At 30.4% G+C, this 72,089-nt stretch overlaps 5 protein-coding genes across 15 annotated transcripts; all 5 read left to right on the top strand.

Annotated features, from left to right (window-relative positions):
• The first annotated feature begins 11,146 nt into the window (after positions 1-11,146).
• On the top strand, positions 11,147-12,392 carry LOC110651283 (WUSCHEL-related homeobox 4). The gene is made up of 3 exons (XM_021806565.2): positions 11,147-11,386; positions 11,688-11,969; positions 12,081-12,392. The coding sequence occupies exons 1-3, from the start codon at positions 11,189-11,191 to the stop codon at positions 12,228-12,230; spliced, it is 630 nt and encodes a 209-aa protein (XP_021662257.1). The 5' UTR covers positions 11,147-11,188; the 3' UTR covers positions 12,231-12,392.
• A 9,367-nt stretch (positions 12,393-21,759) lies between these two features.
• LOC110669931 (polyadenylate-binding protein 2) lies at positions 21,760-29,297 on the top strand. Its single transcript, XM_021831788.2, has 9 exons — positions 21,760-22,255; positions 22,749-22,867; positions 23,111-23,767; positions 23,871-23,948; positions 24,021-24,110; positions 27,517-27,654; positions 28,196-28,372; positions 28,453-28,656; positions 28,778-29,297. The coding sequence occupies exons 1-9, from the start codon at positions 22,003-22,005 to the stop codon at positions 29,021-29,023; spliced, it is 1,962 nt and encodes a 653-aa protein (XP_021687480.2). The 5' UTR covers positions 21,760-22,002; the 3' UTR covers positions 29,024-29,297.
• A 16,991-nt stretch (positions 29,298-46,288) lies between these two features.
• Positions 46,289-52,871, top strand: LOC110669938 (NAC domain-containing protein JA2L). Its single transcript, XM_021831795.2, has 4 exons — positions 46,289-46,861; positions 51,000-51,317; positions 51,833-52,301; positions 52,413-52,871. The coding sequence occupies exons 1-3, from the start codon at positions 46,403-46,405 to the stop codon at positions 51,944-51,946; spliced, it is 891 nt and encodes a 296-aa protein (XP_021687487.1). The 5' UTR covers positions 46,289-46,402; the 3' UTR covers positions 51,947-52,301; positions 52,413-52,871.
• A 2,832-nt stretch (positions 52,872-55,703) lies between these two features.
• Positions 55,704-62,665, top strand: LOC110669929 (probable E3 ubiquitin-protein ligase RHG1A). 4 transcript variants are annotated; one of them, XR_009143080.1, is made up of 8 exons: positions 55,704-56,189; positions 56,290-56,329; positions 57,572-59,352; positions 59,988-60,041; positions 60,780-60,878; positions 60,971-61,111; positions 61,190-61,379; positions 61,854-62,665. XR_009143080.1 is itself a non-coding variant. In XM_021831786.2 (7 exons), the coding sequence occupies exons 3-7, from the start codon at positions 57,658-57,660 to the stop codon at positions 61,319-61,321; spliced, it is 2,118 nt and encodes a 705-aa protein (XP_021687478.2). In that variant the 5' UTR covers positions 55,704-56,189; positions 56,290-56,329; positions 57,572-57,657; the 3' UTR covers positions 61,322-61,810. The 4 variants fall into 4 exon arrangements, 2 of the variants coding, with proteins under 2 accessions (XP_021687478.2, XP_021687476.2); XR_002497793.2 differs by lacking the exon at positions 61,854-62,665 and adding an exon at positions 61,639-61,810; XM_021831786.2 differs by lacking the exon at positions 61,854-62,665 and having other exon boundaries at positions 59,991-60,041; positions 61,190-61,810.
• Positions 62,666-62,797: 132 nt separating this feature from the next.
• Positions 62,798-66,618, top strand: LOC110669942 (transcription factor SPATULA). 8 transcript variants are annotated; one of them, XM_021831805.2, is made up of 7 exons: positions 62,798-64,106; positions 64,205-64,303; positions 64,395-64,460; positions 64,552-64,617; positions 65,639-65,771; positions 65,889-65,959; positions 66,048-66,618. In XM_021831805.2, exons 1-7 carry the CDS (start codon positions 63,747-63,749, stop codon positions 66,261-66,263), a joined length of 1,011 nt encoding a protein of 336 aa, XP_021687497.2. In that variant the 5' UTR covers positions 62,798-63,746; the 3' UTR covers positions 66,264-66,618. The 8 variants fall into 8 exon arrangements, with proteins under 8 accessions (XP_021687497.2, XP_021687502.2, XP_021687496.2 ...); XM_021831810.2 differs by having other exon boundaries at positions 65,889-65,920; positions 66,037-66,334; XM_021831808.2 differs by having other exon boundaries at positions 62,846-64,106; positions 66,037-66,618.
• The last annotated feature ends 5,471 nt before the right edge of the window (positions 66,619-72,089 follow it).

Below are 72,089 nucleotides of genomic sequence, written 5' to 3'. Positions count from 1 at the left end.
TTTCATCGGTAATTACCAACGAAACGCTTTTCGTAAGTAATATTAAGGAGAAAATAGAAAATAAATTTTTTTTAAAAAATACCTATGAATTTTTTTGTCCATAATTACCAACGAAAAACTTTTCGTAGGTAATATTAAGAATAAAATAGAGAAAAAAATTTAAAAAGCATAAAAAATTTTACCTACGAAAATTTTTTTATCGGTAATTACCAACGAAAAGCTTTTCGTAGGTAATATTAAGAAGAAAATAGAGAAGAAAAATTCTAAAAAGCTTAAAAAATTTTACCTACGAAAATTTTTTCGTCGGTAATTATCAATGAAAAACTTTTCGTAGGTAATATTAAGAAAAAAATAGAGAAAAAAAATTTTAAAAAGTTTAAAAAATTTTACATGCGAAAATTTTTTTATCGGTAATTACTAACGAAAAGCTTTTCGCAGGTAATATTAAGAAGAAAATAGAGAAGAAAATTCTAAAAAGTTTAAAAAATTTTATCTACGAAATTTTTTTCGTTGGTAATTACCAACGAAAAGCTTTTCGTAGATAATATTAAGAAAAAAATAGAAAAGAAAAATTTTAAAAAACGTAAAAAATTTTACATTCGAAAATTTTTTTCATCGGTAATTACCAATAAAGCACTTTTTATCGGTAATATTAAGCAAAAAATAGAGAAGAAATATTCTAAAAAACTTAAAAAATTTTATCTACAAAAACTTTTTCGTTGGTAAATTACTAATGGAATGCTTTTCGTAGGTAATATTAAGAAGAAAATAAAGAAGAAAAATTTTAAAAAGCTCAAAAAATTTTACCTATGAAAAGTTTTCATTAGTAATTACTAACAAAATGCTTTTCGTAGGTAATATTAAGGAGAAAATAGAAAAAAAAAATATTTTAAAAAATATCTACGAATTTTTTCCATCGGTAATCATTAACAAAACGCTTTTCGTAGGTAATATTAAGGAAAAAATAGAAAATAAAATTTTAAAAAAATACCTACGAAAATTTTTTCATCGGTAATTACGAAGGAAAAATATTTAGTTGATAATTCGTTGGTAAATCACAAAAAATGTGATATTCTTACATCGTTTATGAATAGATTGAAAGAGAATGGATTTGTTTATAAAAAAAAAAAAATTACTCTCCAATATAGGGCAATTGTGGCATAACCACTATGTGGAGCCTATTTTGAGCCCCACTAGTATTTTTTTTTTGAAGTCAATTAAATCTTAAAAAATTATAAATTAATTTTGCATTTAAATTAAAAATAATTAATATTTAATATTTAATTTAAAAATTAAAAAATTAATTTGAAAATTTAAAATTAAATTAAATTTTAAATTAAATTAAATTTTAAATTAAATTAAATTTAAAATTTAAATTAAATTAAAAAATTAAATTAAATTAAAAAATAAAAGACTAAATTAAAAAATATTAAATAAAAATTAGTTACGAAAATTTGTTTTCGGTGGTAATTACCAATAAAAAATTTTGTCAGTAAATAGTCGACAATTTATAAGAGTAAAATCTCTTACGAAATTACCTACAAAAAAATTTAAATTTACCAATGAAATAATTTATCTGTAAATTTAGCAACAATATTTTTTTCATCGGTAAAAATTACCTACGCTAGTATTTATGGACAAAAAAATTTCATCAGTAATTAATCGGTAATCACTTATTACTAATGAAATTTAAGTATATTTGGTCGATAATTTTCATAACTATTTTTTTAATTTCTTGTAGTGGTATATATTTATAATCAATGAATATAATTTTACTTATAAATAAATTATAATTATTAGAAGTAATATTTATATTATTTTAATAATTATTTTGATATTTTTATTCAATTTATATTGTAATATTTTAATTTTAAATACAATAATTTCTTAAGTATATTTATTAAAATAATTTAAGCTTGTTTATTTAATCATTTATTAAGTAACTTAAGTTATTGATTAGATTAACTTAACATAGCTAATATACTAGGATTATATATATAATGTTGAATTCAATCATCAAAGAAAAATTATTTGAATTAGGAGATAAAATTATCGGGCTATTATATCATGGAGGGAATAAGTCAATAGAAAATATTTGTTGCATATTAGAGATATAAAACCAAATCTACAAGTTTAAAATTTTATGTGGAATTGTTTCTTAACATAATATTATAGTCTCTTAAATTAAAAAGTTTAGAATTCAAATCCTAATCACTCTCATTTATTAATTAAACATTTTAGCATGGGTAAAGCAAGCATCTACTTGTTCATGCTTTAAAACTAGTGAGCATTCACGTACAAGGTATATCGAAAGTTTTTAGGTTAAATAGTTTCTTGAAAATGTATTGATTTATACATTTTGTCTATTGGGATTTAGATCTCCTTAAAAAAAAAAAAAAAAAAAAAAAAGAAGCAAAATATCTTTACCTCAACTTGATTAATTTCACTAATTTTTTTTCTTATATTTTAATTATTATTTTATTTATTATAATTTTAGCAACAAATTATAAATAATTAATTACGTAAAAATTTAAGATAAGAATAATTTTGTTAGTGTAATTTAATTGAAATAAAAATTATTAATTAATTAAATAAAAAACTTTAAAATAGTAATTTGCATACCAATAATTATTTAACATAAAAAATTTACTAGTTAATTTTCAATAGTTAAATCGAACATTTCATAACACAGAAAAGGCAATTACATCCAGTTAATTTGGAAGCAATTGTTAAGTGTAGTTGAATGTTGGTGTATATATAAATCGAAATTTAAAAAGAAAGAGAGGTACTTTTGTGAGGAAAAAGCTTGATCATTCCCTCAAACTTGATTGGGAATTTATACTATTTCTAGAAAGAAAAAAAATTACACATTCTAGCCTTCATTCTAGCCTAAATTTCAATAATATGTGATCATAACAAAATCTACTGCATAATTACAGAAACTAAATATGGTAATATCTCAACACTCCCCCTCAAGTTGGAGCGTACAAGTCATATGCTCTAAACTTATTACAAGTGAATTCAACTCATGAACCTATAAGGGATTTAATAAAGACATCTGTTAACTGATCATTTGAGTTGACAAAACTGGCAGCAATACACCTTGATTCAAACTTTTATCTAATGAAATGACAATCCACCTTTATGTGTTTTGTTCGTTCATGAAAAACTAGATTTGAGGCGATATGAAGGATGGCTTGATTATCAAATATTAGCTTCATTTGTTTAACTTCTCCACACTTCAACACTTGAAGAAGTTGCTTTAACCAAATAAGTTCACAAGTTGCTAGAGCCATAGCTCTATATTCTGCTTCTATACTAGATTTAGCGACTACATCTTGTTTCTTACTCTTCCAGGATATTAGATTCCCTTCAATCATAACACAGTATCTTGAAGTAAATTGCCTGTCTAATGGAAAGCCTACCAAATTCGCGTTAGAATACCCAACAATTTCGAAATTACCTTTGTCTTCATATAATAGACTTTGTCCTAGAGATCTTTTGACATACCTGATGATGCATGTTACTATATCTCAATGATTACTACATGGGCCTGAAGGAATTGACTAACCACACTTGTAGCAAATGAAATATCTGGTCGTGTGATTGTGAGGTAATTTAACTTTCCAACCATTTTTCAATATCTACCGGGGTCTTCCACTAGCTCCCCCAGTCCAAGAATAAGTTTTACATTCGGATCCATGGAAGTGTCCATAGGTTTACAATCTAACATACCTGATTCCTTAAGTATATCTAAGCGTACTTTCTTTGAGAGATAGTAATGCCTTCTTTAGATTGTGCTACCTCAATCCCTAGAAAGTATTTCAAGTTGCCCAAATCTTTGGTCTAAAAGTGACTAAACAAATGCTATTTGAGCCGAGAAATTCCATCAAGGTCATTGCCTGGTATGACGATGTCATCAACATAAACCATCAGATAAATACATTTACCATGACCATTATGATGGAAGAATACTGAATGAGCTGCCTCACTTTTAGACATTCCAAATTGTTGAACTATAGCACTAAATCGTCCAAACCTTGCTCTCAGAGACTACTTTAAACTATATAGTGACCGTTGTAAATGGCATACCAAACTAGACTTTCCTTGAGCAACAAACCCTGGTAGTTGCTCAATATACATCTCTTCAGCGAGCTCCCCACGTAAAAATGCATTTTTAATATCCAGTTAATAAAGTATCCAGTGGTGCATTGCAGCCAAAGAGATAAAAAGATGAACAGAGGCTATTTTGGCAACTGGAGCAAATGTATCACCATAATCAAGCTTGTAAATCTGTGTGTATCATTCGTTAATAAGATAAGTTTTAAGTCAATCAACTTTGCCATCTAGGCTTACTTTTATAGTGTAAACCCAATGACAGCCAATAACAGATTTTCCTTGTGGTAATGGAACCAATTCCCATATATCATTAGTGTGGAGAGCAGTCATCTCCTCAATCATAGAATCACGCCACCCTGGATGAGACGATGCTTCACGGACAAACTTTGGTATAGGAATATTAGATAGAGTGGAGACAAAAGAATAATATGAAGAAGATAAGCGATGATAACTTAGGAAATTATAAATAAGATGAGGATTTTAAGAGGAATGAATACCGTTTTGAACAGCAATAGGCGGAGTAGCTACTTTTGCAGGAAGCATTACTGGTGTAGGAGACGATGGTGATACAAGAGATGAGTCACTTAAAAGTATACCTATATCATCAGAAGAAACATTATTTAAGTTAATAGAAGACTGAGGACGACGCGAGTAAACCTGAAAAGATGGTAAGGTGGTTTGTGGAGAAGGAAGGAAATAAATAAATAAAATTCTTGCTTAAACTTGATTAATTATAAATTTAATATATAAACATATAAAATTTATATATTTGATAGAAAATTTTCATTATATATTTTATATATCAAATCATAATAAATAAAGTTTAAATTAAAAATTTTCATAAAAAAAAAAAATAAGTATTTACGATGATTAATCGGAGGATGTGGCCCATAAACACGTGCAAATGATGGCATTGTCTTCCCTAATGATGGATTCCCACCGTTTCTTCCACTGTGTGGGATCCACTCCTATCATGCAACCCTACTTCTCATTGTCCTTTTTATCTTTGACCATCGCCAATCTATATCATATTACCAAACAAAATCATTTCTCGTTTGTATACACCCACTTGTATCATATCTCATCTCTATTTCTTTTGTCTTGTCTCTTTTCAACACATCTCAGTATCCCATTTTGCAACATCTGTCTTTCTATTGTCATCCTACACTTCCTTCCCCTTCTCCACAATTTTATCTACTAATTACTCCCTCATCTACTTACTTTTTGTCCTTTTCTAAAATTTATTTTATCTCCATAATTTGGAAAAAAAAATAAGAAATATTAATTAATTTTTTTAAAATTTTAGCTTTATTTTTATTAAATATAGTAATTATTTTTATTTTTTAAAAAATTCATTTTATCACATTTCCTTCTCTATCTCTCTTAATTATACTAATTATATCATAATAACTATTTCTACCATTTAGTGGCAGTTTAATAAAAGATAATTATTGAGATTGAAGTAATTAAGTAAGATAAAAAATAATTTAATTAAATTAATAAATATTTTAATATTCTCTTTGTCCACTTTTACCATATTTTTTGGAAGTTCTTTTGTTAATAATTATTTATTATTTTGATAATATTAATGAGTATTAATTACTTTTTTTTAATTGCATCCTTATTTATTACTAAATATAATAATTATTTCTATAATTTTCTAAAGCACATCTTATCATCTCTTTCCTCTCTCTTAATTTAGAAAGATAAAATATAATTTAGTGCAATTAAAAAATATTTTATTATGATTTAAATTATTCAATTACTTCTTTAATTATGATTTAAAGACCTTAAATAACATATAAAAATAAATGAAAGGTAGCATTAATTATCCAACAAATTAATTCAATCCATTTTTATGGAAGTTTTCATTTTCCTGTTAACTAGAATCAAGTAACAAGTCTCAACTCTTGCATAATGAATACATATTCCAATATTTGATTAATGTCGAGCATATCATAATGTGTATTAATAATTCTAATAATGAGGTTAATTGCCCATCTAATCATTTTTAATGACCTCACTTTCTCAAGAACTTTATTATTAATTAGGCATAGTCTGACACAATGAATTAATGATAACTTGTGGATCTATGCATATCAATTGCACAATTTGTTCTTTAATTTTTTAACTTCTGATCATTACTTTTGAGGAAGCTTTGTGGTTTCAAAATTCCTTGCTTTCTAGAAAGCTATTATATTTTGATTTTTTTAAAAAAGGAAGAGCAATTATTATGTGAACAATAGTGAATGGCTGTGGAATAACTAGCCAAAATGAAACAATTCCAGCTAGCTATAGTAAGAGTTGATTAATTAGACATGTAAATTAAGGTTAGGTACAGAATGATCATATCTAAGTTGGTAGGCAGAAATTTGAGAGAAATTAAAAAATTTTCTTTAGGTGGATGTCGTGATTGAAGGGGGTGGATTGTGGGTAATCAGCCATGGGATCTGCCTTACGTGAGGCCAAAAAACATGGACTTAACCTCATATATAATGTAGTTATATGTCAACATTTGATATTATTAACCTAAGCATTGTAGTCAAGCTGGAATGACACCTGGCCAATAGAATTTAGCCTCAATCAAATCTCTTTTCGAAGTAAGATCTTCCTATTTTGGACCCCATTATAATAACCAGGATTAGGGTTCTAGCTATTCAACTTTTTCGCTTTACAATCAATCTTATATTCTGCAATATAACTACTCTACTCTAGGGGTAATTCCTAAAAAAATTTGCCCCCTAGCAGTTGTGTGATCACAGCGATATACAACATTTATGGTAAAATTCACGTGTAAATAAATGGGATTTAGATCGTGTTTGGCAATATTAATTGTTTTAATAGTTGTTAATTATTTTAATATTTATTTTATTAATTGTTAATGGTTAGATATTAACTATTAATTATTAACTATTTATACAATAATTTAAAACATAAATGTTCGATAAAAATAACTGTTGGATATTAAAATAGTGGTATCATTTTATTAACTATAGTCAAAATATTCATTCAATTTCTAAAAATTAGAGGGGATAACTTTTCGTGAACCACTCTTTCAATCTCTAAATACTAATATAAATACAATGTCACTTAACAGTATTAATATAAAAAAGAGAGGTAGTGTTTTGATTAGAGAGGTAGTATTTTAATTACGATTAAAATAGTAAATGCTATCTTAATTAAAAACTGTTGTCAAACAAGACTTTGAACTTAGTATTGGTCTAGTGGTTAAAGACATATCATTCAACTAATAGAATCAAGTTGAAGACCCACACTTCCAATTTCTTATTAGAAAAAAATTTGAGATTTAGTCTCTATTTATTTCACAGAAAATAATTTATATGTGAAAAATATTTTCAATGAAAGTTATTTTTCAAGAAAATATTTTCCATAAAAATATTTTCTGTTGTTTGACATATGCCTAGTCTTTTATGTCATCATGTACAAAATCTATTAAACCAAGTATTGTGAAAGTTGGGAGAGTGAGATTAGGAAAACAATTTTCGGTTTTAAAAATGGGAAGTCATTTTCTCTTATTTTGAGGTTATTTTTCTTTGACTAACAACTTATTGTCCTTTGACCAAATTTTTTAAACACCCCCAACATTGAAAAATAAGAAAAATAAGAAAAATATTTTCGAGGACAACATTTTCCTTTAGACAAATGGAGCCTTACATATTATGTTTTAAATTTATAATAAATCAAGTTTAAACTGTGTGGTAAAGAATTATTCTTAAATACTATAAAAATTAATTAACTCTTTAATTGGACATCAACATGCTAAGTTTTTTCTGGTTTTTTTTCAATAATATAAATTTAATTGATTATAAAAAGAATTAATTAACTCATAAATAGAGAAGTAAAAGAAAAAGAAAATTAGTGTGCTAAGATCCAAGCTGTTGGACGATAGCAAGACAATTAACTCTGGTAGATACAGGAAGAGGAAAATTGAAGGTAGAAATGCATAATGAGCTGTTAAGCAAGTCTCAGATTAACCCTAATATCACGCAAATTTAATTTGTCAAATATATACGGATTCTCCAGTACTGCCTATGCATTCGCAAATCAGAGGTCGGGGGAGACAAAGAGAAAGGGTCACATCAACCCGGCAACCAAATCTTTATATTTGAAAATCCTTGTTAAATTTGCAGGAAACTATGAAGACATATAAATATATTTCTTTTACCATGTTTAATGGAAAGACTTGTAGGAACAATAATTGGAGAGTAAGATGCCTTGAAGTTACGCTAGATCTTCATGCCATGAAGAATTTTTGTTGCTTTCACATTGGGATCAGAATGTTTTTCATGGTTGCTGCAATCAGAGGAAAATGGCGACTTTCATTAGTCTATGGGAAGATGGTCTTTCTAGGCTCTACCTACTTCAAGAAAACAGGTGTTTTTGCGAGGAAAAAACACAACCCTTTGGGCTGAATTCCACATTCATCCCCACAAAATCAGTGCAGACAGACACAGATGGATAAACCCACCGCAAAAACAAGTAAAAAATTGCCAATTGTTGCTGTTAAAATTTAATTCAAGAATGTACGTAACATAATTGAAGTTAGTCAAGATTCTTGCAACTGCTTCCAGACATGAATTCCAGCCATTATCCATTACCAGGAAAATACAATTGCAATTCCAATTTTCCTATACGTATACTCAAAATTACAAGGGAGGATTATAATTTTCCGCGTTGGCCTCCCATGCATGAGATTATGAGAGATCGATATCATGCAAATTTAAAATGAATAATTAATTGAAATTTTGTCATAAACTAATTAAGGAGTGGATGGTATGCGGCCACATCTATGTATAGTGAAATATTAATGTTATTTTTTTAATATATTGAACAATTTTGCATGTCCAAAAGAAATAAAGAAAAAATTAGTAATGTTTACATGGAAAATTCTCCATCCAACAATACAGAGTTAATGAAAGTGATAGTTGGGCTCGTTTCTTGATCTATGAATATTGTGAATTCAATTTTATGATCCCTTTTAAAAATTTACACAAACATATTAATTAATTGAAATAATCCCAATTGACATCTTAATCATATTTAACTCAAATCATTAAAAAAAATTGAATTTTATTTCTTTCAAAATAGTTAAAATGAGTTAGATATGCACTAAAAATGCAAACGTTAATGTCAAATCAAAAGGATAAGATAAATTATAAAATCAAAAGGATAAGATAAATTACAAAATACATCCAATGTACTAAAATAATATTTGATACTACTCGCCCAAATTTCAAATCAAATAATCAAATTATCACGTGAATGTTTAGCATGGCAGTTAAAAAGTCAAACACTATTTTAGAAGGTTAATAGTTGAAACGAGCCGAAAAAAAAAAAACCGAACAAAAGAGACACCAAATAATAATCATGCCAATAATTAAACAGAGTCTAGATCTCACGTATCGAGCAATAATCACACCAACAATCAAGTAAAGAGCAGATTTCATAGAGACAATCTCGAAGATTCAGCCAAGATCACCTCCATAAATAAAACAAGGTTATTTTCCTAAAAAACCTATAAATACCAATTAAATAACCAAAAACAGGTACGCATATTATCATTATCAGAAATCTCACTAGAGTTCTCTCATTATTCACACATCAAGTTCTCTGACTTAAGCGTCATAGTGATTTGCTAGAAGGCTATCTACTTTATCCTATTTTATCTTGCAAGTTTACGTGGCATTAGGACTAGGCTACTGAAACTCCCAGTAGTATCAATATTACATTGAGTACTAATAAAAATAATTAATCCTTAAATTTCAGAATATGAAATTCATACTAATGTAAATAATATAAGGGTGTATATAAACAGTGTGTACTCCGACACACTTAATAATTTCCAACGGACAAAACCGTACTGGTCGTTCACCAACTCAATAAGTAACCTGTGAAAAAGCAGACATTCCTTTCTAAAAAATGAAAAAAAAAGAACTGTTCGTTTTGGTTCAGTTTCAGAAGCGAAATAGGCGGAGTTAGAACAGAACCATGATGAAAGATTTAGCCATGAAACAAGAGTATTGATGACAAAGAATTCGTGGCAATGATTTTGAATCGAACACTATGTTTCACTTGTCACTTGATGATATGCCCTGTCACACGTGCATCAGAAGAATCACTTGACAGTCTTCATAAATTGTCCGTGATTGAAGTCATCAAAGGCCAGGAAGTCCAGATGCTTCTGCAATGCTGGTTTCACGCATAACTCATCATATTTATAAGAAAGGAGAATTATTATTCACCCCTTTGTTATAATACGTACTTATTATCAGATAATCAGTGGCTATGGAATACTCAAATTAATATGGAGTTGCCAGACCCAAGAGGCCAAGACCAAGATATACATGCAGGCATTAAAAAACAAACAAGGTGGGGTTTGGGTTTTAATTAGTTTTATACTATTTGGGAAATTGGAGCTACAGTTCCCAAAGAAGAGGGATTGGATATGGCAAGCACTAAGAAAAGATTTGGTTTTTATTGTTACGTTTTTTCAACATTCTCTACCACATTGAAAAGACGATGGCATTCATTGATCACTTGTTTCTTTCACTCACCACCAATATCCGTATCTTGAAAAGCAAAACAAAGTTCCATTTTCAAGTTTTGGGATTGGAGGAATCTTTTTCCATTCCTCACTCTTCTTCTCCCTCTTCACTCTAGCTCTGCTTTTTTTTTTTTTTTTTTGGAGAGAAAGCTTGAGAGAGGCCACCGAAAAGCATACTCACCTTATCATGAAAGCAAGAAAGAAAAGGGACCCGACTAGACTGGCCAACCCACACACATATACACACTCAATCACACACCCACACGCTCGCACAATTATCCTCCTTAATTCCCCTCTCTTTTTTTTGCCATCTCTCGTTCTCTCTCTGTGTCACTGTATCTAGCGTGTCTTTTTTCTTTGCCTTTTTTAAAATGGAAATCCCAAGTCAACCTCCCCTCATGATTTGGTCTTGGGTTCTTGTAAGCACCACCTCATATCCCACTTTCTTTAGCATCCTCTATATAATTACAGCTCTCTGTCTTTCACTCCTCCACCATGTGAAGCATGAAGGTGCATCAGTTGGCACGTGGATTCTGGGAGCACGAACCCTCTCTCACGCTTGGTTGCAAGCGTCTTCGCCCTCTTGCTCCTAAGCTGGCCAACACAGATAGTGTCGCCTCGTTCGATCTCAAGAGCTTCATTAGACCTGAAAGTGGTTCTAGAAAGCTTGGATCCTCTGACGAGAAGAAAGATTCACCTCAGGTGATGATCATTCTTAACTAAATATATCTGCGTACTTCCATACTTCTTTGTCTCTATATTATTAATTTCAAGTGTCCTTTACTCCATACGCCCACCCATTTCAAGATGCCAAATGGATAACAAGTTATAACACTAGTTTAGAAAGAAACTTCTAAAATTTGAGTGACGGTGAATTTCTAGCAAGCTCTAGTTCTATTGGCGAAATGGGACTGAATAGTACTACCGCCTTGTTCGAGGAGAACTAGCGCTAAATATTACTTATGGACTGCATGTTGCTGATGATGAACCATAATTGATGTAGGTGGAGACACACGCAGGAGGGACCCGGTGGAACCCAACCCAAGAACAAATAGGGATATTGGAGATGCTCTATAGAGGAGGAATGAAAACTCCCAATGCCCAGGAAATAGAACGAATCACTGCACAACTAGGCAGATACGGCAAGATTGAAGGAAAAAACGTGTTTTACTGGTTCCAAAACCACAAAGCCCGCGAAAGGCAAAAGCAGAAGCGCAACGGCCTTGGTCGAAGCCATAGTCCGAGAACCCCAGGCCCCATTACCACTATATCTTTGGATACGAGGGTATGTATTCAGTAAATTGTCTAAGTTTTATTTTTCTTTATAAATAAATTCTGCTAGAGTTCTTTGAAAGCAGAATCTAGATTTGATGGAAGTGTGTATAAATTTACACAGGGAAAAGTTGAGAGAGACGAAGACAGTCCATACAAGAGAAAGTGCAGGAGCTTGGCATTTGAGTGCCTGGAATTAGAAGAAAGCAGGTCATGCAGAGAGGAAGGAGATAGAACTCTGGAGCTTTTCCCATTGCATCCGGAAGGCAGATGAAGGGGTTTGATAAATTTCTAATTCTTCATCAACTTTGTTTAATTTGTGATAATGAGCTTGATGTGCTTTTCTTTCTTTATCTCTTGCTTTGTTTCGAGAAAAAAGAAAGACAAGATGTCTCTTTGTACTCTATTTCTGACTTGGACCTCACTCTTTATTCGATCTCCGGTGGCTGTGTGTGTGTGTGCGTTGTGCGATGCCTTTGGGCTTTGACTAACAAAGAAACTTGTTAAGGCAAAACTTTTACGTTAAAAAAAGGAGTAGCCATCCTATGGACACTGAAGTCCACGCACCTACAATTCTCAATGTTAAGCCTAGTCCTTGATATTTGAAGTTTCAAATGGGAAAGGGGTGGTGTCTTCTTCCACCGATGCCAAGAAAAATATCACTAAAAATGCACTCCATAGAAGACTTTGATAAAGCAACGTATCAACTATCAGCAGACATTACTTATTTATTTTTTTTGAGTTTGATTGACATGCATTTTCCAAGGAAAGGTAACAGCGAGTGTTGTGTGGGGCCTTGCCGCTGCGGTTTGGAGGGAAAGGTGCCTAGCCTAAATTTTAAACCAAAAAGAGAGGGTTTCGTCAACCCAAAACTCCAATTACTACTATTATTTTTCTTTGTTTTCAATGAAACAAAGCTACTTATATTATTACTAATTTTGTTCAAATTGGAGCTTAACAATCCTCCCTCGCAGTGCTTCGTTAACTAACATTCCATGAATTATTTGGAGCATAATGAGCTTAGATAATTACTGTCATGACAAATTCAATCTTATTTAGAAGCAGAACGAGGTTTGTAAGATGAGACTTTTTTTTTTAATAATTGATTTCAACTATAAGTTGAACTCATGTGTCATATAACTTTCAGTCTTGAAAACAATTTCAATACTAAGTAATTCTACTAAATTTTATAACAAATAATATATACAGGAAGAGAAAATTTTTTTTTTCTCTTATAGGACATATTTTAATAGTTAATACTATTTCCTAAAAAAAAAAGAGTGATTGTTTGACATATCGTTAATTTTTTAATACCAATTTTTTATAAAATAAAGTTTTTTTTTAAGTAAGATTTTTCTGAATTTTCCAACTTCATAAATTTTTTTTAGTGTTTAGAAGGGAGAAAATTTTTTTCTAAAGTATTTAGATATTTTAAAAAGAAAATTTTCTTAATTCACCAGTTTAGTGGATTGAAAAATAAATTTTTTATAGATTTTAAAAAACCTTACTTTAAAAAAAATCTCAGAATCTCAGAAGGGGGTTTTTAATCTTCAGAAACCTTCTGTAACATTAAAAAAACCTCCTCTCAAATATAGGATTAATTGGTATTCATATAAAAATAATAATGTTCTAATTTTACCATTATGCCATTGATAGGTGTTCTATAAAAGCAAGTAATATATATATATATATATATATATATATATATATACATGTGTGGAAACCAATACCATCAAATCAATTTCCATGCAATGCATGTTTAAAATGTAGAGCAACTTTAGAAATAGATAAAAAAGAATAATAATAATAAGGTATGATTATGTGCACTTATATATATATATATATATATATATATATATATATATATATATATAGACACACACGACAACTATTACAGCATTATTATCAGAGTGAAAGAATAAAAAGAAACTACTATACGGCATTATGAACAATGATGTTGTAGGATCTTGGAACAGGAGCTTTTTTTTTTTTAAATATTAGAACAGGAGATAAATTGCCTATCTTATGCATCAAAAACATTTTTTTAAATCACACTTTTGCATATGATTTTCGTCTATTATATATATATAATCTTACTATATATTAAGTTTTGAATTTATCAAAAATTGATAAAAAAAAATGTCTACTAAATATATTCTCTACTAAATATATAGTATTTTTTTTATTCGCAATTCTAAACACAAGCATCATCTCTCTGAACTACTTAAAATGTTTTTGTATATATCACTGTATCTCTCTTTATATCTATTTTATGGTCTACATAATATTAATTTTTTTAGGGTTCATGATTACCCCACTAACAATGTTTTCTTCAAGGATTGAGCCTGAGTTCTCATCTTGAGACTATAATAAATCTTACTATTGCACCCAACACTTGTCAGTAAACTACTTAAGATTTGTGTTGTGTACATATTATATTTATATTAAGGAGACATTATTAGGTACACCTGGTGCACATACTAGTTATCTTTGAAAAATATGGGTTCTAGCTTTTTAAAATTAAGAAAAACTGATTTTTTATATATAAAAACACTCCTTATGTGTGCAATAATTAGTCTATATTGAGATCAAAGTTTAGCGGGTGATTACCCAGTGGAAGCTAAACATTAAAATCCCATTCATAACCATATAATGAAGGCCTGAAAATTATTGTTGGGCCATTAGGTAAAGCGGTTCTGAGCTTTTGGACTTGACATTGGGATTAAGTTTTGTCGCCCAAGAAGGAGACGACTTGCAATGGCCTGGCATGGCAAGGAATGGTGCCCCAAAGGCCTAGTTTAGTAAAGCTGTAGGGGCTATCTTTTAATGTTAGATTATTCCAGCTTTTAATGTTCGTTGCCGGTATATATATATATATATATATATATATATATATATATATATATATATATATATATTTATCCTCTTTGTATTATTAAGAAATAAAAAATATTTATGTTAAAAAATATTTAATTTTATTTTATAATGACATAAAATATTATATTTAATGAACAAAATCAATAATTGTTAAAATTATGTATTGAATTCAATTGAAATAAAAATTTGCATATTATTTATATATATATCAATTTAATTTAGTCTAACTAATATTAATATTACAATATTTATTATTACTTATTATAATATAATAAATAAAATATGATTTGATAATAAAAATATTTAATTGTTGCGTCAAGTTATAATAATAATAATAATAATAATAATAATAATAATAATAATAATAATAATAATAATAATAAAATTAACTAACTCATATTAAAAAAGTCTAACATAGTATATCAAAAACAATGTATATGCACTTTTAAAATATTTTTTATTATTACAAAATAAATTATATAAATTGTAATTGCATTAAAATTTAAGACCAACATAAATTTAATTATTTGTCACTTATAAATTAAAATTATGCATTTGATATATCAACAACTCTAAATAAATATTATAAAGAAAAAAGTCTTTCTATAAATATATCATTTTGATACTTTCATATAGTAATAATAATTATAATTATAATATAATAACATCAATTAAAATTTTACTAATTTAACGTAGTTTTTATAGAAAAAAATATAACAAATATTACTTAAAATATGTCAATAATTTATTATTATTATTATTATTATTATTATTATTAAATAAAAGTCTGATATTTTATTAATAAATTATTAATAAATAAAATAAACTTTATTTTATTATAAAATAAAATCATCTTAAAATTAGTTTAATAAAGAATACAAAAATAATAATTAATTAATTAATTTAAAATTAATTAAAAGGCTATAAGGGAAAAGTAAAAACCTAAGTAGTTTGAAAAAAAATTGAAATAAATAAAAATTTAAAATTTAATTAATAAAATAAAAACTTAAATTAAATTTGAAAGGGGCTCAAATATTTTTTTTTAATTCAAAAGACTCAGCTAATTGAAAAAATAATGGAGTGGCATTTCAAGAGATTTCAAAATATATCATATAAAATTAAAAAGAAAGTCTTAATTTTTAATAATAAATTAAAAAAATAAAGACACAAAAAATAAAGAACTATAATATGATAAAATGATCACAACAATATTATTGGAATAGTAAATTACCTTATATTGCAAGTAAAATTGTTTCAAAATTATTTTAATATAAAAATAATATTTAAATAATATTTTCCATACAAATACTTTTTATGTATAAATATTATACATGTATAAATTTTTTATATTTTAATAAAATTATGAAAAATTTAAAAATTAGTTTCTCTTTTGATCAAAGAATGTAATTTCTCTAATAAATAGCTTAATTTTCCTTTTAATTAGAAATATATTTTTTATGGATCTATTTTCTTAAGTGTCTTAAACGATAAATAATATAAAAAATATTTTTTGTAAATAAACAGAATATAAGAATTTATTTAGCATTTATTGTTAGAGTTGTTATTAAAAAATAAAAATATTAAAAAAATAATTAAAAATTAAATTAATAAATTTCAAATATTAAAACACTAAAGTTGCAATTCAAGGCTCATAGGACAAAATATTACACCTTGCATACAAAGAGTCAACTAGGCCCAGAAACCCTGTCCATGCAGAAATCATCCCAACCCAAAGAAACCCTGCCCTGTATCTCATCAACCCTAGAAAAACACCAAGAGCAACATCAGAAACTATCACTACTGATCCTCCTAGAGGCTGGAGCTGGATCCGATAGATGGAAAAGCAACAACCAAAGGCTTCCGCTGCTATAGGAGCTTGCCTCTTTCCTTATAGTCCCAATTGGAGCTTTATCTCCGCCATACAGTGAACTTCGAGAACCAGAAAGCACAGTCATCGCCGGCGACCATTCAGAGGGGATGGAGTAGAGCTCTCAGCGTCTCAATCTCGTATAGCCAAATGGGAGTCGACAGTAACCAGATATGGTTGGCACAAAGACTCAGAGTTACTTCCATCAAACATATAAGAGACCCTTCATATTCAGTGGCCTTTATAAACAACAGTAAGCTTTGCTCAAGACAGCAAAACACATATCCACTTTCTTGCAAGAACACAAACCGGCCAAAAACTATATATTTTTAGCCCAGTTGAGAAAATGTTAAATCTTAACTAAACTAGAACAAGCATCTTCCCCTGCCCCAAAAAGACAGGGAAAACCTTTGAAAATTGAAAAGCTAGACGATCTCAAGAGACAAACAACAAGATACACTTTGAGAAAAATATCCTCTCTCCAGAGTGAGGAAGAAGAAAAAAAATCCATTTAATTTACTTGATTGATGACTAGGTGATCAAATTTTAATCGAAATTTTTATTTTTTTTTGTTAATGTTAATCAACACTGATGACCGAGTTTTTATTTTTAAATATTGAGAATATGTTTGCATCGCCATTAAGCTGTTATTCAAAAAATTATTTTTTAAAATGTATTAGTGATAAAATATAAAAAATAAATTAAAATTAAATTTAATAAATTTTAATTATAAAAATATTAAAATAATAAAAATTTTTTTTAAAATTATTTTTTCTAGTAATTTATAAAATAATTTTTTTCTTAAAAAATAATTTCAAATATCTAATTACAATGCGAAACAGGTAATAAGGAAGTGGGCACCCTGAAGAACGATCAATTGTTGTGATGAATCATCCTAGGCCAAGTCATCCCACACACATCAGCAGCTGACAGATCAGCAACTTTACCAGTATTAATTTTTATTTACGTGAATTTATTAAAGCGAAAATAAAAAAAATCAACATTTGTCAAGTTTTATAATTCTATATAATAATAATAATAATAATAATAATAATTACATTATTATTTTTTATCAAGTTTAATAATTGCATCATGATTTATGTAGACTAAATTAATTGCATTCTGTCATTAACTTTTTTCGTTAACGGTAAAATACAATTAAAATATTTCTAAAAGATTAGATATAATTATTAATATCTTTTTAATAATTATATCTACTTTTTTAAATAATTATATTTTTTTTGCAGTTAAAAAAATATAATTATTAAAAAAAATAATTGTAAAATTGTAAAATGTTAATTAAAATTAAAAAAATTATTTAAAAAAAAGTTGTTTAAAAAATTTCTATTACACAACTTCATACAAGATAAGGCTAGTATTAATTGAAATTTAAAAGATTACTTTTTTTAATTTTTATTTAATGACGAATATAATGATAATTCAATGTTATAAATAAAATGCAAATAAGGAGTATTTAGTTGGTCTTTTTTATCTTTAAAATATAAAAAAATAGAGAGATCTCAAATTTGAGTCTTTTTATTTTTATCATAAAAAGAAAGATAACTATCTCCCGTTATGTAGCTTATCAATTATTAATACTATAAATATTATGAGATATCTAAATGAAATAATAGTTAAATAATGTATATAATAAAAATTAATGTCTTACTCTAATGATAAATGTTACACTTATTAAAGTAAATAACTAAAATAAACATAATTTCTTTCAATAAAAATTATAAAATAAAATTAAAGTTGATAAAATTATTATATTTCACTAATAAGAAATAATTTAAAAACTTTAATAATATAAAAATTTATTTTTCATAAGTTAAAATATTACATTAAAATTAAAATAAAAAATTTTAATTAGTTTATGGCCATTGGGCCTTCGATGCAATAGTAAGCATATCATTTTTGTTGCATGATTTAAAATTTATCAATTCTGTACTTATAAAATTAAGGAAAAATAATTTTAAAAAAATAAGAAGAAAAAATAAATAGAGAAAATAAAATAAATATTATTTTTTATTTGATTTACAGAAAAAAAGAAAAATTACAAAAAAATTTAAAGCTTTTTAATTTTAAAATAAAAAGATGAGTCAAAATCGTAAAAATGGCAAAGATTGAGTTTTTTTTTTTATTAAATACAATATATATTACTAGTATAATGCTTATGTAATGCATAGGTAATTTATAATTTTTATTTTTTTATTTAATTTTTAATTATATTTTAAATAAGATAAATTATTATTATTAAATTTAAATTAAAATTTTTCTTTTATTTAATTTAAATAAAATTTAATTGTTATAATAATAAATTTTTAATTAATTTATAATATAATTAATTAGAATATTTATTTTATTCTTTTTATATATATATTAATAATAATTTTCATGATTATTTCATTAAAAAATAATAAAAAAAGTTTATTCAAATAATAATTTAAATTTTATAAAATTTTTATATTTTATCTCATAATTTATGTAAATTAATATTTATTTTTTTTTATAAATTATAAAAAATATATTAAATTAATGAAAAATAATATTATTTTAAAAATATATAAATATAATATTTTTTGTTGTTAACACAATAAGAATTAAATTATTAATAATGAATTGAATTATTTAATTTTAATAATAATAATAAAAATATATAATATTATTATTAATTCAAAATAACATTATATTATATTATTTTTTAAAAATACTATATGTAAATATAAATTTTTTTTGTCAATATAATATATATTTTATAAAATAATTCATTGACAAAAAAATGTTATCACTTTGCATAAATTTATAATATTAAATAAATATATTTCATAAAACTAAAAATTTAAAATATTATTATTTTTTATTAATATAACAAATATTAAAAATACATACTATTTTATAAAAAATAGATTTCATAATTTTGATACTATAAAGTCATCTTTATTTATAGTTAAATTTTTGATGTAATTATATTTACAATTTATCTTTAAAATTATTTGAAATATAATTTATGAATAAAAATATAAATATTTAATTAAATTTTAAAATTAATTTTATTGAAAATTAAAGATAATAAAATATGGATAATAAGAATATTAGTTATCATTACATTCGATATATAATTATAATGAAATAAGATATTTAAAGTTTAAGAAATATTAAATAAGAAATTTATAAAAAATTAATAATTAAATAAATATTAATTAAATATATTTAAGTAAATAAAATTTGAGAATGATAACTAATAAATTTTGAAAAAAATAATAAAAAAATAATATAAATCAAAAAGAAATTTAAGAGCATTTAGATGAAATGAAAATATTTATTGAGAAGAGAGTGTATGATGTGTATTAAATATCTCATATGACATATTATATATATATATATATATATAAAAGAATGAAAATCATTTAATTAAAAAATTAATTTATAATTAAATATTATTTAATTAAAAACAGCATCAAACATTGAAATTCAATTTTTAGTTTAATAATAATAATAATAATAAGCATTAATTAATCCTAAAAAAGTAAAATAAAAAGAATATTAATTTATTAATATAAAAAAACACATACTAATTATAAATAAGTCGAATATCTATATTTTATTTCTATAACTTTTTATGTTTTCTCTCTCAAAATTTTTAATAAAGATTTTATAATAAAAATAATAGAAAATATAATAATATAATAAAAATATTTATTAAAGATATGAAATAATTTAATATTGATTAAATTATATGATAATCGATAATGAGATCATAAATTAATGATCAATTTTCTTAAAATTAATAGCCATAAATAATTTATTAAACTATTTTTTTTAAATTATTATTATTATTATTATTAAGGGTAACATTTGACAAATAATTTTTTTATATAAATAAATTTATAAAAAAATAATATAAATAATTTTTAAATATTACATTTAATCATAAAAATCTTAATTTTTAAAAAAATAAAAAATAATAATTTAAATAATAAGTATTAAGGTAGTATTATAAATTATAATAATAATTAAAAAATAAAAAATTAAATAATAATTAATATTTATAAAATAATATAAATAATTTTTAAATATTATATTTAATTACAAAATATTTTAATTTTTAAAAATTAAATTAAAAATAATAATAATTTAAATTATAAATGTTAAAGTAATATTGTAAATAATAATAATAATTAAAAGTAAAATAAAAAAATTTAATAATAATTAGTATAAAAAAATATTTATGATTGATTATGAGATCACATATTAATAGTTAATTTTTTTTTAAATTAATTGCTATAAATGAACTTATTATTATTATTATTATTATTAAATTATTTATTATTATTATTATTATTAAAGATAATATCTAGTAAATAATTTTTTTATATAAATAAATTTATAAAAAAATAATATAAATATTATTTCAATCATTTTAATTTTTTAAAATTTAAAGTTATTAAAAAAATAATAATTTAAATCATAAATATTAAAATATTATTATAAATAATAATAATAATAAAAAATAAATAAAAAAATAAATAATAAATAATATTTATAAAATAATATAAATAATTTTTAAATAATATACTTGATTATAACAGATCGTAATTTTTAAAAATTAAATTAAAAAGAAAAAAAAAATTTAAATAATAAATATTAAATTAATATTATAAATAATAATAAAAAGAAAAATAAAAAATTATATAATAATTAATATAAAAAAATTAATAAAATGTAATACGTGATTGAATATTTTTTAAAAATACTGACGTGTCATTTATAGAGGTTGTCTTTTTATTTTATATATATATATATATATGTAAATTAAAAATTACAAAAAAAAGGCGTGGTCCCTTGTCAGGCCACCACGTGCAACCCGTGTGCCACAATATTACGTAACGCATCTATTCAACAATTCTCTTGCTTATATCATCATACGCCTTTTAATTTGAGCAATCAAGTAAAGAGCAAAGGTGTGGGACCATCAAAAGATCGGACGGTCCAGAACTTAAGTCCTTAAGGACTAAGATAGGGTTTATTTTTTCGAAATAATCTTACTATATGAACGACACAGTTACCTCTGTGACAGTGCGGTGCAGTTCGTTCTGCCCTCCCACCCAAAAAAAAAAAAACAAAAAAAATTTCCTCTCTTTACCTTCCTCCGTCGTCTTCCCTCCGGTTCTCCGACGATTTTATCCCTATCTTACCCCTCCATCGTCTCTTCTTATCCCAAAAACACAAAAAAGGAAGCTTTTTTTTCTATTTTTTGTTGGAAAGAGAGAGAAGGATCTAGAAGCTTTGTGTTTTCGTGATGGCGCAGATTCAGGTGCAGCATCAGGCGGCTCCGGTGCCGGGACCAAACGGAGTGGCGGCGGTCCCCGGCGGGATTCCGTTCATGCCGACGTCGCTTTATGTTGGAGATCTTGAACTTAATGTGACCGACTCGCAGCTTTACGATCTGTTTAGCCAGGTGGGTCAGGTGGTTTCTGTTCGGGTCTGTCGGGACTTGGCCACCGGGCGATCACTGGGATATGGTTATGTTAACTATAGCAACCCTCAAGATGGTTAGTATTATTTATTTATTTTCACACATTTTCAATTTAGAATGTAATTATATGTTTTGAAATCTGTTAATTTTATGTACTAGTTTATGGAAATTTCATTTGAATAATAGTGAAAAATTTTAATGTGCATTGGCCAATAAGAGCGTAATAGGTATTTGCGTTTAGCTATTGAAAGACTGAAGCTTTGCAGCCTCTGACTAATGCATTTCCCTAATTAACATCGTGGGAATTATGTGGGATTTCGTTTGAGAAATTATGAGGGTTAGTCTCAGCTTCACACTTACATCTCGCCTTCAGGGCACGATTGATACTGACATGTAATAGGTGGGATTTAAATAAAAAAAAAAGTCCAATTTGCCAAAGCATAGGGTACTTGTATCTTTTGGATATTAGATTGATACTGTTTATTTCTGTGTTATTATGTTATCAAAGTTTTGCCCGCTAATTGAAGTATCTGGTTACCCTGCTGTGCTTACGCTTTCCTAATCTACAGCTGCAAGAGCATTGGATGTTCTAAACTTCACTCCTCTTAATAACAAGCCCATTAGGATCATGTACTCTCATCGGGACCCAAGTCTTCGTAAGAGTGGGACAGGAAATATTTTTATCAAGGTATTCACATTTGTTCATATGTTATGTTTTTCATTTCTCTTTCTATTTTAAGGTGTCTCTTTGGGCACCTGGAATTACTTTCCCATATTGCCTTGAAGTAAGACTTTCCTGTTTCGTGTACTGTTGTGGTTCTTTTAGCGAAATTGTTTTGGGGCTTCTTTTTTTTTTGGCAATTGTGTTTTTTTATTATGTTCTTGACTTCACACGTACTTTGCATTCTTACATTTTGTTTCGGGATTGCAGAACCTCGATAAGTCTATTGATCACAAAGCCTTACATGATACATTTTCGTCATTTGGCAACATTCTTTCTTGCAAGGTGGCTACTGATGCTTCTGGCCAGTCCAGAGGCTATGGTTTTGTACAATTTGACAATGAAGAATCTGCTCAAAATGCTATAGATAAATTGAATGGCATGCTACTTAATGATAAACAAGTTTTTGTTGGACACTTCCTTCGTAAGCAGGATAGAGATGGTGCATTGAATAAGACAAAATTTAATAATGTCTTCGTGAAAAATTTATCTGAATCAACAACGGATGAGGATTTGAAGAATATTTTTGGCGAATATGGCGCAATTACTAGTGCTGTAGTTATGAGAGATGCAGATGGGAAATCAAAGTGTTTTGGATTTGTCAACTTTGAAAATGCTGATGGTGCTGCTAAAGCTGTTGAGTCTCTTAATGGAAATAAGTTTGATGATAAGGAGTGGTATGTTGGAAAAGCACAGAAAAAATCTGAAAGAGAGTTTGAACTGAAGAGTCGGTTTGAGCAAAGCATGAAGGAAGCTGTAGACAAATTCCAAGGGGTGAATTTGTATATCAAGAATGTGGATGATAGCATCAATGATGAGAAGCTGAAGGAACTGTTTTCTGACTTTGGAACAATTACTTCATGCAAGGTATGTAAATATGCTCCCTAATGTGTTCAACGTCTTTAATGATATCATCTCTTCTACCTTGGTAATAATTCAACCATTCTTTTTATTTTCACAAAATTTACAGGTTATGCGTGATCCCAGTGGAATTAGCAGAGGTTCTGGTTTTGTTGCCTTTTCAACTCCTGAGGAAGCATCTCGAGCTGTAAGTTCTGATCTTTATGGTGGTGGTTGTATGTGATCAGAAATTGACATTTCCTTGTTTGTTTGTCTACAGCTTTCTGAGATGAATGGCAAAATGGTGGTTAGCAAGCCACTGTATGTTGCACTTGCGCAACGGAAGGAAGAGAGAAGGGCGAGACTTCAGGTATTATGGTTGTGGAACTACTGGACTGATATTTTAATATTTTCTATGATGAAATTCTACTTTTTTTAGGGAATTGGATTTCTTTGAAATCACATTATTTTCAGATGGGCTGGATTTTACCTGAGCACATGTATTACTTTAGTATTTTACATATTATTTTTATTCAGTTTTGTTCTGTTGTGCATTTGGCACTCATGAAGACTATTCCGATTGATCTATGGATTTTTCCAATTGATTCTTTTTTTCCCTACTTACAAAGAAAAGATCTTTTGAACTTTTTTTTTTTTTATCTTTTATATGGTATTTAGAGTCCTACAGGAAAATTAATGGAGCTTGTGGATACATTAGAAAGGAGAAGGGTGAATATTGCTTGCATTCAGGAGGTTAAATGAGTGGGAGAGAAAAGTAAGGAAGTGGGTAATTCAGGGTACAAATTGTGGTTTACCGGAAAGGAGAGAAATAAGAATGGAGTGGGCATAAACATAGACAAGACATTGAAAGATGCAGTAATAGCTGTAAAAAGAGTAGGAGATAGAATTATATTAGTAAAGCTAGTACTAGAAGGAGAAACAATAAATATAGTTAGTGCTTATGCCCCACAAATAGGACTAGACAGTGAGAGTAAACAAAAGTTTTGGGAAGATATAGATGATTTAATGCAAAGTATACCTACCGAATGAAGAGAATGTTTTCATTGGTGGAGATTTGAATGGACATGTAGGAAGTGATAGACAAGGTTATGAGAATGTTCATAGAGGTTTTGGTTTTGACAGTCGAAATCAAGAGGGAAAAAGCATCTTGGATTTTGCTATAGCATACGACCTAATACTAGTAAATACCTACTCTATAAAAAGAGAGTCACATTTAGTGACTTTCAAAAGTGTGCAACATAGAAGCCAAATCGACTTCCTCTTAATTAGGAAGACAAATAGAGCTCTATGCAAGGATTACAAGGTTATTCCAGGAGAGGTTTTAACAAGTCAACATCGGTTGGTGGTCTTGGATATCAATTTTAGGAACAATTCAAGTAAGGTCAGAAGGAATAGTGTAGCCCAAACAAAGTGGTGGGAGTTCAAAGGAGTAAAGCAAGTGAAGTTTAAAAATGAGCTTTTCGAGTTCGAAGTATGGAAGCTGTGTATGGAAGCTGTGTATGGAGGCCAATGATATGTGGATACAGATGGCATCAAAGATTAGAGAAGTAGCTAGAAAAGTACTTGGAGAGTCCAAAGGACATGGACTACCCTCAAAAGAGAGACGGTGGTGGAATGAGGAAGCACAAAAGGCAGTGAAGAGAAAAAGGGAATGGTATAAAAAATTTTCAAAATGTGTTAATAATGAGGCATATGAACAGTACAAGATAGCAAAGAAAGAGGCAAAAAAGGCAGTTAGTCAAGCAATAGCACAGGCCTTTGAAAAGTCATATGAGAAACTTGGAACTAAAGAAGGGGAGAAAGATATTTATAAATTAACAAGGAGGAGAGAAAGGAAATGTCAAGATCTTAATCAAGTTAGGTGCATTAAGGATAAAGAAGGAAAAGTGTTGGTGAAAGATGAGGACATTAAAGAAAGATGGAGAAATTATTTTAATGATCTCTTTAATAATAGTCAAAATGGTAATAGCATGAATATAGGCTATAGAACAATAGAAAAGAATTTGAATTATACTAGAAGGATTAGATCATTAGAAGTAAAGGAAGCACTTAAGAGAATGAAAGTAGGTAAAGCCTGTGGACCCGATGAAATACCAATTGAAGTGTAAAAGTGTTTGGGAGGTATGGGAGTGGCATGGTTAACTAAATTATTTAATAAGATTCTAAACTCAAAGAAAATGCCTGATGAATGGAGGAGTATTTTAGTACCTATTTTTAAAAATAAGGGAGACATACAGAGTTGCTCAAACTATAGGAGAATTAAACTCACGAGTTATACTATGAAGTTGTGGGAGAGAGTTGTGGAGTATCGACTACGTCATGATACTTCTGTCTCTCCCAATCAATTTGGTTTCATGCCCGGTCGTTCAACTATGGAAGCGATCTTTCTCATTAGAAGCTTGATAGAGAAATATAGAGATGTGAAGAAAGATCTACACATGGTTTTTATTGATTTGGAGAAGGATTATGATAGTGTTCCAAGAGATGTCTTATGGAATGTGTTAGAACAAAAGAGGGTATCTATTAGGTACATACAAGTGTTGAAAGATATGTATGAAGGAGCAACTACTATTGTGCGCACAGTGGCAGGGGACACAAGAGATTTTCCGATCTCAATTGGATTACACCAAGGATCAGCCATAAGCCCTTACCTTTTTACATTAGTTTTAGCTAAATTGACGAAACATATACAAGAGAGTATTCCTTGGTGCATGATGTTTGCGGATGATATTGTTCTGATAGATGAGACACGAGAAGGAGTTAATAGAAAGTTAGAGTTTTGGAAAAGTACTCTAGAGTCAAAGGGTTTTAAGTTAAGTAGAACGAAGACAGAATACATGCATTGCAAGTTCAGTGAAGGCCAAACTAGTGATAGGGAAGGAGTTAGTTTGAATGGAGTGGTACTGTCCCAAAGTAATCACTTTAAATATCTGGGCTCAGTCCTTCAAGTAGATGGGGGATGTGAGGAGGATATCAGTCATAGGATTAAAACTGGATGGTTGAAGTGGAGATGTACCACGAGAGTTTTATGTGATCGTAAAATTTCCAATAAGTTGAAAGGAAAATTTTACCGTACAGCCATATGATCGACTATGTTATATGGTAGTGAGTGTTGAGCACTGAAAGAGTCGTATTCGTCTAAGATAAGAGTTGCAGAGATGAGAATGTTAAGATGAATGAGTGGTCATACTAGACTAGATAAAGTCCCTAATGAGAGTATTAGAGAAAAGGTAGAAGTGGTGGCAATTGAAGATAAGTTGAGGGAAGGGAGATTGAGGTAGTTTGGTCATGTGAAGCGTAGACATACAGAGGCTCCAGTTAGATAAGTAGAGCACATTAGGTTAGAGGATAGAAAAAAAAAAGGGGTAGATTTAAATTGACTTGGAGGAGATTAGTACAACACGACCTAGAAGCATTACACATTTCTGAGGATTTAACCCAAAATCGTTTAGAGTGGAGAAAACAAATCCATATAGCCGATCTCAAATTTTTGGAATAAAGGCTTAGTTGAGTTGAGTTGAGTTGAGTTGTATAGTATTTAGAGTCCAATTGGATTTCAAGTAGTAATTGATTTATGAACAGATATGGGTTATGCTAGTATGAATTAAATGCCTCCTTTTTATCCAGTGGAGGACAAATGCTTATTGCTTATATTGATTTGGCCCCTCTTTGAGGTGTTTGCTTTTGCTGAATTTGCAATGCAGTATGCCTGTAAATTTGACCTCTTTCTTACACTTGAGGTGTGTTTCATGTAGGCTCAGTTTTCACAGATGAGGCCAGTTGCCATGACACCTTCAGTTGCTCCTCGTATGCCAATATATTCTCCAGGTGCTCCAGGCTTAGGTCAGCAATTTTTATATGGGCAAGCACCTCCAGGCATAATTCCTCCCCAGGTAACTTGTTTTTAATTTCTTTTTCTTCATTCTCACTGCTTGATCCATAGAGAAAAAGAAATTGGTTCTACCAAACAATCAATTGCTGCAAATATGAGTATTTGTTTTATGTTTGAATTGATTGTTTTAATGAAAATCTGTGCTTGCCCTTCTGGTTTTATCCTCTTTGCCTTCTGGATATGTTTGAAATATACAGTTATATATTATATGCTGATCTATAGGACATAAAAGCTTCTATGATTGTTCTAAAATTGCCCAACCATATTTGGAATGGCTCTAGACTTTAATTCAGTTTTTTAAAATATGTATCTGCTATTAGTAATTGGAAGAAATTTTCTCGTCTGTGATGGTTCAATAATAGTAGAAAGAGAGTTTTGTAGTCTGAACTACATATGATAAAGAAGCATGATTAGTCTATTCTCATATTTTTGTGGTGAATTTGATTGAAATTGCAAGTTTAGGTTCACTGATTGAGATTCTCTTTGTGCTATTATAACCATTAATTGTGGTTGTTGATATTGAATCTCTTAAATTTCTTTAGGCTGGTTTTGGATATCAGCAACAACTTGTTCCTGGAATGAGGCCAGGAGGTGCTCCTATGCCAAATTTCTTTGTACCGCTAGTTCAGCAGGGTCAGCAGGGCCAGCGCCCTGGAGGGCGACGTGGAGTAGGTCACATGCAACAGACCCAGCAACCTGTCCCTCTGATGCATCAGCAGGTTGGTAGAGATCAGAACTTTTCATTCTTGTGTTTATTTATTGCTCACATCTTGGCTATAACAAAAATTGCTTGTTCTAGATGCTTCCTAGGGGACGTGTCTATCGATACCCACCCGGTCGCAACATGCCAGATGTTCCAATGGCAGTTCCTGCTGGAGGTATGCTGTCTGCTCCCTATGATATGGGTGGCATGCCAATTAGAGATGCTGCTGCAGGACAGCCTATGCCCATTACTGCTTTGGCTACAGCCCTTGCGAATGCTACCCTTGAACAGCAAAGGACGGTAGGCCCATCTATGTTCCTTCTTTTTTTCTCATATTTTTCTCTGTGCTGCTTCCAAATTTTTGTTGGTTCTTTGGACTTGAAAAGTTTCTGATTTTTTCCTTGGTTTTGTTGACATTTAGCTACTGGGTGAAAGTCTCTACCCTTTAGTGGATCAGTTGGAGCATGATTCAGCAGCCAAGGTTACAGGCATGCTTTTGGAGATGGATCAGACTGAGGTTTTACACCTGCTTGAATCACCGGAGGCTTTAAAGGCTAAAGTAGCAGAGGCCATGGAGGTGCTAAGGAGTGTTGCTGCTCAGCAGCAGGCAACAAACCCTGTTGATCAGCTTGCCTCACTATCCCTGAATGATGGTCTCATCTCATGAAGTATGTTTTTGGTGAATTAAACAGGTTCATCAAGTGGGTTTTGTTGCAGTTTTTAAAACTAGTTTTATTGGCTAAGCAGATGAAAATTTGATTCTATGCCAGATTTATATATGGGCTTAAGTAGGTTGTTGGGACTTGTTTTTTTGCTTCATTATTGGTCTGGGCAGGATTCTAAATATTTTGTGGAACGAGATACATTTTGTTTGAGGAAATGGTCATGTTGACTGATTTGCACAGATTTTTATAATAATGTGGCACATTTGGTTTGTCCTAGATCACTTAATGTTTTGTTGCTGCGTTATTTGTGATAATATTTTATTAGCTTCACCTGCAGGGAGTTTTACAATTCCTCTATAAGAGATCCCTCAAGTACTCTCCATTACCTAAATCCAACTGAAAAATTTAAATGATATCTGGAATCTAGTCTAAGTAACAAAAAGAATCTAGTTTATAAATGCTAAAACATAATTTCTGAGTTTGAGTTTACTTGATATTGATAAGTGTTGCGTCAGTGCCATTCACCGATATAGAAAACGCTTGTAATATTGGGCATCTTTGAAAGTCAGTTTTGAGTCCGTCGGTTTGTGTGGGAAATATAGTCTCTTGAGCTGTGATATTTCGTCAAAACAAGGATACCTGAAGCCTATATGATATGAGTACTCAGAACTCTTAACGAGAGGAGAATGTAGCTGTTAATTTGAAGTCATTCATGCAAACTGAAAAAAGAAATGATGCGCAATGTCGATCTTGAATCGAAGCTCAGGATGAGGCCAAGTTATTGACATCACGCACACTGTCTAAGTGGCTAGAGGAAGGAGATCCAGCAGCTGGAAGTTTTCGGCGTTAGAGGCTCTTTTTATGCAATGTTCGTCTCAAATTCGGGGGAAGGCTGAGGCGGGCTCAAAAGGGCTTTGTGGAGTTGAGCAAATAATATTCAATTTAATTGAATTATTTTATTTTTTTAGATTTTTTAACGCTATATATATTTTTTAGTTTGGTGAAATTATTATAATTACATTACAATTATATTAAAATTGATGAAAAAATTATAAAAAAAAATTAATAAAATTGTCTGAAGATTCAATTAACAGCTAATCAATAAATACAGTCTACAAATTAACAGAAGTAAAATAATTGTTTTTAGCACTATTAAATGCATTTATTTAATATACCCATATACTGTTGGGAAAAAAAATTGTTTTGTATATTTTATATATATATATATATTAATTAATTTTATTTAATGATAATTAAATTCATTTTTATATAAATTTAAATTTATATTAAATACCCTTAAAATAGAAAGATGTGAGATGCTTCTTTTTGGGGCAAAGCGACACTTTTACTATTCTTAGGGATAGCAAATGTGCATCATATCTTTTAATATATCAGTATAATTAAGAGAAGATTTTTTTAATTGATTAATATTTTTAAATTTTTTTAAATATGAGAAATTCAATTAAATTATTTTATTTTTAAATTTCTAAAAATAATATATTTTTTAGATTGGCTGAAATTATCATTTATATTACAATAATATTAACATTGATAAAAAAAAAATTATCTAAAAATTAATAAAATTGTCGGCAAATTCATTTAACAGCTAATCGGTAAATACAACACACACATTAAAAAGCATAAAATAATTTTATTTAGTAATATTAAAATGGGTAAAATGATGCTCTTATGATTCTTAAGAATAGTAAAAATATATCATTCTTTAATATATCAGTATAATTAAGAGTTAATTTCTAATTAATTAATATTTTAATTTTTTTTTAAATATGAGAATTAATCAATTCATTTGAATTGCTTTATTTTTAGATTTTTAAACAAAATATTTTTTTTTTAAATTGGCTGAAATTATTTATTTACGTTATAATTATATTAAAATTGAAAAAAAATTATTAAAATTAATAAAATTGTCGGCAGATTGATTTAACAGCCAAGTAATAGATTTTATTTAGTAATTTTAAATGCAATTACGTAATGTACCTTCCAAATTTGGGGGAAAAATCTAACAAGATATGCACGATAGAATTGTGGTAAAACAACACGTGCTTTATCAGAAAGAACCGAGATGCTTCCTTTTCAATTAAAAAATAAAAAAATAAAAGGGCCAAAAGTGACACTTTTAATATTTTAATAATAAATAATTATTACGTTAAATTTTTGAATTTTTTATTAATATTATTTAAATTAAAAATGATTAGATTAATTTTTTATTTTATAGGGTTAAATGTTAATTTTAAGGATTACATTAATAATTAAATTTTTTTTAAGGTCGTGTTTAATTGAAGGATAAAAAATTAAGAGGTAAATGTTATTTTTATAAATTTTAATTTTTAAAGAGACTAATTATTAATTTTGACTTTTTAATGTTAATATTTAACTTTTTAAAAAGTTATAAATATTAATGAGAAAAAAAATTAATTTTTTTTTAAGTATTAATGAGAATTAAAAGTTATAAAGATAATAATTATCTTTTTTAATCTCGTATTAAATACTCTTTAAATGTTAAAACTTATAAGGTAACATTTAACTCTTAATTTTTTTAACTTTCTATCAAATATATCATGGGAATTGATCAAATAATTTTCTACTCAATTGAATGAATTATTCTATTTTTAAAATTTTCAACACAATATATATTTTTAGATTAATTGAAATTATTATTTATATTACAATTCTATTAAAATTGATAAAAACAATTATATAAAATTATCAGCAAATTCATTTAACAACTAATCAGTAAATACAGTCTGCATATGAAAATGAGTAAAATAATTTTGTTTAGTAATATTAACTGCAATATACAATATAGCCACCCAATTTTACAGAAAAAATCTAATGAATATGTTTATTTTTTCTTTTAATAAAAAAGGGTAGATGGAACAAATTGAAAGAAGGTAGAAGGGGCCAATGGTGAGAATTTGGTTAAAATCAAACCAAAACTGAATTAAATCATCAAAATCAAATTAATCGAGCTTCTTAATTTTACAGCTCTGAACCGGATCAAAGTACATTGAAAATTGAATTGAATTGAATCAAATTTTGAGTTCGATTCATCGGTTTTCTTAGTCTCTTCTCATACTACAATCCCATAGTCAGAGGCACAAAAATAAGCAATTGAAGTTCATAACATTCAAATAATAAATCAACAACATATACCCAAAACTAGAATTATTTAATTTACCTATCTAATTTTGACAAGAAATGTACCAGAGATATAAGTTAAGAAAAGACATACTATATAGAAACATATAAGACAAAAAGAATCGGGATACTTCCTTTTCAATAAATTTTTTAGAAAAAAAAGGTAGATAGGGCAAAAAAGAAAGAAAGTAAAATGGACAAAGTAATACTTTTATTATTCCTAGGAATATCAAAAGTGCATCATCTTTTAATATATTGGTATAATTAAGAGTTAATTTCTAATATATTTTTAAATTTTTTAGCATTACAATTGATTAAATATTATTCGATTCAATTCAATTATTTTATTTTTAGATTTTTAAACACAACATATGTTTTTAGATTGGCTGAAATTTCATGATTATTGACAGTTATGAGGCAATTAAAATTCTCTTTAGCAATTCAAATTCCCTTTTTTAAGTCTTGTCTCTTGGCAAGTAAGGTCATCTTGTTTTTTTGACAAGCATTCATTTTCTTTAATTTTCTTTGTTTGTATGGCGGTGAACGAGGTTGGTCATTCCTTGCAGGGGATATTCATTCTCTTACTTTGGCATAGGAGGAAGGTGAAGTTGCAATTAGGGATGAAGGGTAGGGGTGAGCATTCGGTTCAAATCGAACCGAATCGAATTAAATTATAAAAATTGAATCTTAAATTTTAAAAATCGAATCGAATCGAACTGAATCAAAATGAGTGAAAAATCGAATTAAATCAAACCGCTCTATTTCGGTTCAATTTAAACCGATCGGTTTTGATTTTTGATTGATTTTTTTAATTTAGACTTAATTTTCAAGTTATTTGGTCTAATTTTGACTTTGGTTTGAACCTAATAACCATTAATCAATGAAATTAAATAATTAATATATATATATAATTAAATATAATTCATAAATTTTTCATAAAATAAATTAATTCAAAAATCGATTCGGTTCGATTTGAATATATAAATTACTATTCAGTTCGGTTCGGTTTAACTGTTTTTTTCTCTTCAAAATCAAATCGAACCGAAATAACCGAAATTTTTATAATGTAAAACCGAACCGAATCGATTGAATTTTACAACTGAACCGATTGAACTGAATTGACTCGGTTCGGTTTGATTTTTTGGTTTGGATCGAATTCTGCTCAGCCCTAATGAAGAGGACGTGGATGACAATATTGATTATTAATTGTGTTTGGAGGATCGTTTTCTTACAAATAGGGCTTTGAACTTCAATGCGATGAAGCATACCATGGCTTTGCTATGGAGGTTAAGAAAAGGCATCTACATTAAGGATCTGGGTAATGCTTTATGCTTATTTCAATTCTTTCATGAAGTGGACATTAGTCGAGCAGTGGAAATGAGTCCATGGACCTTTGATTAACATTTGTTACTTTTCAAACAGTTGGAAACCAATAAACAACTAAGTAAGGTTTCTCTTTTCTCAACAATTATGTGGGTTCAAGTGCATGAACTTTCCAATGGATTTATGTCTAAATATGTTGCTACCACTATTGGTAACTTTATTGGGAAATTTATTGAAGTTGATCCTAATTATTTCTCTAGAGTCTAGTGAAACTTCATTTGTATAAGAGTGAAGATGGATGTGCGACTCTCGTTGAAACACTATATGAAACTCAAGAAAGTTGGAGGGGATTGGTTTTGGGTTCATTTCAAGTATGAGCGGCTGTCGAGTTCTTATTTCCTATGTAGTCGATTGGGTCATATAAAGCGTTTTTGTGACCATTTCTTTGAGGATAATCAGCAAAATGTTGAGTGGGCCTATGGCTTTTGATTGTAAGCATCTTTTCACCGGTCTCAACCATTGCTGGGTGATCTGCGATTGTGATATGATGCTTCGGAGATGGATTCAGGAGATGACAATTATAGGGTTAGAGTAGAGGGTGAAGTTGTTACCCATATGTGGCAAAAGGTAGGAGAGCTAGCTAGATATGGAAAAGAAGATTTAATTGAATTTGAGGACTACTCAGACTCAGTGATGTACCTCCTTCCTCATATGCCACATGGAAAGGAAAGAGATTATGCAGGTTTAACTAGACTTGTAATAATGAAGGATAGGCACATTATTATGGACTTTAAACATCATAGGAGTGAGGATGAGGCCCAACAGGATTATTTGAATTCAGCTTTAGCCTAGGATATGATAGTGGATCGGGTTAATAGCGTATTTTCTCCACAACCAAATGAAACGGTGGGTTCTAGTTGTCAGGCCTAATAAGAACCATAAGTTACCAAAGTTAGAATTGTTGTGTGCTTGGCAACCCACAAACAATTTAACTCTTATATGAGATTGTAAGGGATAAGAGGTCAAAATTTGTTTTTCTTATTGAAACTTTTATGTTCATAATGGAATTAATGGTTTAAAGCTTAGTTTAGGTTAGGATGGAAATTTTATAATGGACTGTCAAGATCATAATGAAGGACTTGTCTTTTTATGGAGATCTTAGAATATGGCTTCTCTTTTGAGCTTTTACTCTCATCATATAGATGTTGCTGTCTTTACAGAAGGTGGAGAAAGGTGGCACATTACTGGGTTTCATGGCCAAGGAGATAAAGCTCAAAGACATGTATCTTAGCAATTGCTGCGGCCATTAATTGCCTTTTCTAATTTACCATGGATTTGTTTAGGTGACTTTAATGATATTCTAGCCCATAATGAGAAGAGAGGTGGTATCTAGCCTAATTGGTAAATTAATGGGTTTAGAGAAGCAATTTAGGTGAGTGGTTTATTGGATCTTCCGATGGATGGCAATATTTGAACTTAGGAGAGAGGGTGTGGATCTGCAACATGGGTTAAGGAGAAGTTGGATAAAGTCTTGGCTAATAAGGCTTGGAGCATTTCTTTCCATTAGCAAGGGTTTGTTTTTTGAATATGTCTACTTCGGATCATTGCCTTTGTTAGTGGAGCCTTTAGTCTTAGAGATTATGGTTTGTCTGTGTCCTTTCCAGTTTAAGAATTGTTAATTGAGGGAAGAGGAGTGTAAATCGGTGGTTATGGCTAGTTAGACAGTGCAGATAGATGCTTCGTTTCTAGATAAGATTTGATCTTATGGGGATGCTTTATTGTAATGGATAAAGGATTGAAAGCCTCTTTTAAGAATATACTGAGTGCATGTAAAAGCTGTATGAAGACCTTTAGGGATTCCTCTAACCCATATGATGTATTATCCTTTAAGGAGGCTCATAATCAATATCTTTATCTAAAGATATTGAATAAGAGGGAGATATACTAGAAGTAATGTGCCAAACAATTTTGGCTTTGAGAGGGTGACTCTAAAACTCAGAATTCTCACTACATGGCCAATAGTCATTCTAGGAAGAATAAGATTGCACAGTTGAAGGGGGAGGATGGGGTTTGGCATGTTTGGCAAGATGATTTAGGTGAGCATATAGATAGTATTTCGATAATATTTTTTCTTCTAAGTGTAGTTCTTTGGATGTTATTTTGGATTGTGTGCAGTCTCATGTTACAACTGAACAAAATGAGTATTTGGATGCCCTATTTTGTGAAGAGGAGGTTTGTAAGATAGTCTTAAGTATGCACAGTAATAAGTTGCTAAGGCTAGATGGAATAAATCTAGTTTTTTATTTGCATTGTCGAGCACTATTGGTAATGATGTGTCACAGGCTTGCTTAGGTTATTTGAATTTAGGTTCCTTTACGACTGGTCTTAATGACACTAATCTTATTTTTATTCCTAAAAAGAAGCAGCTGATGTTGATGAGGGATCTTCATCATATTTCACTGTGCAATATGTTGTATAAGGTAGTTTTTAAAGTGCTTGTAGATATTATTTCTCCGTAGAGTGCTTTTGTCTCTAGTTGAGCCATTACTGATAATATCCTTATCTCTTATGAGATTATGCTCTTTTTTAAAATGGAAATCATACGAAAAAGTGGGTTATTTGGCATTGAAAAAGGAAGTTTGAATGAAGTGGTACTGTCCCAAAAAAAATTAATAAAATTATCTGAAGATTGAATTAACAGCTAATCAATAAATACAGTCTACAAATTAACAGAAGTAAAATAATTGTTTTTAGCACTATTAAATGCATTTATTTAATATACCCATTTACTGTTAGGAAAAAAAAATTGTGTTTTATAAGAAACACATAAAATAAAAGGTATGTTCATAAAGAGTTCGAGTCTCATGTGAGGATTTTACATATAGATTTATATATTTTATATATATATATTTTAATTAATGATAATTAAATTTATTTTTATATGAATTTAAATTTATATTAAATACCCTTAAAATAGAAAGATGTGAGATTCTTCTTTTTGGGTCAAAGCGACACTTTTACTATTCTTAGGGATAGCAAATGTGCATCATATCTTTTAATATATCAGTATAATTAAGAGAAGATTTTTTTAATTGATTAATATTTTTAAATTTTTTTAAATATGAGAAATTCAATTAAATTATTTTATTTTTAAATTTCTAAAAATAATATATTTTTTAGATTGGCTGAAATTATTATTTATATTACAATAATATTAACATTGATAAAAAAAATTATCTAACAATTAATAAAATTGTCGGCAAATTCAATTAACAGCTAATCGGTAAATACAACACACACATTAAAAAGTATAAAATAATTTTATTTGGTAATATTAAAATGGGTAAAATGATACTCTTATTATTCTTAAGAATAGTAAAAATATATCATTCTTTAATATATCAGTATAATTAAGAGTTAATTTTTAATTAATTAATATTTTAATTTTTTTTAAATATGAGAATTAATTAATTCATTTGAATTGCTTTATTTTTAGATTTTTAAACAAAATATTTTTTTTAAATTGGCTGAAATTATTTATTTACGTTATAATTATATTAAAATTGAAAAAAAAAATTATTAAAATTAATAAAATTGTCGGCAGATTCATTTAACAGCCAATCAATAGATTTTATTTAGTAATTTTAAATGCAATTACGTAATGTACCTTCCAAATTTGGGGGAAAAATCTAAGGATCAAATCCGTCTGTAGTTGGAAATCCATGTGAAAATCAAGATGTTCCAGCTACTCAATAAGCCGAATCATCTTGTGGATATGATCTCCTACATTCTGTCCCTTAGACATCCTCATGCAGAATAGCTGTCTAGATATCTCATACCTAGCATTCTTGCTGTACTCACTATACAACTCTTGCAGGTGAAGGAGGATCTCACTTACATTCTGCATATTTTCATGTTACTTTTGTAACTCATTACTCATAGAAGTAAGCATGTAACATTTAGCTCTCATATCATGCTCCTTCCGCTTGTCCAAAGTATCTAGTTCCTCTTGAGTGGCCTCTGGAGGTAAAGGACCAGGAACCTTTGAGTCTAAAACATATCCAATACGTTCTAGGTTCAGGACAAGTATTAAATTTCTTAACCAATCAGAAAGATTAGGTCCTGTCAACCTATTGTGATCAAGTATGCTCGCAAGAATATTGGATGGTGGTGGTTGTTTGTGCTCATTATTATCAGAAAATTAACTGCAAAAAATAACTAGATTAATTAGTAAATGTATCAAGTAATTAACCAAAATGATTATGGTCTTTTAATCAAATTGGTCCTCCCACTAACTTGGCGAATCATACACTTCCAAAGTAGGAAACGAAAATCCTAGTTGGATGGATTTCTAGTGGATGATTGAATTCTTATAGTCTTATTGATCATCCTCAGGCACATCCATTATTGGAATTACAATGAACTATAAGTGAGCAACTCCTTACCCATCACATATCATGTGAGGTTCAATCATTTACTTAGCCCCTAATGCTCAAAATCTCAGGCACATCCATTATCGATTTATCTTGCATTAGTTAAGTTGATCTCATTGAGCTAGCAAACATGCAAATAATTTTAATATTCTCAGGCACATCCATTATTGGGCACCAACTATTTACATATTTACAACATCTTATACTTAACAATTATTCTTAAGAAAATCTCTTAAATTAAATGCATCACATGCAAGTATTTAAAATTTCTTAAAATAATTACCTCAATGGAGGGCCATAATATAATTACTTTAATTATACCATTTCCAACTTAATCATTTATTTGGAAGATTTTGTGATCGACTTAATTACTATTATGGTCTCACTTTGCACATTATCCAATTAGTATGCATATATCATATACTTGCATATATTCACATACATCTCATGCATACATGGATAAACAAATAATATGGTATGATCATGAACTTTCTAAGGGATTCAATTCTGAGCCACCAAGAATTGAATCCGGGCATTCCTAGGTGAATTTCATTAATTCATTTTACAAGAGTTGCTGAAGGAGTACATAATCAACACTTGATCTTGATTTTCTCCCACTGGTCCCACCAATGCTCTTGACCTCCTTGATGTTCTTGTAATCCAATTACATTATAATCCTTGGCATATCAAGGCGAGTTTATAAGAATATGGACTTTAAAATCCTTAAATAAATGAAATTACAACTCAAATTATTACAATATTTATAATACATGCCACTAAAATAAAATTAATTATTTCACAACCCAAAGAAAAATAAAAGAAATAAATCCAATTACATTGGTCTTCTACTGTCCATGATCATCCATCATGCATATTAAAATTTAACAATTAAATAAAATATACATACTAAAACTTAAATTGAATATCACATATTTAACAAAAAAATTCAGATTTAAATCTCATTCAAATAAATTTAAATTTAGAAATCCTTTTCAAATTTAATACCTTGAAAACATTTTTCCAAAAATTAATTGTGTGATTAAAATTCCTAATTAAATAATTTAATTAGGTATGGGCCTAAATATGGGCCTTAAAATATACAACAATTGCAAAAAGAAGCCCAAAACCAAAACGTATCCTTGGGGTATGCATCTCAACCATGCTGCCACCTTTGATTATCCAAACAGATTTGAATCAATCCAAATTTGATACAATCACACAATTAAACCTCATATACAATCTTAATGGCAAATATAGTGGCTCTGATACCAATTGAAGGAGTGGAAGCGTGATTATTAGGCATTAGAACCTTCAATTTCAAAAATTATTTCTAAGGTTGCATACACTATACAAAGTATCTTATGAACCTAATCAATTTTCAATGCCCAATTACATACCAAAACATATTTTAGCATGCATTAAAATTTCATTTGCCATTAAAGATTATGAATTAACATTTAATTCAATTAAACCCTAACTAAAAGAGGGATTTTTAGGTATTAACCTCTTGATGCACAATTGATGCAATCTTAGGATGTTCTTAGGACCCCAAATATTATCCCTCTAGTTTGTCCACCATAAGCACATACCAAAGTAGCAATGGCAGCCCCTAGATTGGCTTCTCAAGCCTTGTCGACCAATTATGAGATGGAGTTTATGCTTTGTGAAGGTTGTATGAATGTATTAGGTGTTAGAAACACTTTCTAATAATTTAATTCAAGAGGAAATCTTAGTTTTTCTCTTGAATCAATTGAGAAATTGTGAGGAGAAAGAGAGAGCAATGTTGCCGTCCCATATAAGAGAGAAAAGAGAGGTGGGCTGAATTTTTCTTTATAACTTCTTTTTATATACTTAGGTCAAACCCTAATTCCCTTGCCACATGTCATCATAATATCTCATCTTATTATTATTTGATTTAATCCTATGGAGCCAAGTGTCAAGATCTATTTAAATCATGATATGTGGTCTTCCATCATAGGAAGACAGGTGGCAAGATTATATGGTGCCATATGTCACCATCTCATGGTGCCACATGTTACCATGTGAAAAGACCAATTTGCCCTTACTTTTTAATTTGAGTTCTCAACCCAAAATTATAATTTCTCCTCTTTAAATCAATTTATATCAAATATTAATTAATTAATTAATTAATTAATCTCCATTAATTAATTTCTCATAATTAAATTCATATTTAATCAAATTAAATATAAATTTAATTTATACTATACATCCAATAACCTAGATTTGGTTTCAAGTCATGCTAGGGATTTTGCAATCTTATTGCAAACCAAATCTCTTTAATTAATTAATTAAACTCTTTAATTAATCAATTAAATCACATTTTAAATGGTGATTAACTTGTGTAGATGTGTGACTTACTAGGCTCATTACTTATTGGTAATAAGAAATGATATTAACTCTTAATATCATTTTAACTCTTTCTTACCATAAATGATTTCTCTAAATCATTTTAGGCATATCATAGACCATAGTTGACACCTAGCATAGTATGCTATGGCCACCCAATCAGTAATAAGAAATAACTTAAATGAACCTTTAATCATATGTTACCATGCACTAGAATTTCTCCGTTACAAAATCCCAATTCATGCTGGAGTCATGGTTAATGTCAAACCCCATTTGCTATAAATATTATTTTTTCTTTTAATTCCAGTTCTTGATTAATTAGATTTTCTTATCAGAAACTCTTTTCTGACTAAATCTGTCTGTCTTGGCCAGGAACTTGAAACATCAAGAACAATTAAATGAACATAGGATTTTATTCCTATTTACTTAGGTTAACGGATTCTATCTTGATCAATACTTATCTCCATATATAACTAATAGGAGCCAACACACGCCCATATACCCATACACAGTACAAGTATGAAATCAATATCAAACTCAAACCACCTATATACAAGATAACTGTGTTATCTTAAGTCTAAAGATTATATGCACTGATATGATATATGGTAATGCATTGACAAGAGTAAACTCCATGTGCTTGTAATAAGCGTCACTAGTTCGACCTACTTATCATGTATAAGTGCCTATAATGTTTGTTATGTGGCATGAGGCTCACCATTCTATCTTATTTATATCTCATATAAATATCTTGGGAACAAACATGATTACAATTTTTCTGGATAAGTCATGTCCTTTGTGAAGTATCCTCGATTGTGAACCAATTTATGATACTTTGTGCTAGAAATATTGTCACTCATATTCTTAACAACTTAAGAATAGAATTTCTAACAAAATATCAATAGACCTTTTGTATTACACATAAATATATTATGTAAATGGAAAAATGAAATTACCTTTTATTAATAATATATGTACAAGATACATACAAAATGATATACTCTAAGTCATACTGCTAACAGTATTGATGGATGATGGATAACCCGTTAACTCCCCCCATGTTATGACTACGTTATGTTATGTATATTATAGATTCATAAAAATCAAGGAGAGATCTTTATGATGCCCCTGATGCATAACATAGGTCATGTTTTGAGTGAAAGTCCTAAGGAGCTAGGCATATTGAATATAAATGTTAAGTGAAAGTCTCGAGGAGCCTTTGAATGAGCTGGGCACATTGGATTCAGGGAGTCACTGGTGACAAGTCTATCCTACGTAAAATGTTTATGATGTGAAAATCCATATGGATGATGCATTGCATATGTGCAAAATGAATGATATAATTAATGTTGGTTAGTTTACTCATTGAGCTTATGTAAGCTTACTCTTTCTCCTAACTCTCAGGTGTAGGTTTGTACGTCTAGAAGAGTTCTTTGGAGAACGAGCAATAGGGGTAGCTTAAGTGCTCCTCCTTATACATGATATATAGGTAGATGGACATGTAAAATGTAAATAGATAATACTGTGTTGGTAGTTATAAAAAATTAGAGTTATATAATGTTTTAAGTATGAAAGATGATGTTTATGACTATGTTAACCTCTTTTGGGAGTATATATGTCGAATCATTGCACTTTAGAGCTTATGTATGTTAAGGTTGAAATTATGTATCACTTTTATGTTAAAGACCTTTATGTAAGGATGAAAAGACTAAAGTATAATGATTTGTTATATGTTTGAGTGATGATAGTACAAGTATTAAAGGTATGTTTACAAATGTTAGGCTTACTATGGTTTTCAGCAGCCTTACGCTAACCCGATCCTTAGCACTGATAACGGCCCCTAACTTAGGTTGTTACAGTGTAGGTCAAATCCTAGTTACTCATGGCAGAGTGTTTTAGCAACTCAATCTTTGCTTAAGCTAAAGTGTAAATGGCGAGTGGGGTTTGGATCATATATTTCTATATGGGATGATCCTTGGTTGGATGATCTAGCTAGTCTATTTGTGAGTTGTCGTCCTGCTAATTAATTAGATATTTCCATTGTAACTCATCTTATACATGGAATCCATCCTCAGTGGAATTGTGATTTAATTAATGCTCTATTTAATGAAAGGGATCGTCAGCTCATTTATGCTATTCCTCTTAGTGCTCGTCATATGGAGGATGAGTTTATTTGGTCACAGGATGATTGACGATTATATTCAGTTAAAAGTGCATACAGGTTATTATCAGTGAATTCTCAAACTCATAGTTTTGTGGAGGACATGTGGAAGAAATTTTGGAAATTGAAGATGCCTCCCAAAGTTCATAATTATGTTTGGTGTGCCTTAATGGTGTTCTTCCTATTGCTGATATGCTTAAATTGAAACATGTTAATGTGTTTCTGTTTGTCTTGTTTGCCACGGTGTAGATGAATCTATATTTCATGTTTTGGTTACCTGTCCATTAGCGAGGGTAATGCTAGTCTCATTCAAAGTTTGGTTTTTTACTTGGGCTAGCTATTTTTTTTTTTATGATTGGCTGAGTTTTATGTTTTCAATATGCATTATGGAGAATGGAGGCTTGTTAGCTACCATTTTTTGATCTCTTTGGTAGAATAAAAATCAAGTGGTGTAGAAGTCTACTCGTCGGTATAGTGATCGAGTTTTTTTTTTTTTGCTATTGAATTCTTTGAAGATTGGCATAATGCTCAAGGTTTAAGTTGCTCATCCCTTTCTGCTTCTCCATTAATGGATGTGTCTTGGGTTAAACCTGATGTGGGTTACATTAAAGTCAATATTGATGCTACTACTAAAGTTGGGAGCTCTTGGACTGGTATTGATATGGTTGCATGAGTTGCTACTAGAGTTTTCTTAGGGGCTCAATCATTCTAGATGTTAGGTAGTTTCATGCAAAGGCTATTGAGGCTTTGGGTATTAGGGAGGCCCTCAATTGGATTAAACAATGTAATTGGTCTCATTTGGTTGTGGAATCTGATGCCTTAATGGTTATTTCTGTTATTGTTGATTCTAGTCCTTTCTTTTGGTTTTATTGTTCAAGATTGTAAACTTCTATCAGCTGAGATTACTAGTATCTCTTTTCATTTTGTCAGAAGATCAACAAATGTAGTTGCCAATTTTCTTATTGGTGCAACTTGTTCTACACCAGATCCTTTAAAGTGGAAGTTTGTTCCCCCTCCTTTTATTATTGTTGCTCTTGTGCTTATGTAATTAACAAAGTTCATTTTTTTCCAAATATATATATATATATGTAACAATTATATTAAAATTGATAAAAATTATATAAAAATTAATATACTTACCAGTAGATTCATTTAATAACTAATTGGTAAATATCATCCACATATAGAAAGGAGTAAAATAATTTTATTTTTTTTTTCTCGAAAGATAGTAGAATTTCATTAAGTGCTTAAAAATTACAAATAGGCTAGAAATAAGATAAATAGTTCAGAGGGCCTAGAAACAAGATAAGCATATATTAAAAAGCCACCTAGGTCACTAAAGAAAAGGTCTAAGCCTGTAAACAAAAACCCTAGGTAAACTAGGAGGCTCCAAACTCACAGGGTCAACCCAAAGAAAACAAATGGAACCAACACCGCACCAGCAAAAACCATACGCCAACCGTAGTTAGGGAAGCAAACCACCTTTGAAGCACAAGGGAGGCAAGTCTCAACATTTGCACAAAGAAGTAACATACACTTAGAACCAAAGCAGCACATGACTTCAACCCATCACCATCTTTCCCAAACCATCTGCAAGAAACATAAACTGGGATCGAACAAGGGCGAAATGAGCGGTGAAGCTGAGCCTTTTTAGGTTGAGGGAATGGATGCCATAAGAATAGCATTGGTACCATCCTTAAGGGGTACCACACCACTAAAACCTAGAACCTGTCCTCTTGTCAAACCCAAGCAGCTCAGCAACATCAAAGAACATATAGCACCAAGATGAAACTCAAATCCATCATTGAACAAGCCTAAGTTGAAGAAAACAAAAAAAATACCGTAGATCCTCCATGCATGCACCTTTTCTTTGAAAGACCAGATCTGTGAACCAAAAACCCAAAGAATAAAAGCACTATTTATATATCGCTCCCCAAGAAAGAAGGGTGAAACCCAAAAATTCCGAGCAGGGAGGAGCTCCACTGCTCAGAAGGGGTAGGGTAGCCAATGAAATTGATAGTAAACGAGAGGGAACTGAGCTCCTAGAATGAAAGTTACAAAATTTCTCATGGGAGAGCTTTGTCTATCCCAAAGGTAGTGCTTTTCCAAACTCTAAATAGAACGTGATTATTCAGTATACCCATCTAATTCTGAAGAAAAAGTCTAAAGATGTGTGCACAGGAGATGTAGGATAAAAAATACATACTCTATAAAAAAAATTGCATAAAAAAAAAATTGGAATGCTGTTTTTTCAATAAAAAAGGTATAAGGAACAAAATAAAAGAAGGTGGAAGTGACAAAGTGCTACTTTTACTATTCTTATGAATGGTAAAAGTGAATCATCTTTTAAGATATTTGTATAATTAAGAGTTAATTTTTAATTAAATAATATTTTAAGATTTTTTAAATATGAGAATTATCAAGTAATATTCAATTTATTTGAATTATTTCATTTTTAGGTTTTTATGCACAGTATATCTTTTCAGATTAACTGAAATTGTTATTTATATTATAATTATATTAAAATCGATAAAAAAAAATATATAAAATTTTTAAAATTGCATGCAGATTCATTTGACAGCTATTTTATATTTAGCCCATGCATGAAAATGAGTAAAATAATTTTACTTAGAAATATTAAATTATTTAATATATACATTTAATTTTGATGAAAAAAAAAAACTAATGAGATGAATAAAATAGATTTAAGTAAATAAAATAGATTTTTAAAATATTAATATATTTAATAAATTTAAACTTATTTAATAACTATTGCATTTATTGTATAATAATTGGAATTTAGATTAATGATTTTTGTACTTATTATACTTATTATTTTGACAATTCACATGTGATATATAAAAATTTTAGTATATTCATTAGTTTGTTTTTTTGTGAAATTAATATTGATATTACCTATTACAACTATAAATATTAAAAATATATTTTCTACAAAATCAAATGGAAAATTAATTATTTAATGTTTCTTTGATCACATTTATTGAAAGATATTTTTGATAACTCTAATAATAAAGTAATCAAGTAATATTTGAAGAAAATGAAAACTCTTAATTATAAAGTTAAATTATTAAGAATTTATTATTTTATAAAATTATTTTTTTTCTACTTAATTGTTATTATATATTAAAATTTACATGTAATATTATTTTTAATAGATAATTTATTATTATATAAAATATTTTTATTTTTCTTTGAATTGAGCAAAATAATTTTTTTTTACCCAATAAATTTAATTTTCTAATTTTGACCATATTGGGTTGAGTAAAGTAGTGCTTTATTATTCTTAAGAATAATAAAAGTGCATTTTTTTAATATATTATTATAGTTAAAAGTTAATTTCTAATTGATTAATATTTTAAAATTTTTTAGACATAAGAATTGATTAAATAATATTAATTCAATTGAGTTATTATATATTTTTTTTATTTTTAAACACAATACATTTTTTTAGATTGGCTGAAATTATTATACATGATTGCAATTATATTAAAATTGACAAAATAATTATATAAAAATTATTAAAACTAAAAACGTTAAATTGAAAATATGTAAACAGTTAGATTTATTTGTTTAAGTAAAAAAAAGGTGGTAAAATCCTTAATTACCATGTGAGCAGAAATTGGGCTGGAGTAAAGAGTTTAAATTTTAATTGGGGGTGAAAATGAGTTTTCAATCTATCGTCAGAGCCAATCACAAGTCGCCAGCTCTGTATTTTGACTTCCATAAAATTTTCATGGACCATCAACGGTTTTTGCGCGCTTCACAAGATAAGGAAAACGTACTCTCTAGTGACATGCAGTCGCTTGAAACTTCAGGGGCACGCATCTTTCGCCTATATGCAAACCCCCTAAACCCCGATTCATTTTTCTTCTTGCTGCTCTGTTTAGTGGTGTGGGAGATCGCTAAACCCTCAAAAGATGTCGTCTTCTCTTCCGCCTGGTTGTCGATTTTACCCTTCCGACCAGCATCTTCTCTGCTACTACCTCACCAGCAAGAACCACACGAATATAGACGCTGACGATGGCAATCGGAACGTGAGCGGCTACGATTTGATAAAGGAGCTTGACTTGTACAGCCACGAGCCGTTTGATTTACCGGAAAATGCGTGCTATGCATACGGATGCGGGGGTAGGAAAAGGCATTGGTATTGTTATACGAATGTTAGGTTTTTGAGCGAAGGCAGAGGAGGGAGGAGCAGGAGGGCGAAGGGAGGGTATTGGAGGAGGAGCGGTAGGGTTAGGAATGTCGTAGAGCCCGGTGGGAAGGTTGTGGTGGGGACGAGGACTAGGTTCGTTTTTTATTTGGAGAATTCGGTGAAAAATGCAACCAGGACTGATTGGGTCTTGTATGAATATTCCCTAAATGATCATGTGAAGGTATTTTGATGTTGTTCTTGTTCTGCTTTTGAATTTCATTATAATTCTATATTTATTGACTGATGGGTGTATGCTATTTCTATCAGAAGTTTTTGACTTGTGCGATTTTAGTGTTTTATTAGCATGGCCGTGAATTGGAGAAATTTTTATAACTATTTTTGTTTGTTCATTTCTGAAAGGGTTTTGTGGTTTTTTCTGATAATAGGAGTCTGAATTTTGTGCCAGAAATTTTTATGCATTATGGATAGAGTACTCGGTGATTAGGAGAAGAATACAAATTATCTGGTTTTTGTTTAGTTGTTTGCTTTATGCTTGAAATGTTGGTATTTTTATTGCAAAAGTGATCTTATTTTATTTCTCATGCTTTGATCCTATACTTTTGAAATTGCTATGCATTATAGTTTCCTTTTCTGTTACAAGGCTTCATTAACTTTAAAGTGTAGTTTATGCTTTACAGTTTTTAGTAAATTACCCTTATTAGATGTTCTCCACTAGGATTTGTAAACGATCTGAGCCTTAGCTAGTTATATTTTTTTTTTTTAGGCTTGAGCTTGGCTTGTACTCAATTCAAATTTTAATATTATAACTTGAGCTCAGGTCGTTTTGAATATGATAAGCTTGAGCTCAATTTGAGCTTGGCTCGTCTAAAGCTTGTTTATATTATAAACGAGCCAAGCTTTTGTTTGGCTTGTCTATATTATAATGAACAAGCTTGGGCTTGATGTGTAGCTCAGCTCATCTATATTATAAACTAACTGAGTTCGAGCTCGTTAATATTATTATATTAAATTATAATATAATTTAAATTAATATATAATTTAAAATTTAATTTAAATTAAAATATAAATTAAATTAAATTTAATAGTATAAACATAAGAAAATATATAACTAGTGGGCTCTTCTGGGTTCCACAACAGTGCTTTGCCAAGCCTTTTTAAATGCTCTGCAGTGGGTGGCTTCCCTTTTATAGTGAAGCCACCTCCCCTAACATTTGGTTTTTTTCTTTTGTAGTCTATTATTGTTTTATAATATAAAATAAAATTTTATCTAAATAACTTACAATATAATAAAGGCATAATAATATATTATAATATATAATTAAAATTTTATCATGTTTGTTATAATATTTATGAATTTTTAAAGTTTAAATTTGACTACAAATTATATTTCAAAAATAATGAATTAAAATTTTTTTGTTTGGTGGTAAAAGTGCTCTTTATCTAATTTTATGTTGCTTTATAATTTTTCCTTTTCAGAGTCATTTTATGAGTTTTTTTAGAAAAATGTAATTTCATTATTTTAATACATAGATACAAACATAATACAACATAAGTATATATATGGATGTATTACATGTTTAATTTTTAAAAAATACTGTTAACATTTAACACTTTATAGTCTAAACATACTTAACACCTCGTACAATTTAACAACTTATATTCTGTGTTTAACATCTTATAATCAATGTACACTTTTAATATTTAACACCTTATAGTCTATATTTATCTCCTTATATTATATAATTCAAACATCAACCTTAAATGAGAGAGAGAGAGAGAGAGAGAGAGAGAGAGAGAGAGAGAAAGAGTAGTGGTCTATTCAAACATTAACCTTTTAAATATTCAAGGTCTAGAAAGAGAGAGAATGCGTGATAGTAATTTTTAAATATATTAGTGTTAAACTTAAACTTTAAATCTTTTAAAGGTTCAAAGTTTAGAGAGACTGTGTGTGTGTGTGTTTTAAAGATTTAATGTTCAAATCTCATTACTTTAAAAGCTACCTAGTTTTGAATTATTTAGTAATTTAATATAGAAAAAATGACTATACTTAATTTTTATGTAAAATCTAATTTAATTATCTAATCATTTTTATACCTAATATATAAGTTCATATATTTGTTTATATATAATTATTAGTTTACTATTTATAATAAATGACTTAACCCCTTTTAGTTATATGTTATACTATAATCAATTAATAAACATTGAACATAAATATATGTCATGTGCAGTGGCGGATTCACTATGAAAAAAGAGGGGTAAATTGACTCCTGATTAATTTAAGCATTGAACCCTCAATGTATTTTTATTAATAGGCAATTAATTGACTGTACTCACAAGATAAGGATCTTTTCTTCCTAAATTTAAAACTCAATTGCTTTTATATGGGTAGTAAGTGTATTATTTTTTAGTGCACCAAATATATTATATAAGTTGCTTATATATTGACACCGGAAAAAATTTTTTCTTAGATCCGCCACTGGTCATGTGTTACTTTATGGTTAAATATTTTTATTCATATAATAATAATAATAATAATAATAATAATAATAATAATAATAATAATAATAATAATATATTCTTATAATATAATCTAAATATATATTGAAAAAAGAAAAAAAATTATCACCGAGCATTTTAACTTTATTTCTCACATAAAAAATATAACTTAATTTTCACATAAAATTAAATTTAAATTGTAAATAACTATATTTTAGATAACTTAATTATATAATAATATCAAAAAATATTTTTTAATATATTATTTTATGAAATTATTGTATTTACAATATTAGAAAATACAATAATTAGTATAAATGAACTTGTAAACGAGCAAGCTCATAAGCCTATTTAACAAGCTCACTCATGAGTCTATTTAAGAGCTATCTCATAAGCTTGTTTAACGAGCCTGTTCACGAGTCAGCTCGTGTGCTTGCAAATGAGCCGGCCCGGCTTGTGTGCTTTAACGAGCCGAATACTAGTGAGCTCAAGCTTGGTTCGTTTATAAAACGAACTATATTGAATTGAGATTTTATTAAGCTGAGACTCGAATAGCTTATGAGTAGCTTGGCTCATTTACAGCTGTACTCCCCAATAGCCCAGGTTCATTTAGACATGTGTAATTGGTTTGGTATGGATGGTGTTAACATGGAATAGTATATTGGTTTAGGACTCTTGCTTGCAATTTTGTTTTCTTTTGGTTAATTCTGCAATACATTGACAGGTTCTATTTCACAATTTTTTGTTTCCACATTTGGCTTCCTACCGTCCAAACTCCTAGTTTTAATTAACATAACTTACCAAACAAAATACGAGGACCTTATAAGCCTTGACATAATTATATAAATGTGTGTTGCTAGGGTTACCTTGATTGACACGTACACACCCCGACATGTTGAAGTGAAGTGCCATATACCCAACCATCTAATTATTATTTCTTTTTTTGTTTTAAATTCTAATCAAAGATGTCCGATTGTATATTTAATGAACTATCATGTCTTTTTTCAAACAGTTTTATTATTATCTTTATTCTTATGAAGTTGCTTCTGTTTAGATAGGGTTTCAAAAAGTTTAGGTATGATGGGAATTAGAGCTGTTCGGTTTCGGTTCAGTTCGGGATTTGGCTAGGAACCAGAACTGAACTAGAATTTCGGTACAGTTTCGGTTCGGTTCTTCATTATTTCGATTCCGGTTCGGTACGGTTCTATTTCGGTTCAGTTCGGTACTGTTCCGGTTCGGTTCTCGGTTCTTAAAACAATTTTATATAATCATTTCTTTAAAAAGTCATTCTTGAATTAGCATTTAAATTTTAAATTTGATTATTAATACATAATATATCATATAATATATAATTTAGCTATACCTAAATTATATAATATTTAACTATAAAGTGTACATATAATTTAGGTTAAATATATTATATAATATAATAGTATAAGTATATCATATAATATACATTTTAATTATTTATTAATCATATAATATTTAACTATAAGGTATAAATCTAATTAAGAATTAATACATATATATATATTGAAAGTATATAAAACATCTAAAAAAATATAAAAAAACATATGTATAAATTCGGTTCTCGGTACGGTTCCAGTACGGTACGGTTCCGGTTCTGTTCTTAGTGAAAAACTAGAACCAAAACAAAGTATCAAAATAAATTTGGTTCGATACGGTTCTTATCGGTTCGGTACAGTTCTTCGGTCCATTTTGATTCCCTCAAGAATTGTGCACAGCGCTAGTCGGAATGGTTGATTTGATTTACTTGCTTTGTGTTTCTGTTGTGAAACCTCACTTTCTTATATATATATATATATATATATATATATATATATATATATATATTGTAGGCTTCTTATGTCCTTTGCCGAGTATTTTTCAAGTCTCGTGGTGGAAATAGCATTTCAGAGAATATGTTAAGTTCCTGTGCTGAAGAAAGTGTTTCTGCTGTACGTCATGTTGGGATTCAACATGATGGATTTCTTACACCTGACATAGTTGAAGCTAAAGTGCATCAGAGCAGTACTGTTGATAGGAAGAATGATTTGTCAAGATATGCTATGAGACTAAGTACTGAGTTGGGTGATCAAGTCACTACTACACCTATTTCTGATGGCAGTTTTCAGTTTCCTTCAGCCAGCCAATCCAATGTTGAATCTAATAAGCCAGTAAGATGCTTCAAAATTCTCTTCTGTCACTCATCCTATACTATGTTAACCATTTCTGTGTTTCACATATTGCATTTGGTGCCAATAATGGCAATTACAGCCTATTTTATGTTAAACCAATACATTTCTTGCTAATAACAAAATGTTCTTTGTTCATGTCCTGCATGTGTCACGTATACAATTATGGAGAACACATACTTAGAGACACTAATTTTAGATTGTTTATTTTTATTAGATGGTGTACTTACATTGTATTAATTGCACTGGTGTAAGTTTTATGAGCTCTGATCTTGCAAGAAATGATCAGTTTTGTCACAATCCTTATCTTTTCCTGGTGCATATGTTGCAACTGTAAAACACCTCCTTTTTCTCCATATTTCTTTTGATCTCTTAACGTAGACCTAACTTTACTGTTTTTTCCATTGTGTTATTGTAATTTACTCTTTCATTATAAATCTTTGTCTTTTCCCTCTTTCTAATAACTGATGCTTCTTTGTGTGATACCTGGCATGCAGGTTAGTACGCCTGGACTTTCTGGTGGTGACATATTTGTAGATGCTGAAACTGATCAACACTTAGTATCCATTCTAAAGGGAGATTTCATAGAGCTGCATGATCTAGTGGATTGATCATCCAACAATGTTTAAAGGATCGTTTTTGAAAGACATGTGGATATTAACCTAATGGGTTAGGTTATCGCTCAAAGTTATTGATTCATGGAATTAGAAGTTATAGGAGTTTAAATCCCAGCTAGAAGGAGTTTACAAGACATAGAAGGCATTCAAATGCGCAGCTGAAAAATAGAAGGGTTTAGAATTCAGTTGAAAGAAGAGGTTTATGTTATGAGAAATCTTATATAAAACATTAAGTAAAGAAATGGAAGATATTAATGTTTTGTGGAGCGTTCAAAATTTAAATGATGAACTCATACTGTTAGTTATGATGTTCAGGGAGATATCATAGCAACTTGCTTCATTTGTCGAGGTAAATAATGATAAATCTTTATTGTAATTTCTACTTTTCACTGTGTTTATGAGATGATCAGCAATATATGTTTTAATTTGATGTGTATATTTCTTTTGTCCCCGTCAACAGGCATTTTTCCTCCAGTGGAATCTGAACAAGATTGATGTGTCAGATGATGGTAAATCCAAGTAAAAAAGAAAAAAAAAGAAATATCTCTGAGAATTGCTGCTTCTCCTGACTTTATCAACTCTCTTTTGTAGTGATACCATTGATGATGGAGTGTTTCATGTCTTTTTATATGTGGAAAAACTGTACTTTTCCCTTGTTTCTCAAGTTCCTTTCTTTAACAAGGCCCCTTGTTCTCTGTCTCACCTATTTTCAGTTTCTCAAGTTGCAGGGTAGATTTATCTTTATGATGTAATGGATGGGACTTTGTTCCTCCTCGCCTTTCTGGCAATTTCAATTAGCTTAGAAAGCCTATCACTGTTTAGCTTGACATGTAATCTTCTGAGCTTCCTCATAGCAAGACCTGGATAACAATGTCACCGAGTGTGCATGCTAAATGAGCTTTTGCAATTTTGTTTATAATGTTCACTTGCTTGATCATTGCAGTCTTGTAGAATTGCTTATAATGCCAAATGTGATGATGGTAAATCCTTGAACCTAAGTCAGTTACTTTGTTCTGTTATTTTCAGTTATAGATTTTATAGTAGTACATTGACCTGTAGTTTCAGAATCTCAATTTAACTTTATGTTTGTTTTGCTTATATGTATGATTTTCTCATGAGACTAGATCTTCATGGGAGTTCATCTGTTTTGCTTGTTCTCTTTTTCTTAAAGTGGAGATTAAGATGTTCCTCCTCTTTCGTGGTCTAGAATTGAAGACATCTATTTCAGAGTCCTCTTTTTTTTCCTGATTGCAATTTTGTTGCAAAGAAAAAGAAGTTGGAATATCAGCACATGTTGTTTCATTGTTTGTGGTGCATGGGTTTTTGGTTAGATATTTTTATCTTGAATAAATTTGCATAGGGACTGCAGATGGAGAAGAGTAGAAGCCTATTTTAGATTAGGCCACCTGTGCATGTGTCTTGTTTCCCATGTAATTGTACCACTGCAAAATTTCCCATCTTTAATGATACATGCGTTTGAGTGCATTTACCCCGTGTGTTTCTGAATATGGCTGCTTGTAATTTCTGGTTATTAATGAATTGCTTTTAGATGAACTATATTTGCCTGCTCCAAGTACCAACTTTTTATGGCGTTTGGCATTATTTGATAAAATCCAATAAGCTACATGGTGATTTGGTCATTGCATTCATTGCGATTTGAAGGCCACATGCTTATTCATGGACCATGTATTTCATTGCTTTGAATTTTTTTCCTTTCATATGTTTGCATGTTTCCAATTTTTTTTTTTTTTAATTTTTTTAGAACTTTTCAAGAGAAAGGGATTTTTAGGATTTGAAATCCCAACTATCAAGTATCAACTATTAGTGCAAAAGCAAATAAAACTGAGCTAACCTATGGTGGATGAGGAGGATCAATCATGTATTGTTTTGGGCTACTATTTATTATTGTTATTATTATTTTCATTTTCTCTAGGACAGCTATTACGATGATTATATGATAATGGCTTGCTATCTTTATATATCTAAATTCTCTGTACAATGACTTTGGGAGCAATCTGCGGCGTGATCCAGCTTCATCATATAGGCTTGAGATAGTTATTATTCTCTGAAAGGTAAACCTTTTTCCTGTTGGTAGTCTACAAATTGAGTGATTGTTGCTGGTGGCGTTAGCAACAAGGCAATTTGATTTTCCCCGAAATTCTTAACAACCATTTTATTTATCAACTTCAACTCTCATCCCCTACCAAAACAGTTCCTTCCTCTCTTGTTTTTAGATGGAATTTTGGATGATTTAACATATGGTTAACCATTATTTGTGGTCTAACCTCCACCTCGTCATAAGCTGGTGCAGTGGTTCATCTTAATGTGCTTGCTGATCCAGTAAGAACCATAAAAATGCACCTTTCTTGAAAGCTATTATGATTTATTAAAGACGCTGCGTGGAGCAATTGCGTAAGAGCCAACAATGAGGCCTTCCATTTGGGGACTATATTTTAATCCCATTCGGCCTATCTACTGTATTTGCCCTAATTAATGCAAGCACCTTCTGTTTTTTTTTGGGTCAGAAATGCAAGCATCTTCTTTGCGCCAATACTCAAATTACAAGGCGAATTTTAATTAAGACTCCAATTTCGACCGTGTCAAAGCGTGGGAGTTTAACATGTGGTTGAACCCGCACACAACTCAGCATTGGCATAATATGATAGACGTTTCATTTATATAATGGGGGATGGCTCTGTCGCTTTCTTCATATGGTTAGGTTGGCAAATATTTTTCTTCCTTGCCAAAAGCGTGGGTCGTTTCTAAATATTCACTTAAGTGGAAGAATAATCAATCTTATCTTGTTTGATTAGTATTCAAAACACTTTGAAATGTGCAATTACTCAATGGGTTAAGTTTATATTATAAGCATCCCATATGGAGGGATTAGATAGAGTCTACCCTCTTGGCCTAAAGTAAAGCAAAGCAAAAAAAAGTAAGGAAAGGGCACAAAATAGGGACCAAGTAAATACATAAGAATAAGAGGCCCACGCCACGATGGAGATATGAACTGTAGGAGAAGAAGGAGATTACAAGGCAGTTGAGGCAGAACCTACTAGGATACCTGCAAGGGACTTTGGGTCGTCTTGCGTTGTATTCACACCTCTTTTAAGCTAAGTAATAAATGTCACCTTGTCATTGCAAAGCTACCTGTATGTGCTGTGCCTCTCTTTAATAAATTAAACACATAAAAATTTCCATTCCACCTAAATTTATGCCGACAGCCCCCTCATAAATTTTTACCGTTTCCATTTCCTACTCCTTTGGTTCACTTAGTAATTCAAATTCTGATTCCTCCTTTTTTAACCCTAGAAAAAGGAACCAAAAAAAAAAAAAAAAATCCAAGAATGACCATTAATGGATAGTCAAAAGAAAATACGATTTTTAGGAGCAGAAGAAAATCTAAAGTCATCTAACTGTGGGTCCAGAGTAATTATTTATGTGGCACGTGTGCAAAATATGTATAAAATTTCTTTTTTTTTTTTTCACCCAAACACTGCCCTTTCACACTTCCAAAATACTATACAGAGAGAGAGAGAGAGAGAGAGAGGCATGTGATGTGAGGGTAAAAAAAGAGGTGCTTGGCGTGAAGAAGATGGGAACAAAGAACGGGTGGGGCTGCCTACGGCGCGCATTGGAAGAAGGGTCTTTTCTTTAGCTCTTTAATTTTTCTATTATTATATTCTTTAATTTGTTGTCATTATGGAAGATAAAATGGAATTTAGAGGGGGAGGGGGATAGGGATAGGGATTTGTGTGTTGTAATGCAAGTTGTAAATGTAATTAGAGAGAGAGAAGCACGAGACGGAGACCTAAGAGAAGCATTTGGTAAACGGCCCAATAGGGAACACCTTTTTAGCTAAGTTGTTGCCCTGTATGTTGTTGATGATGGATGCTGTTGCTGCTTCCCTTTGTCTTCTTTTATTTTTTCTTTTTAATTTTTTCACCAATTCTTTGTTTGGAAACTGCTCTCTCTTTCCCCCCTCGCTTCCGCCTCTCTCTCTCTCTCTGTCTCTCTCTTTGGGTTATTTCGTAAATTAACGATTACTGTCCTCTTTTAATCTCTCTTTTTCTCTCCTCTTCTACATTGTATTCCTCATCTCATATCCTTCCCCTTCAAGGCCTCGTTCTCTCGTTCTCTCTCTCCCTCTCTCTCCTCTTCTTTGCATTCTTCTCCTACTAGGGTTTTCGTTTCTTTTCATGCTCCTCTTTTTTCTCTTTCTTTTCTCAAGAAGGAGGTATGGAATAGCATCCCTGGGAAACTAGAGATTTTCTGCTTCAATTTATTTATTTTTTTTTAATTTTTTTTCTAATTTTTTTTCCTGTCTTTGGGTGCAGATTGTTAGATCGATCAGGCTTTTCTGCTCTTATTTCTTAGGTAAGGTATTTAGATTTTTTTTTTTCCCGATCGGTTGATGATAAGATGGGGTATGGACGGTGTAATTAAAAAAAAACTTTTTTTTTTCGTTTTTATTAAGGTTTGTGTTAATTTCTTTGGTTATTTGGTTTAATAAGTAAACTAAAATTTGCATTTTTTTGAAAGGAGGATTTTGTTTTTGTTTCAATTTTTAACATTTTTCTTAACAAAAAAAAAAAAAAAAGAAACACTTTTTGTGGTTTAACTATGATACTAGTTTTTGCGTTTCAGATGCTGTTTGATTTATGAAAGTCTTCTTTTTTTTTTTTTTATGAAAGTCTTTTTTTTAAGATCGAAGCCGATCTTGAATTAGATGTCGATCATGGGTTTTCCTAGTTTGACCCGTTATGGTTTTAGGAAACATGAAAAATTTTACCTCTTAATCTGAATTTCATGTTTTACCTCTGTGTTTCCTAGTTCACTGATGGATTTGTAGTCTGCTGAACCTGGTCTCCTCTCTATTTCTCTCTCTCTTTTTGATGGTGTTTGGTGGGAGGGGTGCTGGTGTTTTCCTGTTGGGGATATCAATTTTTAATTGTTTAAATAAACTTGATTATAATGCATAGTAATGCTCTCCTGTTGGGTGCTTTGTGCTATTTTAATTGTCTTCAGTTGTTATTTTATATTGTGCAATACTGATGTTTGAGATTGTTTCTTTGTTATTATTGTTAGCATATTGTATGCGTTTCTGAATATAGCTGCTGGGAATGTTGCTGAATGGCGATGCAGCAATAGGCTACTTTGCGTATAGAGATTACAGAATGCCATTTTCAATAGCTAGGGCAACCTCATGGACTTTGGTGCCAAAGTTGAATGCAGTACTTGAGATGAGACTGAGCTTTTCTATGTTCACAACTAAAGCAAATACAGATTGATATATCTTGAACACCTGCACAACACACCCCTTTTCCACCTTTTCTTCTTTCTTAAAAAGAGGTAACAAAGGAAGGAGATGTAAAATGACCGAAGTAGCTGATAGAATTTATAATGTGGTTTGGTTTGGTTGGGGTATATCGCAGGTTCCATTCCCGCTTGGGGTGGGTTGGGGGTGGGGGTGGGGTAGGGAAGGAATAAATTATAGTGTCCTCACCTTCTTGTTCTTGCTAAGAATCCTATGCATAATTATTTGTCTCTTATGATGTGAATTTTAATGCATATTATATCGTGTGGAGCTCTACAATAAATTTTTGATTTGTTGTGCAGATTTGGTGTAAGTGAGTATTGCTGCTTGCATTGGAATTTCTACGGTGCCTGTGTATAATTCATAAGGTACATTATTAGCAGCAGTAATGCAAGGGCAGAGGAGTATTATTGGCTCATTGCCAGAAATACTGGACTTTGACCATGGATCTACATCAAGTAATACCATCATTGATCAGCAAATTTGCTGGAATAACATGCAAAATCCTGCAGAAAACCGATTAGCAGACTTTATGCTATCGCCAAGTCACATAAACAATGCATATGTCAATTCTGTTGATCAAGAACGACAAAATTCAGGTGGATGGAGTTTGGGTGAACCCAGTTCAAGTGGTGCACAAAACGATGCAAGTTGTGAAGACCAGAAATCAGAACATGGATGGTCATCTTCAGGAAGTACTCGTGCTGGAGCTGGTCGAAGGTTAGAAGAAAGGCGATATGAACCAGGCAGTATTCTATCGCTGGACAGTGTTAATGTGAACCCTCAATTTGGGCAGAGTTCCAATTCCGATGCAATTCCTCAGAATCTCAGTCTGAATGCAGGTTTTGTGGGTCAAGGCAGTGATAATGGACAAGTCATGGAAAGCTCTAACATGTACAAGTCTGGCAGAGATGAAAATCAGCGGATTCCTCCTGCTAGTCATTCTGATGCATTCGTGCGTCCTTCTGGAAGTAGTGGATACATGTTGGAAGAGAGTGATGGCAGACCAGGTTGTTCTTCATTGGATGGTCGCCGTCAGTCATGTAAAAGAAAGGCAGTCGAGGGACATATTGGACAGTCCTCTATGAGTGGAAGTTCAAGTTTCTTTCATTGCTCAGAGGGTAGTGCATGGCCTGGTGTTCCTACCCACTATGATGCAGGCAGCAGCTTGAGTATATCTGCTCCATCAGAACAGGTGAACCCCAGACTTGGATTAGGTCTGAGGGGACTAGCTTCTGATGGTATTCCTGATGCAGCAGTAGCCGGACATTCTGAAACCTCCCAAAGAAATTTTCGATTGAGAATAAATCCTTCAACTCAAGAATCTGTTCCCCCTGCTTTATTTTCTACAGGGAGTGCAGTTAGGCGCTCCAATTTACCATCTTCCCACCGCCCATCTAGACTTCTTCCGACCGATCATTCATTGGACTTTAGATCACCACTAGCAGTAGAAGCGGCAACTTCTCAGAGTCAGCCTTTTGTTATCCCTGTTCCACCTTTGCCCCAAAATGTGCAGTCATTTAGGTGGAATGAAAGCTCTAGCACCAGAACTGGTAGCTCATCAAGTTCTATTGCTTTGAGTGATAGGGAGGAAACCGGCTCGAGAAACATATCGAGAAACATTTGGGAACATCCTATGTTTGTACCTGCAACTGAGTTGAGAACCTCGGTTAGAAATCCAACAAATAGAAGTGTCACTGGTGGAAATGTTGCTTCTACATCGCGGTCTGGCTCAAGCTCGGGTGTCCATCCTTTATCACCTCCAAGTTGGGTGTCTCATCCAAATCCTTCTTCAAGAAATTCACGTAGATTAGCTGAATATGTTCGCCGTTCTCTATTTTCTTCTGCTGGTGCGGATTCTGGAGGCCAGAGCAATGCACATTCTCCGCTGCATTCTGGTCCTTCTGGCTCCTCAGAAGAAGCAATGATTTCTTCTGGAGTCAGTAACCCAGTGCATCATCGATCATATCCAAGATCAGCATTGTGGATGGAGAGACAGGGTGATGGTGTACTTGGAATTCCTTATCCTTTCCGAACTTTGGCTGCTGCCGGTGAAGGAAGAAGCAGGCTTCTTGTGTCTGAGGTCTGTTCTAGAACTCTTTAATGTTGAGCTATGAATTTTTCACTTTGAATCATGGATGTTATATTTGAGCAAATTACCAAAACAATAATTTATCCCAATATATAATTTTTGCTTGAAGTGCAAAATTAGCTAATTGTAGTGATAGCTTTAATTCAAGTCTCTAGTACTATATTGAGAGACTTCATCAACTATACTAGCTGGCACTATAATTTTGTATGCATGTTAAAATATTCAATGGGTTCATAATTGGCATATTATTAGGTTTAGTATGATTATTTAGCACAATTATTTGTTAATATGAGCATCAAATGGCGTTGAATTATCTGTATGTTATATGGTCAAAGAAAATCACTGATATAATGGAAAGATGACCAATGGAATTAAGGAACAGAAACAAATAAGAATGGCAAGCATATTTGTGAGTAAAATCTCATTCTAGCTTTTGCATATTTTAATGCCTCCCACGCCCCTGGCCCCCTCCCTTTTTCTTTCTCCTGACTCTGTGTGTGCGTCTGTCTATTAAATTAGTAGTGTGCCTCTTATAGTTTCCAAGTTTGCAGTGTTGACAGACTTGGCAAACAAGCGTTCTTCTGGAGCTCACAATTTTTTTTTTTTTTTAATTTTAATTTCTGTAGCAGATTCGCAATGTCTTGGATCTCATGCGAAGGGGTGAGAGCTTGCGATTTGAGGTTAGTTTTTCCCCCCCTAAATATATTTATGCAATTATTATGTGCATATCAAGTGGATACATGTTAAATGGTGAGATGGGTGGTCATCCATTTCTCAGTCCATTATTGTTAATGGTGGCTGCTTTCTGGTGAACTTAATCAAGAAGCAAAACAAAAACACTTTTTTTTTTTTGAGATCAAAAGGATGATTCAAGGGGGCTTATTAAATTATTTAGTTGCAACCTTACGATGGTAATGATGTTTACTTAATTTGTTTAATCAGAGGTGAATGGTGCAAAATAAATCATGGGTATTATCAATCAGTTCCAGTTACTGCTTTATCAAAATTTGTTTTGCATTACATAGTTGCATGTAAAATAACTAAACATGCTACATGGTCATGGCTGCAACAGTTGTAATTTAACAATAGATTCTAGTTTTGTCTAAAATACTGAAAGACTTGCTAAATGTGTAATCTAACATAAAAAAGAAATTTTGGGAATATACTACACCATGTTTATTTATAATTGCCCTTGGTTATGCAATATGCATATGCTTGATTCATGAATTGTGCACTGTTAGCATGTATAACCATGTCTCCTTTGCTCTGTGCCATTTATATCTAGTGCGTCATAAGAAAACGAGTGTTGTGGTTCCCACATTTGATGTGTTGTATATGATTATTGAACCTTAATATTGTGAGGAGATAAGTGAACCTTAATACCTGATGTTTGACTTGTGCTTCTAATTGTGCTTCAGGATGTCATGATTCTTGACCAATCAGTGTTTTTTGGAGTGGCTGATATTCATGATAGGCATAGGGATATGCGGCTTGATGTTGATAACATGTCGTATGAGGTAAAGTAGGAGGTATTTGGGCAACTAATCTTCTCTGTTTGTTGTGTATTGGTCTCATAACGCAATGCTTTCTGTTGTTGTTGGAATTACAGGAGTTGTTGGCTTTGGAAGAGCGCATTGGAAATGTTAGTACTGGATTGAGTGAAGAAACTATCTTAAACCGGCTAAAGCAGCGGAAATATTCTGTTGCAGTAAGGACTGAGGTGGATGCGGAACCTTGTTGCGTTTGTCAGGTAATGATTCTATCTTATGTGTTAATTCCCTTTTGAGTACCTAATCATTTACTTATTTAATTGTATACTTGCTTGCAGGAGGAATATAATAATGGAGAAGATGTTGGAACACTGGACTGTGGGCATGATTTTCACACCGATTGTATTAAACAATGGCTGATGCTTAAGAATTGGTGCCCCATTTGTAAAACAACGGGGCTTGCTACATGAAAAGTTATTTTGATGATCAGGCGATTAAGATTATGCACATAATATGAAGAAAGAGAAGGTTAGCGCTTTTCGCTTATTTTAGTGAATTGGATTCATTATCTTAGTGAGTAGTGCCTTGCATCGCCTCTGAAGTTATGTCCAGTCGGACTAATCTATGGGATGACTAATCCAGAGGAAGGCATTTGTTTTTGAATAGAAGATACAAATTCCATGGTGATGATTCAGCTAAGGAATATGGGAGTGCAGAAATTGGTTTTGAACAATTAGTTTGTGTATTGGATATTCATTGCCTTATTGTTTTTATTTTATTTATTTAGGTATCAATGTCTTTAAATTTGGAGTTGCGACGTTTTGGGGAAGCCTAATGGCAGGTCAAGCTAGTTACTCATTTTATTTTATTTTATTTTATTTTTGAGCTCTGATGTAACGTAGCCAAACATAATTGTTCAAACAATAATTTATCTGAATTTTAGCCATGGGTTAAATTCATATCCGAGGACCATTGCTCTTATTTACATTTTTCACACTGCAGCCTATTTATGAAATAGCCCAGAGAAAATGGCTTTAGACCAGGGGAGAGGAGAGAAGGTGACCAACTATTGGAATAAGTTGGGTTTGATTTGGAATGGCTTTATATGGATTGGGCTGGATGTGGATTGGCGACTGCCTTTTTTTCTTTAGAGTTTTAGAACAAGTAAGGTTCCATTTTGAAGATTGACGAGTGTCAAGTGTTCCATTTTGAATCCAGCTGCTGGTGATTTGGGCAGTTTCCAGATGGAGAATGGAGTAAAAACGTGTTTGGTTGAGGGGATGATAATTGTGTGAAGTGACATCGGGAATTGCACCTTTTGTTGGACAAGCTATCCAATGCGCTGTTCTTTCAGGCTAATGTGACGTTTTCCTTGCATAAGACTCCGAGATGATGTCTGTCTCTTTGACCATTTCCTTCCATTTTACTCTCACGTCCCTCAAAATTTTTTTTCCCCAATGCCTTCCTATTAGGCTGCTTTTTTTTTTTTTTTTCCCTCAACCTAGTATATGTTTTATGTTAATAATTTAATACTAACATGAAATTATGCATAATAAAACCGTTTTTAGTATTGTTTTATAATTTTAGTTAAAATTATCCACAAAGGATGGATTTTAGTAGTTAAATCTTTTTGGAATTAATAGCCGAGGATTTAACATCTAATACATCTCATATTTAATTGAGTTTGAATTTCATTGATTACTATTAAAGTTCCTTGTGAGTAGCAAAGTGGGTGATATATAAGTCTTATTGTGAATATTCAATGGTCTATTATAGGCTTTCTTTGACTATGTGATGAGGATATCTTTTCTATCCATAGCAATTGTTTCTAAACTTGATTCGAATCATTCTACATCTAATAATCAATTATATCAAATTTTTTTCTACTTCAATATTGTGTTGGGCGGGCGGGAATGAGAGTGTCTTCCTACCCTAAACCTTTATAATTCATCTCAATAATAATATATTATTATTTTTATTATAAATTTTTTTAATGCATTAGATATTAATTTTTTTTTTAAAATAATGTACATTATTAAGATTATATTTAAACTTATATTATTAATTTATAATTTATTTTTTACTAAATAAATTTATATTATATAATGATAAGTTAAAATAAAAAAAATTTATAACGGGAAATCCACTCATCTTGCTTCCTCACGAGGAAGTCTCCACCACAATCTTGATTTCCTGTGGAATGGACCACCATTAGGAGTGACACTATATCTGAATTTTATATATTTTAATTAATAATCTATTTAAAATATCAATAATTTATATTTATATAAAAATTTATAAATTTTACTATAAAAATATATATTTTATATTTAATTAATTATTTTTATAAAAAGGCTTAAATAGTGAGTATCCATATAAAATTCAAATCTAATATGAGTGTTACTTTTAAAATTTAAATCTGTTCCAAATCGACTATATGCTATTGGAACTAATTCTAATAATAAAGTTTAGTCAAATCAAATGCCAAAAATACTCAAAAATAAAAAGTTTTAGTTAAAATTAATAAATAAATTATATAAAGTCATCGCCAAAGAATAAGTGGGCGGAGAAGGCGGCAGAAATAGAGAATAAGATAAATAAACGGGGCTTCTGAAGACATTTATGAAAACTATAGGGAGTCTAAAGTAAAAGCAAAATGAAGAAAAACTTTTAATTAAGGCGGGAGATTAATCAAATTTGATTACAGGCATTCCGCTTGTAGAAAAAAGAAAAGCTTCATTAGCCAATAAACCCTTTCCCCAAGAGACCTAAAGCCAAGAAGCACAGAAAAAGAGAACCCGTACGAGCAGTGACGGTTTTGCACAGAAACCACACGCAAACAATAATCTACCGTTGCTTTCGCTGTATCTGTTTACTTGCTCAGATTTATTCTCCATGGCCGATCTGTGTGGAACTGATCCTTCTCCGGCTCCGGAGCCTGAAGAAATTTCCTCCTTCCTTCACCACCTCCTTCACAATTCTTCCTCTTCTTCTTCTTCTAAATTCATGCATCTTGCTCTTTCTTCTTCTCCTCCTCCTCACCCGCTGCCGCCGCCGGCGGCTGTGGAGACTTCACCCCCGGCTGTATTGTTGTTCGGCCGCTCCCAAGATTGCCGAGTCGATGGCGTCAATTTCTCTGATCCTGGCGATTATTTCGTCAAAGAGAGTGCGGAAAATGCTGTCTCTTCGGTCATTTCAAAGAGGAGGGGAGTCTCTGTGGAGAATGATATAGGTGACGTAAGCTGCAATAGCGAGGTAATTGCAATTAGAAGTGATGCTTATCAATTATGGTGCGCATACTAATAGTTTGAAATTTCGGTCATGCTCGTTTCTTCTTATTTTTCTCCTTTTAGAAGGGCGCAGATGTTTCAGAGGTGCCATCGGAAACAGTGCAGCCTAGAAGCTCCTCGAAGAGGAGCAGAGCTGCAGAGGTTCATAACTTATCTGAAAAGGTTAGTTTTTGAGACTCCATTTCTGTGTTTGCGTGTTTAAATTGAAACTTGATTCGTGAGTTTAATTGGAAATGGCTGAATTTGTTAATAGAGGAGAAGGAGCAGGATTAATGAGAAAATGAAGGCGTTGCAAAATCTTATTCCAAATTCTAATAAGGTAATTCTTCAACGACTTTCCTAGCCTGTGAGTCTGTAATTCTGTATTTCAAAGGAGTTATTAGATGTTTTTTCTTATCATTTTATGATAGACTGATAAAGCTTCAATGCTGGATGAGGCGATTGAATACTTGAAGCAGCTTCAGCTTCAAGTACAGGTCAGTGCTCTCCTTCACTCAATACTTTTTGAAAAGTGTAATTGAGACTGGAATTAAGAGCAGTTTCCTGTCTTTTATGATTCTCTGCGCACCATTTGTGACTTTGCTCCTGTGGATCAAGTTATCCAAAAGAATTGATGGCCTTTATCTTTTATTTCAATGTACATAATTCTGAGAATTGGAGACTTTTTTCGGGTACTATGGTAACAGTTGTGGTAGCCAATGCTGATTGAAATCTTTATGGCATTTCCTTGATGCATGATCAGAATTTCTTGATTACCTTGCATGCCCATACTTTGGCAGGACAACGATTGTGTAATGGTGTACTGGGCCTAATAATTATATCTCATGCATAATTTGGATATCTAGTTCTTCTTATAAATTCTAGATTGGCTTTGAAGAGTAAGAAGTGGAATTGATTCTGTTCTATTCAGTGGGTTTTCTATATATGATTTGAGAAAAAATTGAGCTTTTCTTTGTGAAGCAGAAAGCCTACTGTGTATGTTGATTGACTTAGTTTAAACTTTAAAATAGAAGAAGGGTAAGCCTAAATCTATAACCTTCCAGACCTGTCATCTCCCTAAATCTAAGCGGGCAGGGGCTGGTTTGTAATCTTCATCTACATAGGTAATTGGGGACCTATTAGTTATATAAAACTATAACCTTTATTAATTTTAGTCTGCTGCTTTATCAACTCTTCCGTAAATTAGCTGCTTAACATGTAATGATAACTCAAGGAAACCACAGCTATGAAACTGCTTTTAGTCAAAATCTCAATTTATGTAGGAAACCCATCGCAGAGCTTTAATTAGTTGTTTGAGCTCTATGTGATTCCGAAGACAAATTGTAACACTTTTTTATTTATTTAATTGAGGCTGGTTCAGAGTTACGAGATAATTTGGGTTCTTCACACACACACCTGGGTTGGGAGGACTCAATCCCCAACCCATGCCTAAATTAAAATAGTAAAGGAAATCATAGAATTGTATTTAAGTCTTTTGCCATTGCGATTGATTTGCAGATGTTAACAATGAGAAATGGATTGAGTTTGCATCCCATGTGCTTACCAGGAGTTCGACAGCCTATGCAACTGCCCATGACAGGATTGAACTTTGATGAAGTAAATGGACTGCTAAATACGAATGCAGCAACAGGTATATTTTCTGAGAATGATGAAAACTCAGCGCAAACAGCTCTTAGTCTTCCCAATAGGTGCACTGTGTCAAATCGGCCAAATTTTCTGACTTCAGCAACAAACATTGCCTCTGCAGAAATCTCTTATGGTTTTGAGCCACTTATTCAGGTTCATTATGAACCCTTCAATCTCTACACATCTTCAAAGGTAAATTACAGTATCCTGTTTTAATGAATCCACCGAGCTTGTTGGGATTAACAATCAAATTTTCTTGTAACATGAAGGAAATCTGCAGGGAAGGCACAGCACAAGCACCATTAGATACAAATCAAACAGTGAAGAGCACTTCATCCAGTGTGTCCTAGTTAAGATCTTACTCTTAGATGCAGGATCAACAAAACTTTGCGACCAAGCCCTTCTTTGCCCCCCTTTTTCCTCGATTGCATATAAGGTGCAAATGGTCCATGAAAATGCTGACATTTTACACGTCATCAGGTTATTTATGTTGTAACAGGTTCATACAACTGTCGGAACCAAACTTTTCGACATCTCTTAACTTCAATAGAAGTCTTCTGTCCAAAATCTCGTAAGGTGTTTAAATCATTTAGAAAGCAAAGATGGTCCTGTAGGGTAGACGGGTATGATTAATAGAAGTCTGTACTCAAAAGGAGAAAATGAAGTGGAAGGATGTGTTGCAATGCGTGCTATTTTGATGTGCATATGACTCATTTGTGCCTTGCTTGTTGATCTTTGCTTGTGGATCACTGTGAAATGAATACTACCATTACAAATGTTTTGCCAAACAGGTGTTCTAGATTGGCATGCATCCAATGGAAGTCATTATATGCAAGTTTATTTCTGCCTTCTCTATTGGATTCGCTACATAATAGGGCAGTTTTCCTTCATTGTATAAATCTTCTTATTTGAATTTGAAATCTCTTGATGAAATTTCAAGCTTTTAACATAATAGTGTTAAAGCGTTCTATAATTTCATCATCGCCGTATACAAACTGTATTGTCATATATAAATGCTGGATAACAAAGCTTTTGAATGTCCATTCCTTCTCTATTTAGCTGTTTGATAAATCCAATATTACCGTAGGCTGGATTATGGTTTTTTTTTTATAAGCAATGGTGCCCTTAGTATAGTGAATTTAACTGCGACACTAATTAGGTAATTAATCCTAGGATTTTTCTTGAATTATAATGAAAATCGAAACCCTCGGATTAAAATTTGGTTTTCACTCAAAATAACTAACGTATTTTTGCATTGGATGGAGCAACTGGTTCAATAGAATGATTGGCATCGATCGTGGTTATTGTTACATTTTATTAGCAGGCAGTTGGTTGCGTGGCTTCAGGTAAAAACAAAATCTCCAGCTTTACTTGGTCATTCCAGCCATTCCTTTAGAGAAATCATTTTAGTACTAGGTAAAGCCCTATCATATATTTTTGGATTCAATAAAAGCCATAATGGGCTAAATGATAATTAGCAGATTACAAAACATGAGGTAATTATCTTCTTTTCTTGACTTTTTTTTTTTATCATAAAGATAAATAATTTTCAAATAGATAGATGAAAAGACTCGAATTCAAAATATTTCTCTTAAATGTGAATGAAAATCAATCAGACTATTCCCAATAATTTTCAAGAAGCTTGTAAATAACTTAAAAAGCCACCTATATTTGATGCCATTGAAAGGATTTGAAGCTTTTGAACCTATTGATAAAAATTAAACCCTACAAGCAAGTCTTTGTTAGAAAGATTGGTACCAATGTGGTTCAAATTGTAAGTTCTAGGCAGAATTGAATTCCAATAAGTATTCAGTAAAGAGATTTGTTATAAAATTTTTCCATTTGCAGCTTGAAAATATTCGAAAGTATGTGTTAGAGTCAAAGTTATATTAGAATTAGAAGATTGGATAAAATAGAAAGTTTAGTATAATATAAATTACAAAGTTTAATAATTAGAAGTCCCCAAAAGACTAGATTTTAGTGGCCTATATATATGAGTAGTTAGTTAGCTATTATAATGTAGAGAGCTTACGAAGTGAAAAGCTGCGTCTTTGTTTGAGTGATTTTGAGGGTAAAAAAAATAATTAGTGGTTGTATAATTATTTTTCCTTATGGTGGATTTGTTGTTGGAGTAGACTTATACCGAACAACGTTAAATTTTATGTTTTTTAATTTATGTGAATGTGATTTTCACTTCAATTGGTATCAAAGCTTAGGGATGATTTTAGTGAGTTTGTTGAAGGTGGAGCTGCTGTGACATGTTAAAGTGATAACGTGAGATTTTTCAAAGAAAGAAACAAGTTTTACCCAAGATGAAGATTGAAGATTTGAAGATTTGAAGGGTTTAAGCTCAAGCATGGAGTTTTGATTGATGACACCCAAGAATTTGATGTAATGGTTGATGGATTTTGTGTCAAGGTGGAGATTGTTAAATTTATAACCCAAAATCTTAGATGATTTGGAAGACTCTTTTCCTAATTTGAGTTGGAGAAATGAGAGAAAAATTTCCTATATAGAGTAGAATTCTTATTTTAGTGTTATTTCTTAATTGAATGGGATTCTTAATTAGATTAAGAGTAACACTATAAATATGAGTATGGTGAAAGGTTATTTGGCTTCAGCTCATAGAGTGTGACCGTCGCCCATTGTAGAGAGAGGGTTTACCAATTGCTAAGGAGTGGCTTTGCCCATTGATGAAGGGCTCTTGTCTATTGCATTCCCATGGAGGGAGAGAGGCTCAGACTAAGGTTGTAGTCCCATGGTGGGAAAGAAGCTTTGGACAAAGGTGGACAACAGGGTATAGAATTCAAGATGAAGGAATTCTTGTTCATTGGTGGAAGGGCTATTGCCCATATAGTTGAAGGCACCCTTTATGGTATATCAGTTAAAATAGTAAATATATTGGATTATGTCTAAAGGAGACCGAGAGGACTAACTAATGTATTTACTATAAGCAGTTATGTAATGATGGTTCTCTTGAGTGTAATTGAGCTAATGGGTAGATATCTTTGAGTTTGTAATAGATGTTTGTATTTGATAATAGTTGAAGATGGCATGTCAATGGATGTAGCCCTATGTGGACAGAATGAACCATGTAAATATTAGTGTTTTGTGTGTTTATTTTATTTCTTTTTAGTTTATACAATTCTAGTGTACAACAAACAATATGAAATCTACATCTCTTTAGATATATGATTGGGTTTATTATACTTTTATGTGCCATCGTATCCATGAAGCTAATGACTGGAATTGGGTCATCATATTTAGATGACAATACCTAAATATGAACCAATGGGATGGGTATGGATGATTAAGTTGAGAAGTAAGACTAAAGAGTATAAATTGGCATTGATAGAGTTATTGGGTTGGAAGGTGAATCAATATGTCTATACTTGAACTATAAAATAGTTAAACTTCATTTGATGAATGAGATATCTATAAGGAAAAGGCACATCTTTAATAGAAGGCAGTTTCTTATATTATGAAAGAAAATGAGGTCCCCATAATGAAATGGTGGCACTTGTGGAGCACTGTGTAAACAAATAGTTAACTTGATGGAACTTGACACTATTATAAAAGTTTTGACTTATTTTTTATGATAAAAATAGGTAACTTAAAAGGCAAATATCCAAGTAGTTTTAACTGTAATATTGTTCATGCTCACTTGTTATTAAGGGTACTTTTTTGAATGTTGTAGGTCTTTAATAATAAAGGGTTAAAAATTGAAGATTGAACCCAAGTATTATCTGTGGAAGAGAAAAATAGTACAACTACTAGACATGAAGACTATTGGTTTGTAGGAATATTTGGATCATGTACATGAACATACCATGCATCATTTGCATGCTTTGAATTCTAAGATTTCATTTTTGTATAATTTTAGTTGTAGTTTATAAACTTAAATGAAATTTCATAATTTGAATTGGAGTCAAGTAGCACTCTTTTTTTTTTTTCATTATTTTCTTAATTGTGTATTGTGTCACAAAGTTGAACACTTAGAACTCAGCTGCTCGTGAGCTACTCGAGACTCGACTTAATAAAAGTTTGTCTTGATTTGATTCCTTTTTTAAATGACTCGAGCTCACTCGAATTTTAGGCACGTTTAATAAACGAGCCTAGCTCGAACTTAGCAATATTGGTTCAAGCTCAAATTTGAGTTTTCCTTGTTTACAAGCTCGCGAGTTAATTCGTAGAACAGGTTCACGATCTAGCTTGTTAAACAAGCTCTCAAACTAGCTCATAAATAGGCTCATTTTCAAGTTCGTTTATAAGCTTGTAAACTGACTATTTATAAAAATATTTCCATTGGTAATTTTAATTTATAATGTTCTAAATATATTTATTTTATTTATGATTATTCAATAAATAATATATTATTTAAAATTATAATATAATTAATATATAAAACATAGTTATTTAAATTTTATTTTTTTAAAAAATAAAGTTAATTTGCATATTTAAAATAAAATTAAAATATTAAATATATGCTCTCAATATAATAAAATAATATATTATTAAATACTATATTATTATATAAAATTATGATATAATCAAAATAAAATGTGTATTTAAAAAATATAATTATTTGTAAATTAAAAATAATTTTTTATGAAAAATAAAGTTAATTTTTATATGAGAAATAAATTTAAAATATTATATAATGAATACATAAAATTATTTTGAATTATTTTATCCATATTAAAATATTAAATAAATCAAAACTTATGTATATGATTTTGGTGGTGACTGCATGACTTAAAATATGAAGTCATTTCTCTCTTCCCCTCTCTTTCTCTCTGTATTCAGAACTCTTAAAAGGTTAAGTTTCAAGTTTAACACTAATTTATCTAATTGTTAATATTATTCTCTCTCTCTCTCTCTCTTTGCAATCTCCCCATGTTTATCTATTAATATTAACTAATTTATTCATATATTATTATTATTCTCTATATTATCCCTCTTTTAGTTCCTATTTCTATAATCTCTCTCTCTCTCTTTCTTAACAGTAATATTTTAAAAGGTTAAGTTTCAAGTTTAGCACTAGAAAATCTTCCTCTATATATACTTTTTAAACTTAAATTTAGATATGTGCATTCATGATTACTATCCTACTTAATATTTTCTACTTATTTTATACAAATTAAATTGTTTATATCTTAAACAGAATATTAGTAAAAGACATAAAGTACCAAATATAAATAAATAAATTAATTAATCTAATTTATTTAATCCTTTTAAACTTATTTAAATAAATTAAATATAAAAATAGTAAAAAAATTCAAATTATAATATATTTATATATAAAATTAATAAATTAATTTATTAATGTAGAAATTAATTAATAATATAAAAAATATATTTTATTAGAATAACATTAGAAAAATAAAATAATAAATTTAATTTAATTACATAAAATTTATAGTGTAATTTCAAAGTTACGTAGTTTTGATTCAAAACTATATAGTTTTGAATTGAAAGAATAAATAATAATTAATTTTATTTAAATTATGGTGCTTGTTGTAATTTGTGTTATAAGCTTTTTTTTAATTGTTATTTTTTTTTTATCATTAATGACTATAGACTCATATAATAATGTATGATGAAAAATAGTTGTGAGTTAAAAGAAGTACAATAAAAGTTGAGCTCCAGCTCGATCTCAGGCTTATCGAATTCATAATCGAGCTTATTGAACTCGAGCTCGAGTTTGAGTTTATGGAGTTTGACGCGAGCTGAACTCAAGTTTAGCTCATTAATATAATAAACGAACTTAAAATAATTCGAACTTGAACTTAACATATTTCAAACGAGCCGAGCTCAAGCCTGAACCAATACTAATGAGTTGAACCTAAACAAGTTAAAGGTCAACTCGGCTTGGCCAGTTTACTTTACACCCTTAATTAGGATAGGAAAGGGAAAATTTCTTGTGCTCTTCCAAGTGTATGTAAGACTTACCCAAAGGACAAGATGCATAAAATGGTGATGATTAGCTAGAATTAGTTGGATGAGATAAAGGGCAAGGCTGAGAAGGCAAAATCAATTAGGTTTTGGGGTTAGGGGGCTTTAGGTGGGATTGGGTTAGGACAAAACGCCATGACTGATGATGTTTGGTGAGAGTTAGTGGGTAAGGTTGAGTTAAGGAGAAGTAATTAGGCTTGCAGGAGTGATATGGGAGTAGTTATACGCTTTCACTATAATTCCATGGAGGATAACTTACATGGAATGACAAACCATACTATAATAACAAATTAGTAGTGGTGGGTCCCATAAAGAAATTATTTTTTGATGTATTAAAAACATTTTTTCTTTTTAAAAAATTATAACT

Source organism: Hevea brasiliensis, chromosome 2 (assembly GCF_030052815.1).
Source record: "Hevea brasiliensis isolate MT/VB/25A 57/8 chromosome 2, ASM3005281v1, whole genome shotgun sequence".
Classification (NCBI taxonomy): Eukaryota; Viridiplantae; Streptophyta; class Magnoliopsida; order Malpighiales; family Euphorbiaceae; genus Hevea; species Hevea brasiliensis.
This window is presented reverse-complemented; position numbering and strand designations above follow the sequence as displayed.

Coding starts and splice junctions, on each gene's coding strand:
- LOC110651283 (XM_021806565.2), top strand. CDS start 11,189: ATGAAGGTGCATCAGTTGGCACGTGGATTCTGGGAGCACGAACCCTCT. Junction 11,387..11,687: donor AGAAGAAAGATTCACCTCAG/GTGATGATCATT, acceptor TAATTGATGTAG/GTGGAGACACACGCAGGAGG. Junction 11,970..12,080: donor CTATATCTTTGGATACGAGG/GTATGTATTCAG, acceptor AAATTTACACAG/GGAAAAGTTGAGAGAGACGA.
- LOC110669931 (XM_021831788.2), top strand. CDS start 22,003: ATGGCGCAGATTCAGGTGCAGCATCAGGCGGCTCCGGTGCCGGGACCA. Junction 22,256..22,748: donor CTATAGCAACCCTCAAGATG/GTTAGTATTATT, acceptor CCTAATCTACAG/CTGCAAGAGCATTGGATGTT. Junction 24,111..27,516: donor AGAGAAGGGCGAGACTTCAG/GTATTATGGTTG, acceptor TGTTTCATGTAG/GCTCAGTTTTCACAGATGAG.
- LOC110669938 (XM_021831795.2), top strand. CDS start 46,403: ATGTCGTCTTCTCTTCCGCCTGGTTGTCGATTTTACCCTTCCGACCAG. Junction 46,862..50,999: donor CCCTAAATGATCATGTGAAG/GTATTTTGATGT, acceptor TATATATTGTAG/GCTTCTTATGTCCTTTGCCG. Junction 51,318..51,832: donor ATGTTGAATCTAATAAGCCA/GTAAGATGCTTC, acceptor CCTGGCATGCAG/GTTAGTACGCCTGGACTTTC.
- LOC110669929 (XM_021831784.2), top strand. CDS start 57,658: ATGCAAGGGCAGAGGAGTATTATTGGCTCATTGCCAGAAATACTGGAC. Junction 60,879..60,970: donor TTGATAACATGTCGTATGAG/GTAAAGTAGGAG, acceptor TTGGAATTACAG/GAGTTGTTGGCTTTGGAAGA. Junction 61,112..61,189: donor AACCTTGTTGCGTTTGTCAG/GTAATGATTCTA, acceptor ACTTGCTTGCAG/GAGGAATATAATAATGGAGA.
- LOC110669942 (XM_021831802.2), top strand. CDS start 63,747: ATGGCCGATCTGTGTGGAACTGATCCTTCTCCGGCTCCGGAGCCTGAA. Junction 64,107..64,204: donor ACGTAAGCTGCAATAGCGAG/GTAATTGCAATT, acceptor TTCTCCTTTTAG/AAGGGCGCAGATGTTTCAGA. Junction 64,618..65,638: donor AGCTTCAGCTTCAAGTACAG/GTCAGTGCTCTC, acceptor ATTGATTTGCAG/ATGTTAACAATGAGAAATGG.